At 58.1% G+C, this 68,445-nt stretch overlaps 3 protein-coding genes across 6 annotated transcripts in view; 2 read left to right on the top strand and 1 right to left on the bottom strand.

The window, feature by feature from the left end:
• Positions 1 to 12,873: 12,873 nt before the first annotated feature.
• Positions 12,874 to 40,334, top strand: LOC111152560 (acyl-CoA synthetase bubblegum family member 1). Its single transcript, XM_022511037.1, has 16 exons — positions 12,874 to 12,882; positions 13,337 to 13,506; positions 13,779 to 13,877; positions 14,838 to 14,935; positions 24,701 to 24,921; positions 25,293 to 25,381; positions 25,645 to 25,765; positions 31,702 to 31,782; positions 31,865 to 32,014; positions 32,326 to 32,502; positions 33,126 to 33,307; positions 34,083 to 34,313; positions 34,870 to 35,087; positions 38,344 to 38,483; positions 38,893 to 39,139; positions 40,105 to 40,334. Exons 1-16 carry the CDS (start codon positions 12,874 to 12,876, stop codon positions 40,188 to 40,190), a joined length of 2,319 nt encoding a protein of 772 aa, XP_022366745.1. The 3' UTR covers positions 40,191 to 40,334.
• A 1,186-nt stretch (positions 40,335 to 41,520) lies between these two features.
• Positions 41,521 to 55,262, bottom strand: LOC111152585 (isocitrate dehydrogenase 3 (NAD(+)) alpha). The gene is made up of 11 exons (XM_022511083.1): positions 55,183 to 55,262; positions 51,323 to 51,385; positions 49,244 to 49,327; positions 47,908 to 48,022; positions 46,573 to 46,760; positions 46,094 to 46,227; positions 45,288 to 45,390; positions 45,129 to 45,193; positions 44,038 to 44,122; positions 43,469 to 43,621; positions 41,521 to 42,178 (listed from the first exon to the last, which is right to left on the bottom strand). The coding sequence occupies exons 1-11, from the start codon at positions 55,207 to 55,209 to the stop codon at positions 42,095 to 42,097; spliced, it is 1,101 nt and encodes a 366-aa protein (XP_022366791.1). The 5' UTR covers positions 55,210 to 55,262; the 3' UTR covers positions 41,521 to 42,094.
• Positions 55,263 to 64,205: 8,943 nt separating this feature from the next.
• The window catches only part of LOC111152605 (calcium and integrin binding family member 2), a 15,021-nt gene continuing 10,781 nt past the window's right edge, over positions 64,206 to 68,445 (top strand). Inside the window, exon 1 of one of the 4 annotated variants that reach the window (XM_022511124.1) lies at positions 64,206 to 64,460. In XM_022511124.1, the coding sequence (XP_022366832.1) occupies positions 64,410 to 64,460 (51 nt within the window). In that variant the 5' untranslated portion in view covers positions 64,206 to 64,409. The remainder of the gene's footprint in view (positions 64,461 to 68,445) is intronic. The other 3 variants (XM_022511126.1, XM_022511127.1, XM_022511125.1) reach the window with 3 other exon arrangements.

Below are 68,445 nucleotides of genomic sequence, written 5' to 3'. Positions count from 1 at the left end.
TTTGGTTTGTTGTTGTGCCATCTTCATTGTTCTTCTCTGCTTTCCCAAACACACGCTCACTTATGCAAAATCATTCGTCATTGACTACGTCAGGCCCTGTGCTGAGCCCAACAGAGTCATCACGGAAAACCAGGCAGGCTCCTGACCTGAGGAGCGAGTTTACATCCGTGCCACAAAGACCCACCTCACACTGTAATTGTGCAGTGACCTATGGACTCGTCATTGCGAACGTGCCATGGAGGGACTCAGGAAAGGGGGGTGTGAGCAACGGCACCAAACACTACTCGAAAATGGCTAAACCGGCACATTTATGTTACAAATGTTTTATCGCAATAAAAATTATCTTTAAAATGTTGGTAATATTTTTAAGGAAATTATGGACAGCACGTAACAGGTGTCCAGCCTAGGCTTGACAACACCTTAGGAGAAGCAACACCTAAGCTGAGATCTTAGGTGTCGAGGAAGGGGTGATTAGGGGAGCTTTCTAGGAAAAAGTCACAGCACATGCAAAGGCCCTGAGACGGGAAGGAGCTCGGAGTGTTTGAGAATGTGCAAGGCCAGTGGGCACAGGCAGAGAGCTTGGGAGTCTGCGTGCCCCAGGAAGGCTGGTGCAGATGCCAACACTCCCTGGGCAAAGGGCACATCGGTAGAGTCAGAGTCCCCAGTCCTGGACATCTGAATACAGATCCGGATGCCTTCGGGATGCAGGTCAGCCCAGGCCAGCCCTGGGTCCTTGCAGGGGATGCCAAGCTGTTGGCTGGGGACGCCAGAGCCTAAGCTGGCCTGGAGTCGGGACGCTGGGCCCAAAGCTGACTTACTCTGTCCCCACGCAAGCCCTCGAATGGTAGACCCTCAGGTCTGTGGGTCTTTTTTAGGCCACTGAGTCTAACCTGCTCCATCACAATGGTCATATATTATCAACCTACCCTGACTTGAAAACTCCAGTGATGGGGAACTCACTACTTACTTCTTTGTCCCTGCAAAAGATGTGGTTTCATTTAGAGAAATCCCTACATCACTCTCTCCTCCCAGGCAGTCCTGGCCCCTTACAAGGGACCCGGTGAGGGACGCTTGAGGTCAGGGCTGGGATGGTGCTTTGAAAACTATGAAGGTCATGGCCATGGGAGGGACGTCTGGGACCAAGCTCAGGCTCTAGCCCCAAGCAGCTGTAAACTAGACTTTTTACATATGCAGAACCTAATAGGTTGCGTCCTGTATTAATGGAAGGAAGTTGTTCATAGAGTGCGACGCACAAAGGTGAGTAGAACTTGATGAGGGGGCTCGGGCCGACACGGTAGAGGTTTCATCATCCCAGAACGTTCTTATAATCCCCGACAGTCCGCCCTCGCCCCCTCTTACATAAGCAGCCTGTGGGAACAGACCCTGCTCTGACAATTTCTGGACGTCCTGTCAATGGGTCACACGGCAGGTGCCCGTTCCCTCCTCCCTGTGAGACTCACCCCTGTGGCTGTGTTTCTGCCGCTCACCCTTCTGCCCTGCGGGGTGAACTCTGCTCCAGGCTCTCCCACACTTGAATTATCTGTTCTTCCGGACATTTGGGCTGTTTCTAGATTGAGGATTTTATGAACTGAGCTGTAAGGAACATTCTTGTCGAGCATGTTTTGTAACGGGCGTATTTGTTTTCTTGGCTCAACCCCTGGGATCCTACTGCCGGCTCCGGTGGAGGGGGACGATGTTTGAAGAGGCCACCAGACGCGTCCCCATGGGTCGTGCCTTCTGCGCTGGCGTTCTCCGCCGTCCCGCATCTCTGCCGGCGCTGGGAGCACTGTTCTCTGCGAGCCACTCTGCGGGGTGAGTGGTGGAGTCTCCCTGTGGGTTCGGTGTTCGTTGCCCTCTAATGGTGTTGAGCCTGCTTCCAAGCGCTGACAGGCTGTTTCTCCACATTCTGTTGTGAGGTCTGCTCAGATCTCCAGCCCGTTTCGTAACCTCATTTAGCCCTTTTGTTCTTGTTTGTTGAGATTCTTCCTACGTTCTGGACATCAGCCCCTCAATAGATACAGGGCGTGCCAATATTTTCTCCCACCTTGTGGCTTATTTTCCCTTTCGCAATGCTGTCTTGATGAACAAACATCTTCTATTTGATAAAATACAGTCTCCTTGGGGCGCCTGGGTGGCTCAGTGGGTTAAAGCCTCTGCCTTCAGCTCAGGTCATGATCTCACCGTCCTGGGATCAAGCCCCGCATCGGGCTCTCTGCTCAGCGGGGAGCCTGCTTCCCTCTCTCTCTCTGCCTGCCTCTCTACCTACTTGTGGTCTCTGTCTGTCAAATAAATAAATAATATCTTTTTTTTTTTTAAATCCAATCTCCTTTTTTCTTTTATGGTTGGAGACACTGTGTCTTCTCTAAGACATCTGCCTCTGCCGAGGTTAGAAGATACTTTTCTAGGTGTTCTCCCAGAAGCTTGATAATTTTAGCTTTTACATTGATGTGCATGATCTATGTCAAATTAATATTTTCCACACATTGATTCAAGTGCCATTTGTTGAAAATAATTTTTTTTCACTATTAAGCTGCCAAGTCTCCTTTGTAAAAAAAAAAAAAAAGAAAGAAAGAAAGAAAGAAAGAAAAGAAAAGAAAAAGAAAAAAATCATTTCACCATACGCATGTGGGCCTTTTTCTGGACTTTCTTCCGTAGCCCGTCTTCCATCCTGATGTTCCTCCCGTCCTGTCTCCTTTGCCCTGGCTGCTTCGTAAGTCTTGAAACCAGGCGGTCTTGGTCCCCCGTGTGGTTCTTTCCTCCTGCTTGGGCAATGGCCAGTGCCATTGGCGGCCGCTCAGTTGTTCTAGGACTCTTGCCTCCGGATTCTGTACAATGGCCACCTCTGGGTGTGCGCTGAGCTAGTGACTCATCTCTAACAAGTGGAGAATCGCAGAAGCTGTGGGATTTCGCTTCAGAAGTTGGGTCACAAAAGGCTCATGCTTTCACCTTCATTCTCTTGCTCCTTCTAAGGGAGAGGCCCCTGTGGCAAGGGCCGAGGGAGACCTCTGGCCGAGAACCAGAGAGCTGAGGCCCTCGGCCCAATGATCTGCCAGGGACCGAACACGAGCAGAGACAGGAGTGCGCTTGGAAGCCGGTCCTCCCCCAGTCAAACCTCCAGACGAGATGCAGCCTGGAGGACAGTGTGACTGTGGCCTGTGCGAGGCTTCGAGCCAAAGGCACCAGCAAAGCCACACCAGACTCCTGACCCACGGCAGCTCTGAGGTTATCAATGCTTAAGTGACTGCATTTTAGGATGCTTGTTATGTAACGATAAATGACTAACACACTCACTCCTTTGTGTCCCCACACGAAATTTAGAATCATCTTGTCAGTCTCTGCCAAAAAAAGCTGTTGGAACTTTGATAGGGAATGAGGGAGACTCTTCTGATCCATGAACATAGTCTGTATTTTCATTTATTTAGGTCTTTGATTCCTCTTATCTGTGATTTGTAATTTTCAGTGTAGATTTCTTGCACACTTTTTCTTCCATTTGTTCCTAAGAATTGTATGGGTCTTGATGCTATGTAAATGTATTTCACACTTAATTGTCCAACATTTATTGTTGGTAGATAGTAATACAATTGATTTTTAAAATTATTGACCTTGTATTCTGTGATCTTACTAAATTCTTTTAGTCTAGTAACTTTTGGGGGAGGCCCTCCCTAGGATTTTTTATTTGCATAGTTTTGTTATCTGTTAATAAAGATAGCTGTATTTCTTCCTTTCCAGTCATTTTGTCTTTAAGTTTTCTTGTCTTATCGCACTGGCTAGAACCTCCAATGGAACTTATGTAGAGGGGACATCCTTCCCTGTTCCTGACATCATTGGCATTTCCAGTGACCTTCATTCCTTTCTGGAGATTTGTGGTCCTTCTGGTGCAATCCCCGTCAGCCTCAAACCAATAATGATTATTTATTATTTTTCATTGTTTTCATGGGTCACAAGCAGCTTAACAGAGGGGCTCTGACTCAGAGTCTCTGGAGGTCATAGTCAAGGCATCAGTCAGTCAGGTGCCAGACATCTGGACTTGGAGGACCTGCTGAAAACTGTGTTTGTTTCCTGTGGACACTGTGACAGGTCACCACAAACCCGGTGGCTTCAGACAGCAGACATTTATTCTCAAGTTCTGGAAGTCACACTTTCATGGGGCTCCAGGCAATGTGTCAGCAGGACTGTGCCCCCCTCCAGAGGCTCTCAGAGAGACTCTGTCCCTCGCCTATCCATCGTCCCGCATTCGTCCTTGACCTGGGGCTTCACCACTCCAATCTCTGCCTCTGTGGTCACACGGCCTCTCTCCTATGTGTGTCTCCCTCTGCCTGGCTCTTGTAAGCATACAGGGGACTACGGTTAGGGCCCACCTGGAGGGTCCAGGTCAATCTCCCTGTCTTAAGATCCTTAATTTAATCACGTCTGCAAAATTCCCTTTTGTCATAGAAGGTAATAGTCACAGGTTCCAGAGACTAAGAGATGGATATTTTGGGGGGACAGTTTTCAATTTACCACATTGGTTGTTGGCCAAAGACTTTAATTATGCCAGTGGACCTCTCTGTTGGCTTCTTGAGAGATAACGCCCAGAAGAAGCAAATCTATAGAGGAAAAGTAGGTTAGCAGTTGCCTAGAGTTGGGGGGCTTGAGAGGAAATGGAAGGTAACTGCTAAGAGGTTTAGGGTTTTTTCTGGAGATGACAAAAATGTTCTCAAAGTGACCATGATGATGATGGCACAACTGTGAAAATACTAAAAATTATTGAATTTTACAGTTCAAAGGGTTGCTTCTTCTGGACATTTTATGTCAGTGAACTCGTGTATCATCTACCATGAACGGCTTCTTTCACTAATCCTACTTTCGTGATTCAGCCACGTCGTGGTATGAGGCCGTGCTTGTTCAGTGGACGGCCAGCTCACATTCCAGTGCAGGGAAGTGCCCCATTCCACTCACCCTCTCATCAGCTGGAGGACATTTGGGTCGTTTTCACTTGATGGCCACAGTTCATGACGCTACCAGGAACACATGCACAGGGGTTTATCTGGACATGTTTGTATTTCCCTCAGGTGTCTATGTGGGGGTAGAGCCGCTGGGTCATAGGATGACTCTGTGCGTCACCTTTTGAGGACCTGCCAGACTGTTCCCTATGGTGGCTACACCCCCAACAGCCATGTGCGGGGGCTCTGATGCCTCCCACCCACCCAACACTCCTCCTCATCTCTCAGACTACAGCCGTCTAGGAGCGGGGTGGAGTGTCTCCATGGTTTTGATTTCCTGACAGCTGGCTGTGCTGAGCACCCCTGCGTGTGGCTGTTGTCCACTCGTGCATCTTGCAGAAATGTCCACTGAAACACTTTGCCTGGTTTTAATCAGGTTACTTGTTATCTTGTTGAGTTGTAAGGGTTCTTTGTATATTCTACATGTAATTCTCTTAGCAGAAATATAATTTGCAAATGTTTTCTCCCATTTTGCAAGTTATCTCTTTGCTTTATTTATGCTGTCCTTGAAGCACAAGAAGTCTTAATTTTGACATAGTCCAATTTATGTGTTTTTCTCTTGCTTCTTCTGCTCTTGACATCGTGTCTCAGAAGGCTGTGCCTAACCCCAGGCCTCACAGACCTCAATTTTCTTCTAATGGTTAAAGTTTTAGCTTTTACCATTAAGACTGACTTTAATTTTTGTGAGTATGGTGGGGTCCAACTTCATTCTTCTGCATGTGGATATCCAGCTGTCCCAGAGCTATTTGTTGAAAAGACTGTTTTTCCCCTACTGAATGGTCTTGGTGACCTCGTTAGAAACCAGTAGACAGTATATGTGAACTTGAGTTCTGGACTCCATGTTCTGCTCCCTTTATCCACACACGTATCCTTGCACTGCACTGCGTTGTCTAAATGACTATAGATGTGTAGTGTGGTTTGAAATCAAGAGGTGTGAATCCTTCAGCTTTGTTCTTTTTCAATATTGTTTTGGCTATTCTGGGGCTTTTGAATTTTCATATAAACTTTAGACCAGCTTGTTGATTTCTGAAAACTAAGTCAGCTGGGATTTTGATAGGGATTATGTTGACCTATAAATCAGTTTGGTGGGGGGGTAATTGTCATCTTAATATTAAATCTCTTGATCTTAAGATGACTTTCCATTTGTTTAGATCTTAATTTCTTTCAACAGTGTTTTGTTATGTTTAATTTTTAAAAACCTTTTTTCCTCCCTATTCTTTTGATTGAATAATTTCTACTGTTCTGTCTTCAAGTTCACAACGTTTTTCTGATCGTCTCAAATCTGCTGTTAAGCTCATCTGGTGGGCTTTTCATTTAGAGATTGTACTTCCCTTATACTTTCCATTTTCATGGGCAACCCTCCGTTATTCATCAATCATGTCGTTATTTTTTCTTCTTTTTTTCTTTTAAGATTTTATTTATTTATTTGACAGACAGAGATCACAAGCAGGCAGAGAGGCAGGCAGAGAGAGAGAGAGGAGGAAGCAAGCTCCCCACCAAGCAGAGAGCCCGATGTGGGGCTCGATCCCAGGACCCTGGGATCATGACCCGAGCCGAAGGCAGAGGCTTTAACCCACTGAGCCACCCAGGTGCCCCTATTTTTATTTCTAATCATCAAACATGCGTTAGGAACTAAAGTCCTGGCATTAAAGTCCTGGCACATTAAAGTCCTGGCACACTCATCTCAACATCTGTGTCAGATCCAACTTTGTTTCTGTTGACTGCCTTTTTTCCTCAATTTTGGCTCAAATTTCTTGCTTTTTTGGATGTCTGGTCATTTTTTGTTATATGCTAGATATTGTTATGATAGGTTGGGAGTATGTTGATTCAAAGGGTTTAACTGCACGAGTGTCAGCTGGTGTCTCAGCCACAGGGCTCTGCCTTTCTGAGTCAGTCACTCCTAAGAGTTCCCATGTTGCTGGCCGTGTGCAGCAGCCCCGGAGCCTGGCACACACCCAGCCACGTTCAGGCAGTGTGTATGGTGCTTGCAAGTTTGAAGTCCGGAGTCAGACTACCTGGCTTTGAATCCCAAATATTCTGATCACCAGCTGCGTCAGCTTCAGCACTTCAGCTCTCTGTGCTTCCATAGCCCGTATGATGTGGATTAGAATTCGGTACCTACTTCACAGGACTGTGGGTATAACTGAGTGACTTTGCACATGTAAAACAACTGGAGCAGCACCTGCCATATGCTAAGGTCTCAGGAGATGTTAGTTTGAACTTTTAAAAAAGTGAAATGAGGGGCACTTGGGTGGCACAGTCAGTGAAGCCTCTGCCTTCAGCTCAGGTTATGATCTCAGGGTCCTGGGGTCGAGCCCCGCATCAGGCTCTCTGCTTGGTGGGAAGCCTGCTTCCCCCTCTCCCACTCCCCCTGCTTGTGTTCCCTCCCTCGCTCTGTCTTTGTCAAATAAATAAATAAAATCTTTTTTTTTTTTTTTTTTTTTTTAAAGATTTTTTTTTTTTTTTTGACAGAGATCACAATTAGGCAGAGAGGCAGGCAGAGAGAGAGGGGAAGAGACAGGTTCCCTGCTGAGCAGAGAGCCCGATGCGGGGCTCGATCCCAGGACACTGGGACCATGACCTGAGCCGAAGGCAGAGGCTTTAACCCACTGAGCCACCCAGGTGTCCCTAAATAAATAAAATCTTAAAAAAAGAAGAAGAAGAAGAAGAAAAGCAGTGGATACTAGCGACAGCGACAGGAAGTGCCCTCATCAGCCGTCTGAGGGCTGCCTCTGTTCACGTCTGTACGAGGTGTAGAGGCAATGGCCTGACACATGGAGCCACATAAATGCTAGCTACCGGCTGTTTACATAAAGTTATTATTTCTGCCGGCTTTCCCTCTGCCCCCTCTGATCTAGGGGCCTGGTAGCCTTGTCCCAGCCCGAGGCAGCTGAATTCCGGCCCAGATGCCAAAATCACCCTTCACCGGTGCAAGGCGGTCCCAGAGAGGACCAAGGACTCACCCACAATCACCCATCCGGGGCAGGCCCCAAGCTAGAAGCCACAGGGCTCAGTGTCCAGAACACTTTTTCTTGGGCAGGACGGGACTGCCTCCCAGCTCAGTCTGGGTTTTGCAAGAGAGCCTGATGATGGACGAGTTCATCCCCATGCAGGCCTGTGAGCTTTGTCCCGACAGGGCTGGAGACTCTGGGTGTGGCCAGCTGGGTTAGAATCGAGCTGGCCAGCCTCACCCAACACGGCAGAAGCCAAGCACGCCACTGCCCAAACACATCTCTGTGGGGGCCTTGCCCTGGGGACTCAGTCCCCAGGTGCCTGCCACAAAAGTGTTCCTTCTAGTGGGTGTGGCAAACTTGGCTTAGACCACTCGTGCCCTGTCCCCACCCTTTCGGAGAGACCATGGTTCCCCCAGGAGCTGGTCTGTCACAGGGCCTCAGCTGCCTCCCCTCGGAACACATCCTTCGTCTCGGGCCAAACAGACACACCCTCACTCCTTGCCAGCTGTCTCCTTTAATTTCGCTGCACCCCCCACCCGAGCCTGGGTTTGGTGCCCCAGTGACCCTGAGTGCTCCTCCATTCACGGACAGTCCCCGGACTACCGTCACCTCTCAGCCTTCGAGGCATGAGCCAGGCTGGCTGGCTCCCTCGGCCCCCATACCCCCTGCACAGGGGAGGTACTGAAATACTCCCCGCGGTAGAAGGGGGATCCTCCTGGTGCTGTCGGTCCTGGGGAAGGGTCAGATCATTTCCAGGGAATATGGGCTTCATTAGAATTTTTACTTCATGATAGACAGTTATGCTTAACAAAATAACACCCAGCCTCTAGACTGCGTGCTCTGGGAGGGTGTCAGCTAGGGCGGCTCCAGAGGGTCCCTCCCAGAGGGCTTCCTGGAGGAGGAGGGGTCTGGAGAACAGGAGGCTGGCCAGCTTGTGGATTTTGCAAGGGGATAGAAAGTGAAGATGATATATTTCCCAAGCCACCCTGATCCCAGAAGGAGCCTCTCAGCCTCCTCGTCTGTTTAGGAACTGCTGTAGATCCAGCTGCCCGGGGGTGCGGAGGCCTGGGCATGGGGTAGCTGCCAGCCCTTGAACGGAGGCTATTTCTGATGCCAACCCCACCCCACCCACAGCCATGCCCAGCGCCAACTCGAATCATTAACACCACCACCACGGAGCCCTCGGCCCTCAGCGGGCATCATCCATGTCCTAGGGACAGAGGAGGCCTGCATTCCTTCCTGGGGTTCGCTGGGGCTGGGAACCCTTCCAAAGCACAGATGGGGGGTGAGGAGGGGGCTTCTGGCAGGTTCTCAAAGGAGCACATAACCCATGGGAGGCTCAGGGCTAGTGTCCTAGACCCAAACTGTCAGGGTGTCCTGAGGCGGCTGTGGGTGTGCATGGCCAGGAAAAGGGAACTTGAAGGAACTGGAATTTGGTGAAAGGCTGAATTTTCTTGAAGTTGGTCCACTGGCATTGGCAACCAGCTTCCTGGGGCCGTCTGGGGGGTATCTGCCATCTGACTGGGTTCGGGGCCTTGGAACAACCAGTGTCCTGTCCCTGGACCCTCAGACGGGACTTACAATGCCCTGAACGCCCAGCAGGGCTCTGCGTGTCTTCACCTCCCCCAGAGGCAGTCCAGATCCTGAAGCTGTAGCTTGCAAGTGATCAGTAAAGGTGGGGACCTCCCGGGCTGGAAGGGCAGCTGGGAGGGGATTTCCAAGGAACAGGGGTCCTGGTGTTCGAAGGTTTGGGCTTGATGCGACAATCCTGCCAAGTCCCGGGGGGGAAGAAGCAGAGGGGGCACAAGAGGGCAAAAGGGCACAGGGCAGGACGCTGGCTGCCGCGGGACAGGGACCCTCCCGAGGCAGAGGTGAGGGAGCAGGGGACTGTTTCATGATGCAGATGATGGGTAAATCTAGCACCCATTGTGTCCTGGTTCACGGAGACCCGGGACCCGATCCCTGTTCTGCCTCTGGCTGGGCACACGACGTCGACCCCGTCCCAGGCTCTCCAGACTTCTGTGCTGCCTCGCCCGGAGCTCAGAGCTCTCCACGAAGCCTCCGCTGCAGGGCTGGGAGACTGCAAGGGGGAAGGCACGCCTGGGCTGCTTGACGCTGGGCGTGCATTTAGTACAGAAAAGTTAAAACGTCAAAACCAAACCAAAAGTCAAGCTTGCGCCCTGCCGCTGGGGCCCGGGCCGGGTTCAGGAGCGGAGCCCAGCCGAGGGCGGCTCTAGCAGACGGCTCCCCCACCCACACCCGCGGCTCTCTCCCTCGTTGTTCCCCGTCCTCTTGTGTAAGGCTCACAGGTGGGCAGCTGGGCCTGTGCCAGGTGGGTCAGAGGTGTCTGGGGACACACCTCACCCACAGCCCCGGGGCAGGCTGGGGCGGGTCCCCACGCATGCCCAGCCCCCCTGCCTCATTACCTGGAGCTCAGGCAGCACCAGCTCCCACACTGGGAGCCTTAGCCGGCGGCACGCAGGGAACGCCGAGCCCTATCCCTACCTCTGCCTCGAGGAGGCAGGTGAGCCCCCCGTGGGGCCAGACCTAGGGCTGCCTCCACGGGGTTTTTGGCCCGGAACCCAGGATCCTGAGAGAGCTGCGGGGGTCCAACCGACCTTCGAGGTGAGACAGGCCATATGGACTAAGGAGAAGCAGGGGCATGGACCACCGTGTGGGGGGATCAGAGAGGCCCCGAGGAAGCAGCTCTCTGCCGGGCTGCTGGCGAGCCTGACTTCCGCCGCTGCGGCGGGGACAGTGGGATCTGGAGGAGGAGCTGCTCCTCTCCCAGCCCGGGCCTTTTAGGATTCCGGGAATGTCTGGGCAAGGCCCTGAACTGGAAATCCTCTGCTGAGTTTCCGGAGATAAGGTCTCCCCTTTGCACTCCGGGCGGAGAGAGGTGGGAACGGGAAGAAGAATGGGGAAGGCGGCCAGGGCGGGTGGGGGTGAGGCACAGGAGTCCCGGGGACCCGGTGGGTTTGCTCATCCTGGTCAGCGCCGCCTGGCCCTGGGAAGAGAAACTGGAGCCCGAAGGCGAATCGGCGCTGTTCTCGATACGATCAGGTGTGTGGGCTCAGCAGGCGGCAGACTACAGTCAGGTGCCCGGCCCCAGGAGCCGGTGAGTCCTGCCCAGCAGGGAGGGCACCCGCGTCCTCACCCAGCCCGGCCACGGGCCGTGACGCACGCTGTGTCTCTGTTGCAGGGCGGTTTGGTGGAGCAGGGCCTCTCTGGGGCTGATGCGTCCCCTGCGGTCCCCACTCTCTCCTGGGTGAGCTCAAGGGGCACAGCCGCCCCACGGGGACCACGCCAGAGATGCTCCTGCTCAGGTCTGCCAGCTCCATCCTGAAGACCGTGTAAGGAACTAGGACTCCACCCTCCTCCCAGAGACAGTCCCCGCACGGCACCGCGCCTGGACCCCCAGGCCTGGGCTAGGTGGCTTTCTTTCCCCTGAGTCACCCTCCCAATCCCATCAAAGATCTTTCTCCTCTTTTCTCCCGGGAAGACCCCTGACAGCCCCCAGCAATACGGGTGAGCCGCTGAGCGCACGAGGCACTTTGCAGGGTCCCATAGCCTCACCACAGATGCAGGGCTGGCCCAGGGCCCCGAGGCTCAGAGAGGGACGGTGACTTGCCCAGGGTCACACAGCTAGCAGAGCTGACCCCAGACAGGCCGGTTCTGATGAACCTTAGAAAGCATTTCTTGAACACATGTTGCATAAGGCACAGTGGCTTGGCTGTTGAAAGTGAAAAGGGAAGAAAGAACGAGTAACGAGGAGGTGGACCCCCATCCAGAAGGGGCTCCCATGGAAAATGAGGGCTCCTCTTGGCTTGTGGGTCACACACATGGTGACAACTTGAGGATGCTTACTGAGCTCCAACTGTGCACCTCAGGCCCTCTCAAGGCCAGAGGACAGACAGACTCATGGAGCTTACCAAGTCGTGTGTGGCCTTCAAGGCCCAAACCGGAGTGTCCAAAGGCTGTGAGAGTGAGAAGGTGTTGGGGACAATCCCTGAGGGCTTCCTGAAGGAGGAGCTGAATGAGGCCCAGTAAGCTCTGTCTTCATATGGTTCGCTTCAGCTCCTGGAGCAGGACAGGAGGACAGAGGAGAGTTGACCAGAGACGGTCAAGAGAGGAAGTGCAGGCTCTCACCGCCCCCTCCGCCTGTCCCACGAACCTCGAATATACCTTCAGTATATTACTGCACACAAGCCCTTCAAGAGCTTCCTCGCCCCAGGGCGACTGGGCCACTGCTAAGGACATTTGGTTTCTGTGCAAGCGGCGTGAGGCCAGGTTTTAGTGGGGTACATGTGCGCAGGAGGGGGTCTAGCTTGCCAGAGGGACAGGAATACGGTGCTCATCCCTTTGGACGGGTTCTGGTCATGATCATGGTGGACCCACCTCGCCTGCTGGTCCCTCGCCGGACCCCGGGGCTGCCCAGAGCAGCAGCAGGAGTCCAAGGGCCCCCGTGTGTGGGAGGGTCAGAGCCATCGGGGTGGCTGCCCTCGGATGACGCTGTGGAAGCCAGGTCCACGGGCTCACTCCCCAGGCAGAAGAGGCTGGTTTGGCGGGCTTGGCTCTCCCGGCCCCCAGGGCGGCTGCAGACAAGCCAGCAACTTGGGGGCGGGGCGGGGCTGGAGGCTGTCCCGGTAGGTAGCAGCAGAAGCAGGGGCAAGGAGGACCACTGGAGCGGCCGCTGCGGCACCCCCGCCCGGACACGGGGCAGCGGCCACACAGGGAGGGCTTGGCCCCTGTACCACACAGCATGGCTCCCTTCCCTTCCGTGCTTCGAGCGGGGACAGGACGTCAGGGAGGTCCTGCAAAATCTGTTTCCGATGGTGGGCGAGAGTGCCACCCCCTTCCAGGGGCCAAGCTCTGACAAGGGCAAGGCCACGCCTTCCTCGCCCGGGAGACGGGATGCTGCCCTCTCCTAACGAGCCATGCGCAGGGTGAGCGAGGTGTCCCCGTCACAGTCCCCCAGGACGGGGGGTGGACGGCAGCACATCTGAGCCGCCAGAGCCCAGCCCGTGCGTGGGGCTGCCAGGCGCTTGGGAAAGGGTCCCACACAGAAGCAGAAACCAGAAGCTCCACCAGGTGCAGGACAGGCTGCCTGTACCCTCGGTGGTGGGCATTTTTTTTTAAAGATTTTATTTATTTATCTGACAGAGATCACAGGCAGGCCGAGAGAGAGGAAAGGAAGGAGGCTCCCCGCTGATCAGAGAAACCGATACAGGGCTCGATCCCAGGACACTGGGATCACCACCTCAGCCAAAGGCAGAGGCTTTAACCCACTGAGCCACCCAGGCGCCCCGGGGGTGGGCATTTAAAGCAGACTGTGCCGGTGGTGGGCGGCCTCCGCTAATCTGGGCATGGGGAGTCCAGAGGCTCCGGGTTTGCCCCTAGGGTGGCCTCACCCGTCCTTTGAGGACACGGCCAGGAGAGTGTGGGCCCTGTACCAAGTTCGCCGTGCCTGCTCAGGGGCTCCCCATGGGGGACCCTCGGCCCCTGCGTGTGCATGTCCCCACATCCACCCACTACTGCGGTGTCTGTGCCCAGAGCTCGGGGGCCATTTGGTATCAGCATGGCTGTCTCTGTCCCAAAGCAGACGCAGCATCCACTCTGTGACCCGCGAGGGTAATGGTGGTGGCCAGGGACCCAAAGTCAGCAGGACAAGTCCCACGTGCTCAGACCCTCCACCTAGCACAGGGGTTTCTGGCCCCAGACAAAGGGGACTTGCTCACAAAGTTCCCAGGAAGGGGACCACCTTGGCCCCCACCCAGCCCCCTCTCCCCAGGCCCCTCCCTTCATAACCTCCTGATGTCTTTCACTTTAAAACCTATCCCAGGTTCTTAAGCAGACTGCTGCCAGGTGGGCCTGGGTGCGTTCAGAAACTTAGTTTGAACCTGCAGAACCAGCAAGGAGTAAGGCCGAATGTGACAAGCAGGTAACCGGCGCAACAGCCTGGGAAATGGGCAAGGATGGGACCGCCCCACCCTGACAGACAGACGAGACTCCCTGGAGCCAGGGTCCTGCCCTCAGGGCTGCCATGACCAGCTACACAGGTTGCACACTGCACAACTCCAGTAGGCTCTGTTTACTTATTGATGCGCGTGAAATATGCCCCTGGAGTTGAGTGAGGTTATAGCCCTGCTTGACCCTGGTGCGTATACTGAACTCCATCCACTCATCACCCAGGACGCTGAGGTCTGGCCAGTTGAACCCTGAGGAGGAATGGTGCTGAGGTTCAGTCGGTTGACAACAGAGGCCCCATAACCCCTTAGGCCATCCAGCTGGAACAGGAGATCCATTGTCCACGCCACCATGCCTGGGAAGCGAGGAGGATCTGGGCCAGGGGTGAAGACAAATGGCCTGAGCCCAAGATCTCTCTGGCCCCACACCTGTCCTCTCCCTGGGGGAGTAGGCTAGGGCCTCCCCACAGGTGCCCCGGGAGTGGGGAGGTCCTTGCTGGGGCCCACACGGGACGCATGGGAGCCCTAGGAATGTCCTCAGCTCCAGTCTGAGCTTGTAAGCATGAGCGCGTCTGACGCCTGAGGCCCAGGGGTCTGGGAGTGAGCAGGAGGGGCTCTCATGAAGTCGTGTCCAGAATCAGCCAGTGCTGGACCCCCACCCAGCCTCTCCTTGTCCAGATGGGGACACTGAGTCCAGACAGAGCTGTGCCCTTGCCCAGAGTCACACAATCCAGAGCAGAGCAGGGCTGAGCGCTGAGAAACCACGGTGGGGGGGGCTGGGGGGGCGAGGTTAGCCCTGCAGCTGCTACGTCCCTGACCCTCACCGGGAGGCAGGAATGCCCATGTCACCCCCGGTGCCCAGATGTGTGCCGGGCAAGCACCGGGAAGCCAGGCCGGGCCCAAGGGTCTCACGTTGTTTCTCCCCTCCCCGCCAGCTCCCTGACTGATGTGCAGAAGCTCTCCAAGGAGTCCCTAAGCCGTGCTCTCACGCTCTCATCCCCGGAGGAGAAGGACGCCCAGCTGGATGGCTCAGGTGAGCCGGCCAGGGGACTGCAGGCTGCGCCGGGGTGCTGGGGGGCTGCAGCAGAGCCCGGGCAGAGGTGAGCTCGGGGAGCCACAGGACGAGACTTCGGGGACCGGATCTGGTGGAAATCCTGCTGGTCGCCACATCCCCAGGAACCCCATCACTCCCCTTTCCTTATGGCCATGTCAGGGCCCAGCATGAGAGAAGGCAGTGACTGGTGGGGAGGACAGAGGCAGGGAGGCGGCCGGGGCCTCTGGACGGTTGGAGGTCCCAGGGAGCAGCCTGGTGGCCTGGGGTGTGGGGCCGCCGGGGCCTGGAAGGGGGCCGAGTCTGTGGGAGGCTCGCAAAGACCTTCTCCCACAGCTGCCCAGGGAGGGCGCAGAGCCATCATTTACCCTGAAGAGTCATCACAATGACAGTAGCCACATAGCTTCGCTCGTGTTTATTGGCTGTGTGACAACATTGTAGCAAAAGCGCAGGTCAGAGGTAAACAAAAACAGGAAGCGTCTGGTGCGCAGATGGCCGTCTCCAGGTCCTGCGCAGTCCCTGGGGCAGTGCTGTCCTCTGTCACCTGCCCCTGCGCTCCTGGGAGCAGCCAGGCGCGACCCCGAGGCTGCCCCCTCGCTCGGGTGTTGGGGTGCAGGTGTTTGAACTTGGGGCATGTTTTGCAGAATGTTCTTAAATTTGGGTCTGCCTGGTGTCTTCCTCGTGCTCAAACTAGATCTGGGATTTGGGGAGCAAGTGGAACTAGCTGGGGAGGCCATTTCTTTCTTTTTTTTTTTAAGATTTTTTTTATTTATTAGAGAGTTGGAGAGAGATCACAAGTAGGCAGAGCAGCAGGTAGAGAGAGAGAGGAGGAAGCAGGCTCCCCGCTGAGCAGAGAGCCCGATGCGGGGCTCGATCCCAGGACCCTGGATCATGACCTGAGCCAAAGGCAGAGGCTTTAACCCACTGAGCCCCCAGGCGCCCCTGGAAGGCCATTTCTTCTGGTCTGCGCACAGGACCGAGGGGAGGGCAGAGCCAGCAACAGGTGGAGGGGAAGCCCGGGCCTCCTCCCCCAGATTTCTTCCGATCGGGCTTTCCGGGTCGGAGGACCGAGGAGCGTCAAGGCAAAGGTCACCATGTGCGCTAGAAGAGATGCCAAGAGGCATAAGGAGGGCATACGCCTCGGGGCAGAGCTGCTCCCAGGGATGTTAGCACTGCCAGGGGCGATGTCTGGCCCGTGGGGAGCCCCACAGGCCCGGCATGTGGGTTGTGCTCTGCCAGCCTGTCCTGTGCAGCCTTGGGGCCTCTGGGGCATGGCCGCAGTGGGATCTGAGTCCCGCAGGGACCGAGTGCCCGCCACGTGCCCGCCTGGTGCCGGGGCTGGGCCCTCTTGCTCTCGGGACTGCCCAGCAAGTCCAGAAACCCAGGGAAGGAGGAGGGAAGGAGTCTTGCAGCTGCCTGTCCAAAAAAGCTCTCCATAGGACTGGAAGACGGTCGTGGGGAGGGACTGGAGGGCGGTGGGGGGTTCAGTCCTCCTTCTCCACCCGCCTGCCCCTGGAGAACATGGGGCTCGTGCTCAGCTTTGTGCCAAGGGGTTCGCCATCCCGTATGTTACCTTCAGAGAGCAGCGTGGGGTGGGCCTGAGTTCATTCCCACGTGACGGAGGAAACCAGGCTCAGAGAGGTTCTATGACGGTCTCAATCACGCTGCTAGTAGGACGTGGAAGTCTTCACAGGTCACGCTGCGTCTTGGGGCCCCGGGGAGCATGGCCCCCTCCGGGCCCACCAGCCCCCGCCTCCCCTCCAGTTCACCTCTGAGCCGCGGCCCCCCTGGGGAGTTCAGGGGAGTCTTGTTTTCACGTCACCTACCACCGGGGCCTCTGGGAGTTCCCAGAAGCCGGAGGGCCCTCGAGACCCTGTCCCCAGGCTCCGAGCTGGGAGGCAGGCCCACTGAGTCGGGCCTGTGAGCTGCTGGAGTCTGACCTCCACACAAAGGCAGCCTTGTGCCAGGCCCTGGAGATGCATTTCTTTCTAGTTCTTTCCAGCGGAGCATGAACCCCAGCTGGAGCAGGGCAAGGCCAAGACCACAGGAAAGGGAGGGGGTCCAGGGAGAGCAGCTGCTCGGGATGGGACCGGCAGAGGGGCTGGCCAGAGCCCAGTCCCCACGCCCGCTCTTCTAGCGGACTCCCACACCCCCAGGGAGCCTGAGCCCCATGAGGCCTGTGGTTGGGTCAAGGGCTGCACGGGGCCTCCTTGTCCTGTACTCCCACCCTCCCAGATGCCTCAAGGACAGGGCTGCTCTTGGATGGGAGGAGGCAGATACCACCCTTGTCCTAGGGCGCTCACAGCCTGAGGCAGGGGGCAGGGTGGGGACAGTGGGAGGGGAGCGCCCCCACGGTCACTTCTGCCTCTGGCGGGGGAGGGGTGGGTAAGGACAGACGTCCCCGAGAACAGAGCGGATGCGTGCAGGCAGCGCCTTACCAGTGGGAACCTCAGCTGCACCAGCCTGGAAGAGAGGGGACCCGTGTGCGAACTTCCCCTGATCACAGGTCCAGTTCTGTGGAGGGTGTAGTAGACGTTTTGTCTGGGCCCAGAGCTGTCGTGTCTGATGTTGTTTCGGAGTATAGGGGAGGTTGACGGGGTCAAGAAAGAACCCTCGGAATCTCTTTGATGCAAAATGTGGTCTTATTAAAGCTCAGCGACAGGCCCTGTGGGCAGAAAGAGCTGCCCCAGGGCTGAGAGGCTGATGGTCCGTTTGTGCCGGTGGCCCAGAGCTGCTCCTGCCTGTCCCGCCACCCCACCCCACCCCACCCCGACTGAGCAGGCCGTGTTCAAAGGAGGGGCTGGGAGGCTGGGCTCCTGCCCGAATCGACAGGAAAACTGCCTTGGGCCCCTGGGGGCCAGTCACAGGGTTGCCCCTGAAGAGGGTGCAGGCAGAGGGGAGCCGGGCTCCGCGGGGCAGGTAGACACTGGCTCCGGGCTTCGGAGCGCTCCAGCACACGCCCACCACAAGGCGGGCAAAGCCCGTCTCAGCAACCCCACTGAGTGGTCCAGGCCTGGACAAGTGGAATCCTGGGGGTTAGAACATAAAGGCAGAAATGGTGACCCCAGAGGGGCCCACAGAGACCATCTTGTCCGTCCCGATTGTAATTCAGGTGGGGCAACTGAGGCCCAGGGAGGATGGGGGTCTGCCCAGGCTCTCCCTGCTGAGTGGCCACAAGCCTGAGCTCATACCCTTTGGGCAAGAAGGCTGGTGAGTGGCCAGCAGGTGGAGGGGGTCTCTCCCACCTCAGACACAGAGGAGCCAAAATCACATTCTAGTACATTCTGTACAAGGTCTGGACAAGCTGTTCTGTCCCACGCAGGCCTTGTCCTTATCTTGAGTTGTGTTCTGAGGCCACCATGACCTCTTTCCCTTAAATATCCCCATGAGGGCCTGGCATGGGTCTGAGCAGGGTCCAAGGGCTGAAGCAAAGGGTCCCTGTGCGCAGAGGGAGCATCCATGGCCCAGTCCAGCCTCCATCCAGCCCCCGTCCAGGCCCGAGTCCAGGCCCCTATCCAGCCCCCATCCAGCCCCCATCCAGGCCTGAGTCCAGGCCCCTGTCCAGACCCCCATCCAGGCCCGCGTTCAGGCCCTGTCCAACTCCCGCCCCTGGCTAGGCTGACATCGACAGCAGAGGCTTTGGGGCCGAGAGCTGGAAGGAGCAGCTCGGAGGCAGATCTGTCCCAGGCCTGAAGCCCCACCTCCCCACCCCAGGCCCACATATCCCTCCAACTGTACAATAGGCTCCTTCTCAGTCATCCCCACAGACTGTGGTAAACAGCCCCGGGCTTCTCCTCCCCCCACCGCCCTCGCCCTCACCCAGTTTTTTCTCCTTCCCAGCCAGTTCAGTGATTTCCTCTGCTACTCAGAAGCCTTTATCCCAGAGCCTCAAGGACAGCAGCTCCCAGCCCCCTGGCCACCCCCAGCATAATGGGTGATTGATAAGACACAGGCTGGGTCAGGCCAAGACCGGTGACCACATGAGCAAGAGGAGGCGAGGAGAGGGGGACTGGGCCTTGGGAAAGCCCATGCCGGGCACTCAGCTGGCATTCTCTCCTGTGCACTGGGGGTTCGGCTGCCGGCCGCAGACTGTCCACTAGCTGGGCCGGGATTGAGGGGCTTCCTGGATGCCAGGCACCTGGGTTGCGGCTGTATTCTCAGCTTCTCCTGGAGCCGTGAGCTTGGTGGGGCATGGCGGATCTGCGTCCCTGCCCAACGTCCGGGTTGGGGGGCGAGGACACTTTTTAAAGGGCAGGCAACTCGGGGATTTGGGCTGGCTCCCTTGGTGGAGCGTGGCACTCTTGATCTCAGGGTCGTGAGTTCAAGCCCCACATTGGGCATGGAGCCTACTTAAAATAAAAAATAATAAACAGAAAAGAAAGGGCTAAAGGGGGCTGGTAACCCATCCTGATTTCTGTCTCCGCAGTCACTGTGGACACTGCCCCTGGAGCGGCAGGCTGAGCAGCCCCCAGCTCACGGGCCCTCCTCCCTGCTCTGGTCTGGTAGGGTGTCCGGCTCCTCCCCCAACACCATCCCCAAGGGAATGGACTGTGGACCCCCACGCCTACACCCCCTTCAGCTGCCAGGACTGACTACGGTCTGGCCCTACTGTTGCCCTGAGCTGCTGTGACCCTGGCCACCCCGGCTCCCTGTAAGGAAGCCCTCTCAGGCCGCCAGTGTGCTGTGTGTGGGAATCCCAGCCACTTCTCCACAGAGGCTCTGTCCCCATCCACGATGAATGCCACAGGATTAGCGTTACCTCATTGTTGGCGAACGTTTGCGGCGAGCACGGTGGTTGCACGGGCTCAGGTCTGTCTGGAGAGAAGGAGGGAAGGTTCCGGAGGTGCCCTCTGTGTCAGCTCTGGGTGTGGATCTGAGAGGCAGCCCGTTTCCCCTCCACCTGCGAGCTGACCCCACGTTCCCCTGGATGTCGTCCGCGGGCATTTCCGTGTCATTAAACTCTTCAGATGCCTTGTTCTTGTGACTGCTCAGCATCTGCGGTGTGGCTCCCCTGACACATGCGCCAGTCCCTGCTGGGACACGGGGTCAGTCCCAGGGACCGTGCTCAGAGCAGAGCCACGGACAGATGGGTCTCTGGGCTCGCAGGCTCTGGACCCTGCTCTGGTCACACGGGCCTGTCCTGCAAGTGTGGCTGCTGCTCCGAGGGGACTCCTTTCCGAAGCCCTTTGGTGTATCTGGCTGTCTGTCCTGAGACAGGGAGGACTGTCCCCGACTCCCACTCCCACATGGCCCAGAGCCCGGGCTGGTCCTGAGTGGGGTCGGCGGGGCTGGCGCTGTCTTTGCTGCTGCCTCACACTGGGAGAGGCCCCGGGCAGGAGGCTGGTGGGCCGGTGAGTGGACACGGCTCCACCAGGGGGGTTGTCACGACGACAGGCCGGGTGGGAGGAGGTGAAGGTGGGCTGAGGGATGGGAAGTAATAGATGCTGTGGCTCCCGGTGCCCATGGCCGCCACTGCGCGCACGCTCCACCCGCCACCTGCCTCTCTAGGCTCCCCACCCGGGTGGCCCAGGCCTGCCACACGTGCTCTGCGCGAGAGAGGCTCCCACGGCATGGGGACCCCATGGGCCTGGTCCAGGGCATGAGGCTCTGGAGTTCCTGCGGCCAGGGTGCAGGGCCAGGGTCCAAGGCTCATTGCTCTGCGGGCCCACCAGCGCCCCCGACGGCTCTGCCCACCTTGTGGTAGCGAAAACTCTTCGTCCAGTGGTGTGTCCTCTTCGGACAGAGGTGGGGTCGGGAGAGGGAGTGGCATGAGCAGAGGCCCAAAGGTGGGCCTGCGTGCACGTGAGAAGACAAAGGGGAGCGTGAGGCCATCCCAGGCTTGGAGATTCCCGTGTCTTCCTTCATTCAGTCCCCAAGCCCATGGGCGCTCAGCAGTGGGCACCAGAGGCCATGGCCCCTGAGCTGTGGCAGGTTCCCGGGCATGCAGGACGGAGGTTCACGGGGCCGCGTAGGCCAGCCCCCACTCTGTGGGCCGGCCTCTCTGGGTACTTGGGCAGGAAGGTGACTTGCATCACCGTCAGGCCAGGCCAGTGACCGGGAGGATGGAGGATAGGAGGCCTGGGTCCCCTAGACACATGTGTATTTCAGTCTGGCCTCCCTGGGACGGGGATGGGACAGAAGCGAGCTCCGTCTTCCCTGAAGGCCCCCTGACCTCTGCTCTGGGTCCGGCTTCCACACACAGGCCCCAGGGAGGAGTCACACCTGCTTTCGAGGCCTCTGGCTGTGGGAGAGGCGGGACCCTCAGCGAGGCCCAGCCGCGCCCCCCCCCCCCATTCAGGGAGAGGTGGTACTTGGGACGGGAAATGCAGGACAGCCTCATGCCCCAGGGCGAGTCCCAGGCAGAGACGCAGCTCGCAGCTCGGGCCCAGGCATGGGTGGGGGGATCGGGGACCAGGAGTTGCTCTGGCTGACCAGAAGGGGGGTGTGAGCTGAGGTCACAGAGGGCCTTCCGCAGAGGCCTCAGCGTGGAAACCGCCCTGTGGTCTAGGTCAGACCTGGGAATCCAGAAGTTCGCTCCGGGAGCCGCGGAATGTGGGAAGGGGCAGTGGTGGCCGCTGCCCAAGGTCACCGCTCCTGGGCTACCCCCCCAGGCCCTGGCAGGAGGTAGAACAGTCCTTTCCCAAAGGAGATGCGGGCGCTGCGGTCAGTGTGGGGCTGGGAGCCGGCCTGCAGGTGGGAATCGCAGCTGCGACGCACAGGTGACCTGCCTGCATCCCTGTTTCTCCGAGGGTCAGCTGTGCCGTCCGTGGCCGTGGAGAAGGTATACACGGCCCACCTGCTGCAAGGAGGGCGCTCAGACTGCGAGCCAGGACCACGGCAGCCGTCCGCGGGCAGGGAGGCGGCTGGGCTTCTGGGACCACGGCAGGCCCCTTGCCCACCAGAGCCCTTCCTCTGGCGGGTCTGGGGGCTCGGGGGCCCAGCTGGCTCGGCTCGGCACGGGGAGCTGGTGATCCTCCGGGGTGGCTCTCCTGTCAGAGCGGAGCAGCCGGGCTCAAGGGCCCACCACATTCCCTCTCCTCGCTGTCCCCTCCGTGCCCCTGCGTGCCGAGCGCAGGCACCACCAGGCAGGGCCCCGCCGTCCGTGGGAGAGCAGAGGTCAGATGAAGGAACTCCATGGAAACCTGTATGCTTTGTCCTTCAGAGCCAATGGACCCATGTCTAGAGATGTGTCTTTGGAAAGCCTGGAATGAGGGCCAAAGCTGGGGGCCGCGGGAGCACGGGTGATGGGGGAGGTGCCTGGGAGGGGCGCTCGCGTCCTGCTGCGGGCACCGCCAGGGAGACTCGCTGGGCTCATAGAATTGAGGAGGGGGTTTTGACAGCTCTGTGGGATTTGGTCCGTGTAATGTTTCTTTCAAAGTGTGAGCCAACGTTTGAAAACAGGGTGATTGCGCACAGACACCCAGACATCATGGGACCCTTGGTTTTCATTCCTGCTGGGCACCAGCTCGCGGTGCCCAGGGCGGCCACCCCGCAGAGGAGCTGTGCCCTCCGCTCCCGCCCCGCCCTGCCCTGCAGCCTCCCCGGCGCGGGGACGGGGCTCGGGGCAGTTACCGTCCCCCTGGACTGCGGCCCCCTTCACGAGTGCCATTCCTGCTGAAGAACAGAGAAGCAGGAGGAGGACCCCAGAGCGGGCGCTTCCGGGAGGTGAGGAGGAGCCTGGACGCCGGCCGGCCCTGGAGCTCTCCACTCCCGTGGTATTGTCTTCGCACGTCAGGTTTGAAGATTTTAAGTATTCATTTGAGACGGAGAGAATACCAGCAGGGAGGGGCTGAGGGAGAAGCCGGCTCAGGGAAGCATCTGCCTTCATGGGGTCCTGATGTCAGGGTCGGGGATCGAGCCCCGCGGCGGGCTCTGCACGCAGCAGGGGCCTGCGTCTCCCTCTCGGTCTGCCGCCTCCTCTCTCTCGTTCCCCCCGGGGGAAGCGCCCGCGGGAGAATCCACCTGTTCTGGTTTAGGGACCAGGGAAGGGAAGAGGGCCTCTGGCTGCCCAGGCATTAGAGCAGGTTCACTGAGGTAATTGCACGGCCTCGAACTGACCCATTTTACGTGTGATTATTTTTCACTGAAAAAAAAAATCATTTTGTCAGTTATTTGTAGCGAATATGGTTGCGCCGATATCACTGCCATCTGACTTTAGAACCTTTCCGCCTTGGTGCCCATTTGCGGGGACTCCCCACCACCAGGCAACCACGAACCCAGCTTTTCTGGACGGTTCCCACACTCGTGGCTTCTTCCCGTGAACACAGTTCAGAGACACACGGCGCCGTGCCCGCAGCGGTTGCGATGGCCGTTTCTGAGCGGACCTGCGTCTGGGGATGGTGGGCGGCGGGAGCCACGCTCGACTCTGTTCACCAGTGGACGGGCGCTTGTCGGTTTGCATGTTTGACTATCCTATAAATGATGCTGATGGCGTCCACATCCACGTCTTTGCGTGGCAAATTCCGTGGGCTCGTTGGAAAGAGGAACCGGCTGTCCTGTCCCAGCCTGGGGTCTCCTGTCAACCTTGAGGGTCCATGTGCCACCCAAGAGTATCTGGAGGGCAGGGACGAGGTTGCCCCACAGGACGGTATTGAGGTCGGTGCTGCCTCAAGAGGACATCCAGAGGCTGGGGCCCCCCATGCGGTCCAGCCAGCAGGTGGCAGAGCTGCCCCGCCTCCTGGTGGGTCGTCTGCTCCAAAGGACTGTCTCGGGCCCCGGGGAAAGGAAGCCCAGAGGACAGAACGGTCTAGACTTCCCGCCAAGCCTCCGGGGAATTTGGGGAACTTGGGAAATCGGAAATGTGCATTTGCTGCAGACCACCAGTGTGTCAGGGTTCTTCGTGGACACGGTTTCTGTTGACCCCCGATGGTCCCTAAGGTCTACATCCTTGCCTCTCCTCCAAGGAAGCTAACTCAGAGACTGCACGGTGCGCCGAAGGCTCTGGTACGCAGCGGTCAGGCTGTCCCACCTGCCCTGCAGGGAACGGCCACCTGACGCTTTGAGGCGGGGTGGTTCCCCGAGAGTGAGCTGTGGCATTGGGCCTACAGGGCCAGCGCTGTGACCTCGGGGAAATACCTGGGCCTCCCGGAACTGTGCGGCTCCGTCTGCAAACCAAGGGGCCAAGCCCCGTGGAGCAGACTGGCCGCCCGCAGGAGGGAATCAGCACCGCGCCTGGCGTCCGGCGAGAAGGTCTGAAGTTGGTCCCCACTGCGGGGCCACTTCTCGGGCCATCAGAGCCTCCGGTCCCCAGTCTCTGGCCTCTGGTCTCTGGTCTCCGGCCTCCGGTCTCCCCCTCGGGAGGGCTGCACTTTCTGCTGCTTTGACCTTCTGTCCAGCTGGGTCTGTCCCCAGTTCTCAGGAGGCAGAGGAAGGGTGGGAAGTCTGGAGCACCGGGAGGTCTGATGGGCCCCTCTCCTGAGGTGGCCCAAACGCTGCTGACCACCCAGCCTCAGGGGACAGGTTCACTGGCAAGAAGACAGGAAAAGGCCTATGCCCTCAGCGTCTGCATGGCCTCCACCTCCTTGCTGCCTCCCTAAGCCTGGCCCATCCTCAGAACCATCAGACCTCCTCCTCCAGGCAGCCCCCCAACTACCCCAGTCCCTTGCTTGTCTGCCACCAGTCAGCCCGGAGGCACCACTGGGACCGGCAACCTGGGGGCTCTGCCCCTGGGAGGACCGGGGCCCCGGCGGGGTAGGGAGGTGACTCTAGGCCAGCATGATCCCAGCTGTGGTCTCCCCTCCCCTGCAGAGGAGAAGCTGTGGACAACGCGGGCCGATGGGCACGTGCGCCCACGCCTCCACCCTGCCTGCCCACAGCCCCCCTACACCGTGCACCGGATGTTCTCCGAGGCCCTGGAAAAGTATGGGGACCTCCATGCTTTGGGCTTCAAGCGCCAGGGCACGTGGGAGCGCATCTCCTACTCCCAGTACTACCAGCTCGCCCGAAAGGTCGCCAAAGGCTTCCTGAAGGTGAGGCCCCTTGAGACGCAGCCTCCCTCCCCAGCCCCGCCTTTCGGCTCTGGACCCCCGTAGGCCTCCTCCCTGACCGCCAACCTGGCGAGACTTTAGGGAGAATAACCGTGAAACCGCTCCCATGTATTGGCTGGGATGTGCGGGGCCCTCCCCTCGGGCCAGCCACTCAGCCGCTGGTTTTCCTCTGTGGTCGCATTCGAGACGGGCCGGGTGCCTGCTGTGCCGGGTGGGGGGCGGCAAGGGCCCCACGGCATTCTCCCACTCCGTGCGCCGGGAGGGTGGTCCCTGCGGTCTGGAAGGCAGCCTGGTTGGGAAGGAGAGACCCCTTCCATGCCCGCTGACCCAGCCTGTCTGCCTTGGTCCTGGAGCTCGGCCTGGAGCAGGCGCACAGCGTGGCCATCCTGGGCTTCAACTCCCCGGAGTGGTTCTTCTCGGCGGTGGGCGCGGTGTTTGCAGGGTGAGTGGCTGGGGGTGGGGCGCGGTGTCCGGTGGGTCGGAGGAGGGCAGGGAGGGGAAAGAGGGTCGATCTCTCTTTTCAGAGCTCCCCCATGCCCTCCCCAGCCCCCATCTTCCCCCAGGGGCCCTCTGAGGACCCCTCTGCATCCCCCTCCACCCCCCACTCCCCCGCCCCCCCACCGTGTGGCAGCTCCCTGGGCAGGGTTGCGGGCGGAGGGCGTGGCCGTCTGCACCGGCTCACATGTGAACCCTGGGTCCCCACAGCGGCATTGTCACCGGCATCTACACCACCAGCTCCCCGGAGGCCTGCCGGTACATCGCCCACAACAGCCGCGCCAACATCATCGTGGTCGACACACAGAAGCAGCTGGAAAAGATCCTGAAGGTTTGGAGCAGAGGGGAGGTGGGCCCGGGGGCCAGAGGCCGGGTGTCCTGGGGGAGCTCCGGCTACAAAAGGACTTTTCCACTCTCCCTTCCGGGGTTGCCCTCATTCTCTGCGGCAACCCCATGCCACACAGATACACACAGAACAAAGCCAGGCAATGGGAACTTACCCACTGCCCTGCTCGGAACACTGAGGACCAGGAAGCCCCGGATGGGCTGACAGCCTCGGGCTAGGGCCGCCAGCTGGCCCGCTGCCTCCTGTGGGCACCAGGATCCTCAGGCTTGTGTGACAGTGACCCAGGGCCCGGGCACCTTGAGCACTCAACCCCGACCCTTGGTGCGGGGCATAGGGGCCTGCCGTAGGTCTTGTCAGGTCTTCTAAAGACAGTGGGGGCAGAGTAAGGGCTTGAAATCAGCCCCTGAGCCAGCCGAGCCTCCCCTGCGGCCGGGGACTCACTTAAGAGCCCTCCCTGATCGGCTGCGGCCCACGTGAACCACGGCCAGGGCGTGGCAGCCCAGGGACAGCCCCGAGCCCCCGCTGCCCTGCCACCTGCCACCTGAGAGGCCCTCAGGGGCTCCTTGCATCCCAGAGGCCTCTGGGGTGGACTTGGTGGCTTGGCACTGGTTCTGGAGATGTCTGCCCGGCCCCAGCTCCTGACCTGCCCCTGCTGGGGTGATGGTGGGTCTGGAGGCACAGAGAGGAGACTGGAGCAAGTGTCTCCCTCCGTCACCAGTGAGGAGGTCTCCCCACCCCAAGCCTAAAGAAAGAAGCCAGCTTGGCCATTGGCTCCCGTCAGAATCCTAGGCCAGCCCCGGTGGCCGCCAGTCCCCTGAGCCAGACTCACTGGCAGGCGACCCCAATTCAGAGTGAGTTTTGAAATCGCTCTCCCGGTGAGGCTGTGGGTCCCCCACTTCCGTTTGCGAACACGGCAGCCTGTTGTCTCTGCCTCCCCGCTGGCGTGACCCGCGCTCCCTGTCTGCGTCTCTGCATCCACATCCCTTTCCGTGAGGACAGCGGCCGTGTCAGGGTCGAACGTTTAAGCCAGATTCCCTCTGTAAAGACCGGTTTCCCAGGAAGAGCACATTCTAGGGGACTGGAGCTTAAGAGTTCAACATATCTTTTTTGGGGACACAATTCAACCTATGTGAGTGCTTTTTTTTTTTTTTTTTAAGGTTTCATTTATTTATTTGACAGACAGAGATCACAAGTAGGCAGAGCGGCAGGCGGAGGGGGGCGGGAAGCAGGCGCCCCGTCCCTACGGTTTTGGATTCTTCTGAAAACCCACTTTCTCAAGGCACTTTGGACGTGCTTTGTTTGAGGATTAAAGATTTGCCGGTGGCTCACCTCCCCGGGGGTCCTCGGCAATGTGTTTGCAGGACCATGTCAGAATGTCTCCATCCTGCTGGGACTGGGGAGGAGGTAGGGGTGGGGACTGCTGGGGCCACAGCGCGGCCCGAGCCGTCCTGGGCGCCCCTCCTCACGCCCCCGCCCCCACCCTAAGCACTCAGGCCCTTCATGAAACAGAAGGGGGACAAGTACTTGGAGAGTGGTGACCAGCAGGGATGTCCCGTCACGGGCCCACCCAGCTACCCCGGGACTCTGTGATTTCCTCGGACTTGGGGGCTTCGGAGCCCCGAGAGTTCTCTGAGGCGAAGGACCCCCTGCCCCACGCCCAGCTAGGAGCGGACCCAGGGCCCCCAGGCCAGCTTTGCTGGGTCTCAGTCTCTAAGGTTTCCCCGAGAGCCAATGAGGCGGGACCCTTCTCTCCAGCTTCCATGCGGGCGCCGCAGAGTCCGAGGGCAGGAAGGCCCCCTCCCCTGGACTCTGCAGCCCTGGCACAGACCCCTGACTTAAGCCCACTGCTGTCCTCCCTGCCCCGTTTTGCATCTGAAGAGGCTGAGGCCCAGAGTGAGGAAATGCTCCCCGCAGGTCACCATTCAGAATAATGCTGTTGGACAGTAGGTTTCTTTGAATCAGGACCTAATGGTCCCGCATGCCATGATGGTCCAGGAGTGTCTTTGACCCAGAGCAAAGCCCTACCTTGCGGGGACTGCGGCAGCCCGACCCAGAACTTGTTAGAAACGCAAATCCTCAGGCCCCACCCCAGGCCTCCTGCCCTCGGAAGCTGATGGGTGCGGCCCCGGGCACCCTGTGGGGAGGGGAGCCCACCTGCAGGTGCCTCGGAGGGATGGACAGTGAGAACCGCTGCCACAAGCATGTGGCAGAAACGAGGTCAGCTGCCCTAAGCAGTGTCCGGTGGGGATTTACCCGCCCGCTTCCCTCCCTGCTGCTCCCCTGGTTCTCTAACCCCTGTCCCTGCTCTTAGGTGGAAAGGCGGCCGCGTTCCAATGGCACCTTGCCCCACACACACCCCACAGGCGGATTCCATGCCACAGCCTGGGGGGGGGCATGGCAGGGTGGGGGGACCCTCGCAGGGAGCTGGGCTCCATCAGCATGTGGTGGGGGCGCTGTGCACGGGGACATTCCCCGTCAACCCTTCTCCGTGGAGGTCGTGGCCTGAATGTTTACCTCGCGAGTGGTGGCAAATGAGCGCTGGTTTTCTGCTTCACCCGCGGGACTGTTCTGGGAACTTTCCCTCCCTGCCGAGCTGGGGCTCTCTGCCACCTGGGGCACCTGCTGGTACTCGTGCTGGGTGGGACGGCGGCCCGTGCTGGTGAATGTCCCGGCACGTCCAAAGGCAGGGGCGTCGTGCAGCCGCTGGGTGGGAGGCCGCTGAGTGCCACGCCGTCTCCGCAGCGGGCGGAGTCACAGCGTTCAGGTCGGTCTCCTTGATCCCCTGCCTCCTCGGTCCGTCCAGGACTGAGAAACGGAGCAGCGCGTCGCCCGTTATTATTGTGGGTTTGTCCGTTTCTCCTTCCCCTCCATGAGGTGTTGCTCCGTGTCCTTGGAAGGTCCGTCGCGTGCGCGCACGTCCAGGCTCCCGCGCCCTCTGGCGACGCACAACCTTCTCCTTGAGGACTGTCTGGAAGATGGAGGAGAGACCTCATTCTGGAGCGACCATCTCCGGTTCAGACTCCAGACTCCCCACTGACGCTTGCCTTGTCCCAGCAGCCCGTGTCCTTGTGCTCACAGCAGGTGTCTCGTGGCCTCTCTGTCCTACCCAGCAGCACGGCTGCTCCTGGAGGAGGCATCTGCTCCTTGTTCCTTCCCCTCCTCCCTGCGCTCCTCTGCACTCGGTTCTTTATTTGCATTTCGGCTCGTCCTGGGGTATCTGTCCTGTGGCATCCGGTTCATCTACAGTGGCTAGCTAGTGTTTGCGCTCTGGTTTACCATTTGCAATTTTTTTTTTTTACCATTTGCATTTTTAAAAAGATTTTATTTATTTGTCAGAGAGAGAGATCACAAGTAGGCAGAGAGGCAGGCAGAGGAAGAAACAGGCTTCCTGCTGAGCAAGGAGCCCGATGCAGGGCTCGATCCCAGGACCCTGGGATCATGACCTGAGCCGAAAGCAGAGGCTTTAACCCACTGAGCCACCCAGGCACCCCTGGAAGGCGTTTTGAATGCAGGGAGGACGTCTCTCCCACTTGCCTCCCGCTGGCCGCCTCTGAGGCTCCTCCTTCCCTCCCGCAGACAGAAGTCTGGCTCTGGAGTCATCTTCCTGCCTTACGGATTTTCTTCAACATTTCTTGTAATACTCATCTGAAAACATGTTTATTTTCATTTTCTGAAAGATATTTTCATGTGGTTTAAAAATCCGCATTGATAGGATTTTTTTCCTTTCAGCCTTTGAAGACCCCGTTCCAATGTTTTCAACTCTGTGTCGTTTCTGATGGGAAATCTCTTGTTTTGTGTCTTTGCTCTTCTCCGTGTGGGTAGGGTATCTTGGTTCTCTGGCTGCTTTTATGTATTTTTATTTTCTGACGTTTTATTTTCATTCCAGCGTAGTTGATACATAGTTTCAGTTTTCGGAGATACTACTTTCAGAGGTACAGTCCAGAGACCCAACACGCCCCACACCCCCCGGGGCTCACCCATCATCTGTCTCCCCATTCCCCACCCAGCTCCCCTCGGGTCACCAGCACTAGGTTCTCTAGAGTTAAGAGTCTCTTTCTTGGGGGCACCTGGGTGGCTCCATGGGTTGAGCCCATCTGAGTCTTGGTTTTGGCCCAGGTCGTGACCTCAGGGTCCTGGGATCCAGCCCTGCCTCGGGCTGTGTGCTCAGTGGGGAGTCGGCTTGTCCCTCTCCCTCCCCATTTGCTCTCTCTCTCTAAAATAAATAAATAAAATCTTTTAAAAAAAATGTTACCCCTCTCTCTTTCCCGTTTGCTCGTTTGCTCTGTGTCTTCAGTTCTACATGAGTGAGGTCACAGAACAATCGTCTTTCTCTGACGGACATCTTCCGCTTGGCATAATGCCCTCCAGTTCTGTCCATGTCGTTGCAAATGGCAGGATTTCCTTTTTTTTTGACGGCTGAGTAACAGGGCATTGTAATATACCGCATCTTCTTTGCCTGTTCATCTGTCGGTGGACGTCTGGGCTCTTTCTGTAAGGGTGGCTCTGTGTCTGACGTCTCAGGGACCCTCTATACCATTTGCCAGAGCGGCTGCGCCAGCCGGCATCCCAGCCAACAGCGTACGAGTGCTCCTTTTTCCTCTCTGGTTGCTTTTAAGGCTTTTCTCTTCCTCACTGATGTTTAGCAACCTGTTCTGTTGTGACTCGCTGTGGTTTTTCTTTGTGCTCATCCTGCCTGGGGTTCATTGTGAGTCTGATATTGGTGGATTTATAATCAAATGTGGAAATTTCTCAGACTGCTTTTCAATTTTTTAAAAAATACTTCCTGTGACTCCGATTCCATGTGTGCTGGGTGTCTTGGTGTCCTGCCACGGTCCCTGTCCTTCCTGTTTTCTCTCTCTCTGAACTTTGAGACTTGGGTTTGGCCATTTGGGGCAGGTTTACCAGGTTTCACACCAGTGCTCAGATCTGACCTTTCTGGGTCTCCCCTGAACATCTCCGGGAGCCCCTGCGTGCCACCTGATGGACACACAGACAGTTCTGGCCCCTTATGAGCTCTGTCTTCCAGGCCCGGAGGCTGTCATGCACGCTGGTACTCAGCCAAAGACCCTGAAGCCCTGGACATCTGATGAGAGAGTTCTAGAACTTTCTTTCTTTTTTTTTTTTAAAGATTTTATTTATTTATTTGACAGACAGAGATCACAAGTAGGCTGAGAGGCAGGCAGAGAGAGAGAGGAGGAAGCAGGCTCCCCGCCGAGCAGAGAACCCGATGCGGGGCTCGATCCCAGGACCCTGGGATCATGACCTGAGCCGAAGGCAGAGGCTTTAACCCACTGAGCCACCCAGGCGCCCCTAGAACTTTCTCTTCCTAGTTTCTCCTCACTAGCGTCCAGTCCCACAGACTCTAGCCACCATGGCTTTGGCTTTCCTGAACTCTGCGTTCTGTCACCTCCGCTCAGCAAGACAACCGAATTCTGTTCTCCCTCCCCACTCCCTGTCTCTGTCCCCTCCCCCTCTCTCTGTCCCTCTCCCTCTCTCTGTCCTCCCCCCTCTTCTGTCCCCCCCTCTGCCACCCTGCACCTCTCCCCCTCCCCCCTCTGTCCCATCCCTCTCTCTGTCCCCCTCCCCTCTTTCTGTCCCCTCCCCTGTCCCCTTCCCTCCCCCCTCCACTCCCCTCCCCCTCTCTCCCTCTCCTCCTCCCCTTCTCTGTCCCTCTCTCTTTCACAAAGTTCTCTGATATGGGATAAGCCATACTTCATTCAACCAGGCCCTGGGATGCTCGGTTTTCTCATGAGGGGACAGCTCTGCACCAAGAGGGGCGAGTGTCCCACTGAGTTGCAGGTCAGACCTTAGGAACCCAGTGACCAAAGTGCCCATCAGGCAGAACACCTGGAGATGGGGCTTTTCTCAGCAGGTAACTTCTCTTTTTCAATGAAACCCCATTATTTTTCCTGCCAACCCAGACCTGGAAACACCTGCCACACCTGAGGGCAGTGGTGATATACAGAGACGCCCCACCGAAGAAGATGGCCAACGTGTACACGGTGCGTGGAGGGTGCGAGGGGCAGGTGGGGCCCGTCTGGCCGCCCCACTGACCGGGCGCCCGCGCTCTCCCTCCTGCTGCAGATGGACGAACTCATGCAGCTGGGGGACGGGCTGCCCGAGGAGACCCTGGACGCGGTCATCGCCACCCAGCGGCCCAACCAGTGCTGCGTACTGGTCTACACCTCCGGCACCACTGGCAGCCCCAAGGGCGTGATGCTGAGTCAGGACAATGTATGCGGGTCCCAGATGAGTAGGCTTGGCCACAGGTGGATCTGGGCGCGGGACCTCCCCTTACAGCCCCTGGGGATGCTCCTTTGGCCCCTCAGCTGAGCGGGGCAGGACACGTGGGACAGCCCCTGGGTCTGTGGTCCAGACCAAGTCCACGGAAGGGGATGGGGAGGGGAGGGGAGGCCTATCCTGGGAGCTCCCTGCAGAGACGCCCAGGGTTGGGGGGTGCCTGAAGAGGTCGCCCAAGCCCTCCGGGGTGAGCACTTCCAGGATGGGCTGTGGGACCCTGCCAGGTCCGTGTACCTGTCCTCTAGATCACATGGACAGCACGGTACGGCAGCCAGGCCGGCGACATCCAGCCAGCAGAAGTCCAGCAGGAGGTGGTGGTCAGCTACCTGCCCCTCAGCCACATCGCCGCACAGATCTATGACCTGTGGACAGGCATCCAGTGGGGGGCCCAGGTCTGCTTTGCCGAGCCTGACGCCCTCAAGGTCAGTCTGCCTCGGCCCGGGCAGGGGTCCGTGGACATGCACACTCGTGTATGCACCTGGGGGCGTGGGAGCGAGTGGGTCCCCCACACATTTGCAGCCAGCACGGCCCATGTGACCCAGCAACAAGGGGCTGATGCCAGTACGTGGAGGAAAGGTGCCACGTGCCATCAAGGATAGGGCGTCCTCAGAGGAAGGCTGTGGGTGCACAGCCCCCCTGCTTCCCAGGCTCATCAGCTACCCCGTTCTCTGGAAACTGATTTTAAGTAGGCGGAGAGCTCTCCCGGACCCCCCGCCCCCAACCGGCACTTTGCCCAACACCCCCCGCACCTCCAGGCCCACAGGTCCCCTCGTCCATTCCTGCACCAGTCACTGCTGAGGGGAGAGGTCAGGTTAGAGAGGAAAGAGGGCTGGGAGGGGGCTGAGAAGCGCTAAAGCGTCAGGCCACACAAACAGTGGGGACGGCTGCCCAGCAGCGGCAGACCGCGTGGAACATGGCATGTGCAAGTGTGCATGTGCACCTGTGTGGGCACCCGGGCGCGGGACGCTGTGGGGTGTGCCCCTGACGCTGGTGTGGGGGCCTCCTGGCACTGAGCTGGCGGGCCTCCCTCCCTGGCGCCGGACAGGGGAGCCTGGTGAACACGCTACGGGAGGTGGAGCCCACGTCGCACATGGGGGTGCCCCGGGTGTGGGAGAAGTTCATGGAGCGGATCCAGGAGGCAGCAGCCCAGTCAGGCTTCATCCGGCGCAAGATGCTGCTCTGGGCCATGTCGGTGGCCTTGGAGCAGAACCTCACCTGCCCGGGCAGGTACGGGAGGCCGGGGGGTGGGGCGGCAGCGTGGGGGCACAGGGCCAGCAGGCACCTGGGGATCTGCTGAGCTGGGCTTGTTCTGGGGACCCCTGTGCGGAGGCCCCAGCATGCGCCGGGCTGGATACCCCTTCCCAGACGGTCCAGGAGATGGTCCCCCACCTCTAGGTTCAGGCTGGCAGGACGGCCTCCCTCCCTCTGGGTGGCATTTACCTCCGGGGAGTGCTTCCTTGCGGTCTCCTGGGGGGTTTCCAGACTCCGTAGGGGGCCAGGGAACGGGGCACAGTGATACGTCCTCTTCCAGCCTTTCCAGCCCCCAAGGGACCCCACGGCCGTCTGACTGCTTGTCCAACGCCCACACAGCCCTGGGGACGGTCCGTGGCATAGCCCTGGCCACCCCCCAGCAGAGGTGTTTTCCATCACTAGTGAGTCTGTGAACCGGCATCAGGTCTCATGAGAAGCACACGCATGTCTACAAATATGGCCTCGTGTGCACAGACGGGGACAGTGGACACACATGGACGACTCATCTGTGGGCTTCAGCAGGGATCACGCCCATCGGCCCTGCGTGTCCGTGCAAACAGACCGCAAGGTTCCGCACACACACGGCCCAGCTGGGCTGACCTCCAGGCTCGGGGCATGGTGCACACGGGGCACACACACCCGGGCATGCGGCCCGCTCACGGATGGCCTGGCCAGCGAGCAGCTGCCCGATGCCCCCTTTGCTCCTGTGAGCACCTGTGTTCCTCCGCCAACCACTCCCCACTCCCCGCAGCGACCTGAAGCCCTTCTCGGCCCGACTGGCGGATTACCTCGTGCTTGGTAGGGTCCGGCAGGCGCTGGGCCTTGCCAAGTGTCAGAAGAGCTTCTACGGCGCGGCTCCCATGACGGCCGAGACGCAGCACTTCTTCCTGGGCCTCAACATCCGCTTGTATGCGGGCTACGGCCTCAGCGAGACCTCGGGCCCCCACTTCATGTCCAGCCCCAACAACTACCGGCTCTACAGGTACCCATAAGCCTCCTGCCCTTGCTGGACCCCGGGGCCACCGCAGTGTGGCTGTCCTGAGCCATCACTTCCATCCTGGGCCGGACCCCTGGGGCCATGCGCGTGGTCTCAGCCATGCTGTCCCCGGGGGCCTGAGGTCGAAAGCTCCCCACCCCCCCACCCCCTGCCATGGGTTCTGGCTCCGCCCCGGGTTCTGGCTCCGTCCCCTCCCTCCTGTAGGGCAGGGTGTTGTCACAGGCTGTCCCTGCTCCACTGGGGTTGGGTAGTGGGGAGGGCAGGGCAGTCAGCTCTGGGGTGAGTGCAGGGACCCTCTGTCATGCTTAAAAGACCCCTTCCGGTCAGCCCATCACCGAGCTTGAAGTTGTGCCGGCCCTTCCTTCCTTTCTTCCTTCCTTTCTCTCCCTCTCCCTTCCTCCTTTCTCCTTAAAGCCTCTCACTCTAAGTCCCTATTAAAATACAAAAGCTCTGGAGGCTAAGAGGGAGAGGTTGGAGGGGATGCTCCTGGCAGAGTCTGACCCTAGACTGAGGCCCGACCAGCCCCCTCGGCCGCCCCCAGCTCCGGCAAGGTGGTGCCAGGCTGCCTGGCAAAGCTGGTGAACGAGGATGCTGAGGGCATCGGGGAGATCTGTCTGTGGGGCCGCACCATCTTCATGGGCTACCTCAACATGGAGGACAAGACGCGGGAGGCCATCGATGATGACGGCTGGCTGCACACGGGTGACATGGGGCGCCTGGACACGGACGGCTTCCTCTACATCACCGGGCGACTCAAAGGTGAGTGCAGCCGACTCCGGGGCTGCAGGCTTGTGGGGGACGAGCCGTGGCCTGTGCGCCCCGAGTCATGAGCCCGTATGGAGCTTGTGCACTTGGACTGACAGCATCTTACTCCCTGTCTCTGTTGCGGGGCAGACACTGTCACCCCGACTTCCTAAGGAGGACACCCAGAGAGGGTAAGGGACTTGCCCAAGGTCACCCAGCTAGTAAATGGTGGGGTTGGGTTCCAACTCCCTAGAGAAACAAGGCAAGTCTTTCCAGAAGATTCTGGGGCATAAATATCATGTATTTTTACATGCAAAATGGGCATGATATTGAGAACACAGATGGGATATAAAATTTAGAATAAAGCAGGAGACTTCAGAGAAATTTCCCATGAGGGATGTGGCCCTGGCAGGGGGGACAGCTGGGGACTTGAAAGGAAAAAGTGTTTTGCTCACTGCCCAAGGGGATGTAAGCCCAAGCACATCCCTGGGGGGAGATCTCTGCCTGCTTCCCAGTGAGTGGGGGAACAACTCTGGAAATCTTGAAGGCAGGAGTGCCATTCAGCCCGGGCTCTGAGTGTCACAGAGGGCTGGCCCTCTGGGCAGAGTCTGGGCAGGCCTGGCTTGAGCCTTGGGAGGAGCCAGGACCATCCTGGCTGCCAGCCCGCAGCCCGGGGCTGTGAGATCCCTGGAGGCACAGTTCTGCCATGACCGGCGCCGGCTGAGAGCGCCGCCTAGGTCCCGGCTTGGTGATGGCGGCTGAGGGCTGGCACGCTGGCGGGGAGAGTAACCAGAAACATCCAACCTGAGTTGGCCCTCCTTTCAACATAGTATGGTTAGGGGCGCTGGGGTCAGGCAGGGGGAGCTCCGTCGGTGAGGCGTCTGCCTTGGGCTCAGGTCAAGATCCCGGGGTCCGGGAATCGAGTCCCGCATCAGGCTCCCTGCTCAGCAGGAAGTCTGCTTCTCCCTCTCCCTCTGCTGCTCCCCCTGCTTGTTCTCGCTCTCTCTCTCTGTCAAGTAAATAAATAAAATATTTAAAATAGTATGGCTAGAGGCTGGAGCCCAAGCTGACTTTTCTGCATCTACCGGCCCAGCCTCCGTGCGGAGGAGACCGTGCTCAGGGTGTCACCGCAGGGGGCCATGTGGGAGCCCGCGCGTCCTCCTGTCCTCGCACCCGAGGATCTTGTGATACGGCCTGTTATCTGGCTGAGTGAGGCCCACAGCCTCGGTCTTCATCTTTCAGCCGACCTTGGCTGGAATCATGCCAGTTGCCTACAAGATTTTGACTTTGGTATAAACAAACAAAAAAACCTCCACGCGGTCAAACCGCCAGGAGTAAAGACAGGTGTCACAGCCAGGGAGACGTACCTGTAGCTCCTGACGTGGGCATCGACGGGCGGAAGCGAAACAGCCTGTCCCTGTGTTTCAAACCTTCGGCTTCGTGTCTCCCAGCCGCGTTTCCTACTGTGCAGTGTGGAGGTTTCTGCACCTTTCTCCTTAGATCTGCTCCCGTGTATCTTATTTTTGGGGTGCTGCTGTACAGAGCATCATTTAAAATGTGCTTTCTACTTACTTGCTGTTGGCAGAGGGGCCTTGTCCCGTGGGCTGGGGTCATGTGACCCGGGGGCGCCTGTTAGAAGGTGGTGGCTCGTAGACGTCTCTCCAGCTCTCTGTGCACAACACCTGATCGTCTCAAATGCTGACAGTTTTGTTCCTTCCTTTCCGTTGCTTCTGGGTGTTTCTCTTGCCTCCTGCACTGATAGGACGGGCAGAGCAGTGGTGGATAGACGTGGGGACAGTAGTCGTCCGTGTACCGTTCCTGATCGTGGGGGAACGCTTTCAGCATTCAGTCCGAGTGGGGATTTTTGGAAAGGTGCTCCTTTCCATGCCCAGTCTGCTGAGGGCTTCTCTGCACACTAATGGGTGAAAAACACTGGTAGGAGGTGGGGGGAGGGGGCCAGAGAAAGCCCCAGAAAGAGGAAGGCCAGGGTGCTGACAGCTGCTGGGCTCTGCCTGGCCATGGTGCCCTCGCCGCCCCACCCCTGTTGCCGCTGACAGACCCCGGTCTGAACGCCTCCTCTCTGGCCAGCCTCGGGAACCACTCCTCATTCACCCCGCTCACCAGTGTCCTGAAACTCCGAGCCCCAGCTGCTCAGTGGCTGGCACCCACCAGGCTCTGGAGGGGCCCCGCTGCCCCGCGTTTGCCTCCCTGCCTCTCTGGCCCGCACATGTGTGCCCTCTGCCCATGACACCCAGTTCACACTCAACGTGCGGCCCGGCCACGAGCCTCCCTGTGCCACCACCCTGGGAGCTCCCTGCAGCCAGGGCCCGTCTCAATGTCCCCACGGGACCTGCACACAAAGAGACCAACTCCTCCTTGTTGAACTAGAACTGGGGGGCTCAATCCAGCAAAAACAGCCCAGGTGTGTTGAGCAAATGTCTACTTACCACCATCTGGCCTGGCCGTAAACCACCCTCCAGGGAGGAGCCCGGAGTGCTAAGTGCAAATGCTGGTCTTGCACACGTGCCCACGGTGGAACCCTGAGTGAGGGAGGTGGTGGATGAGTGCAGCTCCGAGGGGGAGGCCGGCGTCCCCGGAGGGGCGAGGGCTCCCTGAGAAGAGCACATGGTGTGTCAGATGGGAGGCGGGAGGGCGTGTTGGGAAGGTGCAGGCAATGGGAGAGGCTCACGGCAGGAGCTCGGGAACTGGGCTGTACCGCGTTCCCAGACGCTACTCGACCTTGGACAGAACACCTAACCGCCCCGGGCCTCAGTTTCCCCATCTATAAAATGAGCTGCTTTCTAGGCCGGTTGTGAGGGTTCAGTGAAGCACCCCACATGTAGGACGTAGCACAGCGCCTGGCCCACGGTGTGCACCGGGTGCCTGCCAGGGACCGGCAGTTCAACTGTGGGGCGACAGCGGCACGTCCGGGGCGCCGGGTGAGGTCTGAGCCGACAAAGTCTTGGACAATGAGCAAAGGAGTGGGAGCCCCAACCAGACATTGCTCCAGGAACTGCCACCGTCCCTCAGTAGGTGTCCCCCTGGCAGGTGTATCTCCTGGCAGGTGTATATCCCAGCAGGTGTCCCCCCAGCGGGTGTCCCCCAGCAGGTGTGAGGAGCCTCTGAGGGCGTGGCACTGCCCCCCACCCTGAGTGTCCCCAGTGCTGCCAGGCGCTCCTGCCTCCAGAGGCTGGGGGCGAGGCTGGGGTCCTGCTCCCGCTGGGGCACCTGGACTGAAGCCTATGCCGGGGGCCTGGCCCTGCCTCCCCAGAATTAATCATCACAGCGGGCGGAGAGAACGTGCCCCCTTTGCCCATCGAGGAGGCCGTGAAGATGGAGTTGCCCATCATCAGCAATGCCATGCTGATCGGGGACCAGAGGAAGTTCCTGTCCATGTTGCTCACCTTGAAGGTGTGTCGGGGGGGGGGGGGGGGGCTCGGGGGGGGTGAGGGTCTGGCCCAGGCAGAAGCCATGCTCGGCCGGGACACATCTACATCTCAGACTTTGTTCTGGGCTAAGCTGCTGGCTGCCTGCAGTGGGGACGGGAAGCACAAGTGATCACAAGCTGCTGTGATGACCCGTTATAGTCCAGCTCAGCCTGGCTCCCCAGGGCTCCTGCCCTGGCTCTCCCTGCCCAGATGCTCCAAGCCCAGGCTGCTGAGCGGGGAAAAAGCCCATGTTTTCCTGGCTGAGGTCCTTCTGGCTGTCACGCCACCACGGGCTGTCTCTGGAGCAGCTCGCGGTGACCCACACCCTCCGAGACCGGGGCTTGAGTCTTGTGGGCCGGGGCCGGGGCCCGGTCTGACCTCTGGCTTTTCAGTGCGTGCTGGACGCAGACACGTCCGAGCCGACGGACAGCCTGACCGAGCCGGCCGTGGCCTTCTGCCAGCGGGTGGGCAGCAAAGCCACCACCGTGTCTGAGATCGTGGGCACCAAGGACGAGGCCGTGTACCAGGCCATCGAGCAGGGGATCCAGAGGGTCAACAGCAAGGCCACCGCCCGACCCTACTGCATCCAGAAGTGGGCCGTTCTCCAGCGGGACTTCTCCATTTCGGGTGGAGAGCTGGGTAGGGCTTTGTTTTTCCTGCTTGTCTGTTCTCACTATCGCGGGGGCCGTGTGGGCAGGCAGGGGCCACGGCAGGCCGGCGGGAAGCAGCAGGGCGAGCAGAGAGCCACGGACGGCCCCTCCTCCTGGCAGGACACAGTTGCGCGGCGCCGCCTTGCGCCCGGGGAGAGTCTGCCGCGTGCACTACGTGTGTGCTGGAGCCTATGAATTCGAACGTACAACCTTTAACTTTGCTTTGGCTGGGGGGCCGTTCTCCCCTGAAAGAGCGCATCTGGCTGGCTGGCATGAACAGGGGAAGGCAGGTGTCCTCTCTAACCAGCCTCCGGAAAGGCCTTTCATTTTGAAGTGTCCGGTGTCATAGCCCAGAGCACGTTCGGCCTCTAAGCTGCCCCCAAGCTACGTTGCAGCCCTCGTGACTGTGCTTTAGCGGAGCACGGACAGGGATTTGGGAAGGACTGCGGTGGTGGAGGTGGCGCTCCCAGTCTCCCCCGCCCATCGGGCAAACAGAGCACAGCACTCCATGCTGTTGTGTGCAGGGTCCCCAGCAGCTCGTCAGAACGTCAGCCGCTTGCCTGCTCGCCCGCGGCTGTTGGCCGCAGCCTGGTCCCGAGGCTGCCCGTGCGCTCCCGGCATGGTGGCTCGCCGAGAGCCCCGGACAGAAACCGTAGTTGTGCAGGTCTGTCTCTGTCATCGATTCACCCGAGAGACAGAACAGAAAACGCTTAGGGGGAACCAGAAACGGGTGCAGGATAAGGCAGGCGGCACCTCCTGGTCTTTCATGATGCCTGGTGGCCCTTAGGCTGCGGGGACGATGCTGGGGCAGTGGAGGGGGGCGCGGGGGTGTAGTCGCAGGGGCTGGGTCACTGGGCGCCACCCTGCGGGCTGGCCGCACTCAGATCCTTACACACACCTTCCCAGGCTTCGCGGCATCCTGGCCTCACTCCCTCTTTCCAATCGCTCCTTTAGGTCCGACGATGAAGTTGAAACGGCTCACGGTTCTGGACAAGTACAAAGACATCATCGACTCTTTTTACCAAGAGCAAAAGAAGTAATCAGGGGCCATCCTCCCAGCTTCCGCTGAAGACGGCAGGCCTTTCGGAGGGCCGGCCTGAGCTCCGGGCCGCCTTCGGTCTGGGTGCACGGACACCTGGCAGGGCTGTGAGGTCTCCGTGTCTGGCCACGACACTGGCATCTACATTTGCCCGGTCCAGTGCCAGCAGCAACTGACGACTCCCAGAAGCTTCCCATGTGGGTAGTTTTAATTTTAAGCATTGCTTTTTGTTCAGGTGACGCATGAGCTCAGCTCTCCCCGCAGAAGTAGCAGGCGGGTCGCTAGCTCGCGCTGGGGAGGACGGCTGGAGCCCCTTTGCACCTGCAGGAGAGCCAGTACTTAGAACTCACCTCCGAGCTGACCTGCCTGGAACCGTGGCCGCTCCTGTGCCTGTCCCGGCACCAGGACACCTCACACTTGCCAGCTGATCTGGCGCTTAATAAAACCACTGCTGTCTACCTGACTGTGCGGCTGTGACTTGAGTATTAAACCGTTTAACAGAATCTCCAACAAGGACCTGGTTTTTCTTGTCTGTTGAGCAGGCGGGCCGGGTCGGAGTCGTGGGTGTTTCACCCATGGGACCATCGCGCCCCGGAGCCCGTGGGGCACAGGACGGCGCAGAGGGGTGCACACTCTAGAGGCTGGCGGCCTGCGCCAGCCCCACACCCCAAACACACGGAACCCCGCCAGGAGACGGGTGGTGAAAGGATACCCCTCAGCCCGTTCTGGAATTCTCTATTACAGCAGACCCAAGAGCCACGACCATTGGCGACGTCCAGCTGAGCGGAGGAAGCCATGGCCTGAACAGACCGAGACACACGTTAGAGTGTGGGGACCAGCCTGAGGCAGCACCCAGACGGGGGCCCTTGCTAAGGAAGCCCGCATGCTCGGGGCACGGTATGCGAAGCCCGTGGGTCCACAATGCCACGCGGGATGTAAGAGAGGACAGGAGTCGCTAACAAGAGTGACTTAGCGTCTGACATAAAGGACAAAGGTGCTAGGTGGGGAAAGGGGTGGGGGGGCATGGGGAGGGGGTCAGTGGTGGAGCCCAGGCTGGACCACGGGCTCATCTCTCACTGGCGCCACTGAGGCAGGACAACAGGCAGTGACTCGGTGCCCTGGGGACAGGGCAGGCCGGCCAGCACCCCCAGTTCAACCACAGCCGCAACCGAGGCAGTAGGGGCCTAGGGCTGCTACGGGCAGAGGGACATGTGCTGCAGGGTCCTGCGGCCGCCCCTCCACTCTGCTAAAGCTCTCCCCGAGAAGGGTGCGTCTCCAGGTAACAAAGTAACCGAACCCACAAACATTACTAACAAAAATTACGTCGCCCATTACGTAGTTCTTAAAGTCTTTATTCATGTCAGTAGTTCACGCTGAAGGAGGCGCCTGTCTACTCCCCACATCACTAAGAAATATGCCGTGTCCACTGGTTCTGACCTGAACTTTGCAGGAGACCTCTTCCATGCCCGTGTAGCTTTATAAGAATATCACCCTTACTAACATGTCGATAATCTATTCTGTTTCTATTACATTCTTCATAAGCCAAGGAAAACAGATTTTCTTTAAAAAGTTATGTTTTCTCTTATTAATTCTGTATCGTATTTACAGCTGAGGAAAAACCGTTTTAACCGAAATGTAAAATGATTAGCATGGCAAACGATACAGTCCACTCAGAATTTACAAAAAACATATACCAGATAGACACCGAATAAATAAAACAAGCACTTGGAGAAAGTCCTCGGAGAGCAGGCCTGGGGGCGTCACCAGCAGCCTCTGCACAGACTTTGTTCAGAAAAGGCAACATCTAAGCGGCCCATCAGGAAAGAAGCGGAGCAAACATGGGCACGACGGGCGGGACCTGCGTGGCCGGTGAGACTGACGGCCACAGACGCCGCTCGCGGGGCCTCAATCCAGATCTCGTACTCGACGACAGATCTCGTCCGTGAAGTCGGAGCACTTTGCGTTGCCTCCTAAATCTTTTGTTAAGCTCTGGGAGAAGAAAAGAATGAAGATAAAAGGCAGCCACGCACTAGAGCAAAGCCAGGCCGGCTTCCCGGAGCGCCCCGGGGGAGACGCGGGCCGAGCTGGTCCGGCCGTCCCCGCAGAGAGCAAGGCCCCCACCCGGGATGACGGGCCCCATTAGCGCACACGGAACACCTGGCGAGGCCAGGACACACTCGCAACAGGGGAGGAGGGAGGCTCTCCAGAACTGTGCCTCTGTCAGTACAGCAGACCCTAAAAAAACAGTTGATGGTGGACCTTTAAACGAAGCACAAATCCCTTGGGGAAGTTTCAAAGTTTAAAAAACAGAGTTGACCTATTTGGGGAAGCTGAGAAATGAACTGAAGGGACAGCGTGAATACCGCGGTGCCTGACTCATGAGCCAGAGACCGGGCGGCTCCCAGTCCTCGGAGACAGCCCGCCGGGCACTCCAGACTGCTGGCTCCCTGACTCTCCTCTGAGGAGGGATTCCCCCCTGCAGCCCAGTCGTCCACCAGCCTGTCCTCCCTTCGCTCACAAAGGGACCCCGAGACACTTAGTTCTCCCATCCTGCCGCGTCCCACCGCCTCCCGCACAGCTCCAAGGGCCACTGTGGAACCCTGCGGGGCTGGTACGGCCACTCGGAACAGAGCCTGTGCCTTCGAGACCCAGCCTCCTCCCTGCCCACGCGCAGAACCACCAGGCCGGGCTCCAGCCTGACTGCGCGCCAGCCTGGCCGCCCTGGAGCAGCGGTGGGACCTTGGACAAGGCAGGTTCCCTCACCGGGGGAGAGGGATGCTCCCATCCCAGACCTCCCAAAGGGGTGGAGCCAGACGGAGACGCCGTGTGTGGGGAACACACAGTCACACAGTCCTGATAGCCACGATGGCTGCTTTTACGAAAGCTGTCTTACTCTCACAACTCACATGGAGTGCTCCGTCTCCACACGCCCGATTTGCACAAACCGCTCGACCCCCCCGCCCCCACGGCCGGGACCTCCACTCCCCTGGCTGTGGAAGACCACGCAGACCTTATCAGGGGCATCACCCGGGTTTGCGGGGGAAGGGGCAGGGACCTGGCCCAGATCGTGCGCCCAAGGCAGGACAGCGAGGCCTCGCAGGCTCCGGGCCCCAAACCGTGGCTCCTCCCGCAGCACACGGGTGTCTCTGTGCCAGTGCTTCCCAGGCCTCCCTGGAGAAACCCGCAGCTCCTCTCCCCAGAGCACACACCGCGTGTGCTCGGGAGCCGATGCCTGCTTCCTCCGCCCGGACGCAGCGTGCACAAGAGGGCGACCCGTACCTTCCCGTCCTTAATCGTGGCAAAGCACGCGGCCTCCACTCTTGCCGCGTGGTCGAAAAGGCCCATGTGCCGCAGCATCATGACGGCGCTGAGCAGGAGGGCCGTGGGGTTGGCCATGTCCTTGCCCGCGATGTCCGGGGCGGTGCCATGAACCTACCAGCGAGAAATGCAAACACGGTCAGGGGGACAGCAACAGTCCCCTCCCAGTCACGTGGGGCTGCGCCCCATCACGTCCCTTATCATCAGCCACGGGGCCAGGACAGAACGCCTCAGAAAAATCAAGAGCCAGAATAATGGGTAGAGTGCAACAATGCAGACTGACGACCCTTTCCAACTTCCAACCCAGTGCTGTAACCGAGGAAGGACACATAGTAACAAGGACACAAAACAAAGAAGGGGGAGATGAATGAATGAACCAGGCTCAGACAAACAACCCAAGGAAAGCACTGTTTTCTTATGACTCCTGGGAAAACTCAACACTTGAACCGTATTTGTGCAGATAACCCGTCCCGGACCCTCGGGCCATTCCTAAGTGAACGCTGCTTTTCCCGTGTCACCCGGGTCCTTACCGACTCGAAGATCGCGACCCCGTTGGCTCCAATGTTGCCACTTGGTGTCACACCAAGACCTCCAATCAGTCCCGCACACAGGTCACTGGGGCAGAAAAACATTTCAAAGGTGTTCTGAAAAATTAAACACCTCGCCCAGACTTTGGATTTTATCTAATATTTTTTAAGGATTTTATTTATTTATTTGACAGAGAGAGAGAGAGCACAAGCAGGGGAGCAGAAGAGGCAGAGGGAGAAGCAGGCTTCCCACTGAGTAGGGAACCCGACGCGGGACTCGATCCCATGACCCTGAGATCATGACCTGAGCTGAAGGCAGACACTCAACCCACTGCGCCCCCCAGGTGCCCCAGACTCCATTCTCTGACAAAGGGAACCAGAGCTCCTTGGAGAAACAGCTGATCTGGGACCACAGGTAGAAAACCAGGATGGGCCGGAGGCAGCTGACTGTTCCAGAAAGCAGACGGCGGGCTGTGTCCAGAAGACACGACAGCTCAAAGGGACACGCACTGACTAATACAGATAATGGTTGTGACGGTTATACCCGTGAGTCAAACGGACAGAAGGACACAAGTAACTATGAGAGAAGGGAAGCGGACCGTCGCGGCAGAATGCCAACTAACAGACGTAGCGGTAACGGCCACCTCTGCGCATGTTGGGGAGGGGCCCACCAGGAGGGGGAAGGCAGGCTGAGCGCGAGAGGGAGAAGTGACGTTAGCAGGGGTGCGCTGGGGGGGCAGGGGACACACGAGTTCCTTGTCCATCTTGTTACTTTTCTGTAAGTCTGAAATGATGTCACAACAATTTTGTAAAAAGGACTGCCTCCTGGCTACACACACAGCAAACAACCAACCAACAAAACCTCTCAGACGGGGAAGAGGGGCGGATCATCAGAGCACAGCCCAGAGCCAATGTGGCAAATTAAACGAATCAGCCATCCAACACGTGATCACTGACGTCCCCACCAACGCGCCACGACACAACTCATCAGACACACGCGGTACTTTTTGTATTTGAATGAACTCCTTAAGCCGCATGCACTTCAGGGCACGCGCAAATGAACTACAGGCACGACGACGCAGAGCTGGGCTCACCTGAGGATGTCTCCGTACAGATTCGGCATAACGAGAACGTCGAACTGCGACGGGTCCTGGACCATCTGTGAGGGACGCACAGCGTGTTCAGCGACCAGCAGCTGGGCTGCTGTGCCCACGACAGTCACAGAAGGCAGGTGAGCAAGCACTTATACTTACATTCAGACACACTGTATCAAGGTACATCTCATTAAACTTAATATCTTTACAGTTTTCAGCAACTTCCCTGCATTTTTGCAGAAAAAGCCCATCTGACATTCGCCTGTATTTAATCAAATAAAAATGGTTGAAAGAAAGGCTTGCAGAAAGAAAAGTTTCAGGTCAGAGAGCAAAGTTAAGTTCAAGAAATGTTAGTACCAGAAGCCCAGACATCTGATTTCAATCATAGTAAAATTATTTTTTAGGCAGTTAATAAAAAGCAAACTGAAAATGCGGATTTTTCTGGAAGTACAAAAGAGCATAAAAATGTAAAATAGTCTGATCATAATAAAAACTATTATTTTAAATAGTTCTGTCCAGCAAAAATGAAGAAATATAAGAAAACATTAAGACTGACTCCTTTAAATGGTTGTACCACTGGACACACTCCAGCCCTCTCACCGGTCAGGGAACCGTGTCTGCGCCCGTCCAGAGCTGCCTTCAGCCGCCTGGGGCGAGCAGAGGGTGACCGCCGAGGACCCGTCAGACGGCGCTGGCTGGGCAGCCCCCGGCACACGGCTGTGAAGAGACGCTGCCCCAGCCCACTCGGGAAGGCACACGCGCCTGTTCTTCAACCTGCGTGGCCTCGGCTTCGCGGCCACACCAGCTGGGGATGCGGTCTCCAGTGTCTTGCTCCGATGATGCCCAGTCCCTCCTCCCCACAGTCTGCTCACAGACAGAGCTGCCCAGCCCACTGGCCGGGGAGAAGGAAGGGCTCCAGTCGCTGAGCCCCCGACGGCAAGCGGCCCCGGCCAGCAGGGACTCACATGATGTTGGCTTTGTGCACGGCTGTGACATTGCTCCGGTGGTTGTTGCGGGCGTACTCGAAGGCGAACTCCGCGATGCGCCTGCTGGCCTCCTCGGTAATGAGCTTGATGCTCTGCACAACCCCGTCCACGATCTGAGGGGGAGCGGGTCTGGCCTCACTGCGCGGCTGGCGCTGGGCGCCCCGCCACGGGGGACGCGCGGGGCTCACAGCAGCCCCGGCCCCGGGAGGCAGGTGTCACGGGGCCCACGGAACGGATGGGGACAACTGAGGTGCAGAGGCCACCTGCCCCAGAACACACCTGTGAGGGGAATCGGGACTCCCAGCAGACGCCCGCCCCAGGCTGGGGTCTGAGCCCCCAGCTCACAGGGGTCACGGTGAGCCGTCCCCACAAGCGGCTCCCGACACCCGGGAACCCGAGTGACAGTCCCAAGTGCACAGAAGGCGACGCGAATGAGAAAGTGCGTGAGACGAACGTACCACATGCTCGATGCCGCTGTACTCGCCTTCCGTGTTCTCCCGGATGGTGACGATGTTCACGTCAGTGTAAGGGGTCTTATAGCCCTCGATCGAGACACACGGACGGACGTTCGCATAAAGGTCGAACGTTTTCCGCAGCAATAAATTCATAGATGGGTGACCAGCTGCTATTGGGGTCTTTAAAGGTCCTGTGATAAAGAAGGACACCCAGATGACAACGGGGTACGTTCTGGGGCTGCCTTTTCTTCTTCTTTATGGACACAAGTACAGAACGTTGACTTGAAGTTCCAGTATTCCCTTGCTTCTCTTTCCCACTGGGGCGTAGTCAGGATGAGAAGTGCCGGGTGACACGTGCACCGGGCGTGCTTCCGGCGGGCACACCCAGGCCACCCGCTAACCCACCCAGACTGCTGTGCAGAAGGCCTGTCTCTGACTGTACCCCCTCCCTGACTCAAACAAAGGAGGAAGAGTTGCCTGGAAGCCTTCTGGAACATTACTGCACTCAAAAACACCACACACCTCCCGGGGGAGGACTGGGCATGGCCAATATCTGATCCTCCCCACCACCTACAAGGTGACAACATTCCCGCTGTCATTTAGGGGAAGGGGCGCCTGGGTGGCTCAGTGGGTTAAGCCTCTGCCTTCGGCTCAGGTCATGATCTCAGGGTCCTGGGATTGAGCCCCGCATCGGGCTCTCTGCTCAGCAGGGAGCCTGCTTCCCTCCCCCTGCTTGTGCTCTCTCTGTCAAAAAAATAAATATATTGAAAACTAAAAAAAATAAATAAATAAACTAAAAGTGAAGGGAAAACAACAAAAGCAAAACTAAGAAACCCGCAGAGCCCCGGCTCTGAGGGGCAGAGAGGGCATCTGGACTCACACGTGTCCGCACCCGCAGCCTGTGCTCCACGGGACCCAGGCATGCGCTTGTGTTTTCAATCATGACCTGAAGCACGTATTAATTAAAATAATAATAAAAACGTGGAAAGTGTGCAAAGGTAAATCTGGGTGAACCAAAACACACACTTCCGTTTGACACTGGCCAGCAAGCCTGTACTGTTCTCTGTTTCTGGGGAAAACACGCCCAGGTGAGAAACCACCTCGCCGTGACCAGGCGGCTTCGTGCGGGCCGGCGGGAGGGCAGGAAGGCGACCCTCCGCGCTGCGCACCCACAACCACATGCGTACGTCAGCCGCACGCCGGTACAGACTCGCCGGAGAAAGCAGAGGCTGCCCCGCAGGGACGGTCGCACGACAGCGCAGTCAGCCCTCGCTCCGACGGCGCAGCCCTGCGAGAGCACGTGGCGCAGAGACGTGCCCGAGCCCGCACGGCCACTACCTTTCAAGCCCATCTTGTTCTTATCCATGGACTCTTTGGCTTCGGGAGGGATCATCCACTTTCCTCCGGGTCCTTGGATGGCCGTGACATTCCGCTCCTCCCACTGAATGGGCGCCTAGATGCGGCGACACAGAGCACAGTGAGCTGCAGGCCTCGGGGGTGACCGGCACCCACTCCGAGGACCCGTCTTCCACGTCAGGGGGACTGGTGAAAACGCACAATAAAGGTCCAGAAAGTTCCTGGCACGCGAGAAGAGATGTCATTCCCTACTGTGACCGGAGGGCCTCTGCGCGCCAACCCGTCCAGTCCGCACCAAGCTGCCACCTGCCCCCTTATTTTTCTCGCAACTCCTACCGCGGCTAGAGTCAGAGCATCGCGGCGAGAGGAGATACACGGCCGCCTACGACACGGGCGTGAAGTAGAAATCATCCGATCATCAAAGACCACACAGTAGAAAACCATGCGTAAGAAGTGTCCAGAAGAGGCCAGTGTATGGACAGAAAGTAGCCAAGTGGTGACCTGGGGCCGGCGGAGGGAAGGGCGGGCTGGGAGGGCTGGGGGACGGGCAGCGAGTGCTAAGGAGGGTTAAGATTTCTGTTTGGGGGGTGAGAACAGTCTAAAACTAGACCGTAGTGCCGGCTGCACAGCTCAGAGCATGGACTGAATACCACGGACTTGGACCTCGCGTTGCAAACCAGCGAGCGTGTGGCATGTCGGCTGTACCGTGTACAGCTGTGGGGAACCCCCAGATATGGTCCATAATGCACACAGGCGCCCGCCAGGGTCCCCTCCTTCCCCAGATGCACCCCAGCAGCCGGCATAGGAGACGCCCCTGGTGTGGGGGGGTCCTTCTCCACAGGGCGCTCAGCGGGGGAGCAGCCCCCCGGCTCTCCGCACCACCTGCCCCTCCGCGGGGCTGTTGCTCACGGAGACGCGCTCCGAAGTGACCCCTGCGCGGAAGGCTGGGCCGCCACGATAATCGTTCCCACGCTTCAGGGTGACCCCACAGCAGGAATGTGGTTTCATCTTTCAAAATCTCCTAGGCGGTTTTTTGAAACAGCAGCTCTGGTCGGGTTGGCAGGAAGGCAGGGACAAGGCAGACGGGGGACTGGCAGGGCTGAGCCCACGGCCCAGCGGCACGACTTGTGTGACTGCGCACGACGAAGCCAGCCCATGCTCCTATCCCCGCGGCCGCAGCGAGCCACTCTGAGCCAGGGTCTCGGCGACGGGCGACACCGCCCCACCTCCCACAAGTTATCCCAAGAGCTCACACACTCCAACTGCCCAAGGAAAGTTCTCTAGAAATGACCACCGCAGGCATTTTCCCGGCACTTACTTTGGCGGCATCAAAAATCTTCATCACGGCAGCTGAGATCTCGGGGCCAATGCCGTCGCCTGGAATTAGAGTGACTGTCTGAACCTGAGCGTGAGAATCACCAAAGAGGACAGTCAGGGTTAACGCTGGAAGGTCCGGAAAGAACATTACTCACAGAGAAATCCAGCTCCCGGGGGGCTGCTCGGGAAGACCGGAAGGCCTTCAGGAAGAGAGACGTCCCTCAAGAGAAGAGACTCTACTCTCCACCTGAGTTCCGAGGCCTTCGTAAGGCTTACGTGATGCTCTTCAGATAACACAAAATCAACTACTAAGCACACTTCCCAATTGATATTTTTTTCAGACAAGCTACAAAGAGGCCAATTAATTCACGTCTGGGCAACCGAGGAGAACAGAGTTCCCACCATGCTCCGTCACTGGAATTCGGAGGGCTTCCCATGAAGGCAACTGCTCCCTCGCCACGGGGACTCTGGGGAGGTCTGTCCTCCCCCAGCTGCTCAGGCTTAAAAACACTTTCAAACACGTTCCCAGAGGACTGCTGCGGTCTGTTCTAGAACTCAGAGAACATCGGACTTCCAATCACAAGGGGGTCCCCACTTTCCTGAGTCCCTCTGTAACACCAGCACCTCAGTGACAAGTGTCACCTAGGGAGCCTGGCGGAGTTTCTGTGGGGCCTACAAGAGCAGCAAGTATGGTCACACCTGAGAGTCTGAGTTAGCCACAGAATGACAACGGTGTTTATAACGCAACACCAGAGCTTTAGGACAAAGACTCAAACAATCAAGCCGGCATTTCAAACGTAGAAATAAAAATGTATAAAGGGACGTGACGACGGGACCTCAGTGAGGTAAGACCATATTCACACAGCCTCTCCCCATTCGGAGACAACAGGTCTCACGGGAACTTGCTCTCAGCGGGAACTCTGGCCCAGACTGCGGTCCCTGGTCTTTTCCTGAGTAGCTGCCTGCGCTACACTGTTCTAGATCACAGACTCAAGGGTCACCGGTCGTTTGCCTTCCGCTGATACTCACTGAGCAGGTGGACTATTTCTGAATTTCTCTGTTATTACCGAAGACATCTTTTAAAAATTTAGTTCCTCTTCTTATTTCTTTCAAATATAACCCCGTCCCACCAGGCAAATATCTTTACGAAACGGACAGCTTAAATCACAGCAGAGAGCGCAGTTCGTCCGGTCAGCTCTGAGCGCCTCCGAAACGCTAGCGCGGCCAGCCTGACGCCTGAAATGCAAGCGTCGTTCTGCGTCTTTTGCATAAGCAGGAGCCCAAAGAACCCCTTGGCTTCTTCTTCCTGTTCTCCCACCACGTAAAACAAACGTCATCAGGCCACCAGAAGAATCCACTTTTCTTCCACAGTACAGAAAGTCAATGGAAGAAAAGAGGTTCGAAAGTCTTACACACCCCTCCCAGAGTAAGACGTTGTATGGGAGCAGAGAATTATGGAATCCAATCTGATTCTGTAAGAAGGGGGTAAACAAAACCCACAGGAAGTCGCTGACCCACAGTCTTAGAATGCTCTAACAGTGTGGTATTGGCTCTTGAAGCACAGGCTGGGGGTTCTAAAAGCAGCAGATTTAATGAGAAATGGGAGATCCACTAACATGTCTACAAAGACGGTGAGAGGCTCAGGCAAGTCGGGGGCCCTCCTAACAGCGGTCCCTCTACGGTTTTTAGGGAAGCTCACAAAATAAAAATGCAAAGCAGGCTTTGAAGCTTCTCAACAATTTTCTCTCAACTTGTACTAGTTTCAAAAAAAACCGTCTTACCAAAGTGAGATTGCGAAGGGAGGCGACAGGCTCAAGGGTGATTCTATTTTTAACCAGGCTCCTTTAAGACATCAATGTGACAGGCTTAACAGAGCCAGCTGTGAGGGAATTCTTAAAAGTGCAAGTGATCCGACGAATTTATGCATGTCAGCCAAGAATCTAACTATCCAGTCTAAGTGGGACACGGTTTTCCCGAATTTTAAGTAAATGGCAACAAAAAAACTGTATCATAAATGTGTTAGAGCATCCTTCTTGAGAAACTTCTAAAAGGAAAAAATAAAAGATGTAATCATACTCACACCACCAGCAAGACCTCTGGTCACCTGTTTTTGGTTGCGGAGCGTCCCCAGCAGCAGAGAGACCTACATCAATACCAACAAAGAAATGTCACGCACAGAAGTAAACCACGTACAGTGAGGAGTAGAGATGAGGCTGTTTCTGATGGCTGAGGACGCGGCAAGTCTGCACACGTAATTCAGGAACTTCTATGTTAGCTCGATGTGACGAGCTATCTCAGATTTGAAAACCTCAGTTTTTGGCTTACCTTTGCCTTGAAAATTTCAGTACTATGTACTTTTACATTTCACTTGATGAATTTAAGTTGCCAAAAAATGCTGAGGGTCAAATGAAACTATCCCTTTGAACTCAAACACAGAAATTTTCTCAGATGATCTGGAAGGTTTTAGGTCAACATTCTTGACTACCGGGTCATTTTGGGGGGGGGGACACATATTCAAAGAAAACTATCACAAATTTTAAGCTGGAAGCATCCTTAAAAATTCCAGAGCCCCACTCACTCATTACACAGGTGGAGGCATCGCTATCTCAAGGGTCAGGATTTGCCTACAGCTGCAGAGACCAGACTGCAAGTCTCCCAACTCCCAGTCCAGTGCTCCTTCGGTGGAAGGAACTACTGACGGAACCAGTGGAAGTGCCTGTTCTTCTCCCATGAGTATTTAGTAATTACACTTTATAAAAACAAAATATAATAAAGTTTATTTAATACCATTTGACACCTATGTCATACAGAATGAAGATTTTACTTAGTTTTCTAGTAATACAAATAATGTGATCGTTATTATTAATTGTCAGGAAAGAGGATACAGAAAAAAGCAAAGTGGCCCCCTAACCCCACTAGCCCAAGATGTTACCACTGGTATATTGGTTTCTACTCAATGCTACCAGACACTAGAAACACATTTTAAAAGGTTACTTTGAACTTTAATAACTGAAGTCATTGGAAACTGGTACAAAGTCCTATTAAGAAACTGGGTCCAGGGGCACCTGGGTGGCTCAGTGGGTTAAAGCCTCTGCCTTCGGCTCAGGTCAAGATCCCAGGGTCCTGGGATCGAGTCCCACATCGGGCTCCCTGCTCAGCAGAGAGCCTGCTACTCCCCCTCCCACTCTCCCTGCTTGTGTTCCCTCTCTCGCTGTGTCTGTCAAATAAATAAATTAAAAAAAAAAAAGAAAGAAAGAAAGAAAGAAACTGGGTCCATAGACCACAGGTACTAAAATTCATTACATGTTATAAAGGTAACTTTTTTTCACGCTAGATACATAAGCCATTTGTTACACCCTGGCTTGGTCTACCCTCCTGGGGATGGTTCTCATAAGGCCCAACCCTTTGCAGTCACCCTGGCATCCACTAACGAGACACCGAGCAAGAGCCCAGCAGGTAGGAAGAACTAGTGTTCTCTAACCTGGCGTGTACAGTCATCCCTCTGGACCCAAAAGAACACTCTGTGCCAAAACTGGTGGCAAAAATCTTAATCCCAGAACATGATTCATCCACGGACAGACGGGCCCCTGGAAGAGAGGCTGTGTAACAGCATTAGGTGACAGGAACACGATAAAATGTGACGAGCGCATCTGCCCAGCCCAGCCCAGCGAGAAAGAGGGGGAAGACAGTCATACAAAACAGGCCCATGTTCTGTGACAAAAGACCTAACCAACCCGTGATTTAAAATGTCAATCTACAAGCACAAAGATTTTTAGGTCTTCATTGTCGGACCTCCAGTGCCGACAACAGCATGGGGCTCACAGTAGGTGCTCAATGAATGCATTCTGGAGAGACACAGGCCAGCCTCGACCATCTCTTTTATTTGACAAGTCCCCACCCCAGCAAACATCTTAATACTTGGGACGATTTTCTCTCAGGTGGTCCACGTTTGTCATCTCTCCCATGTGATCTTGGAATAAGGCAGTATACACCTAAGTCACTAAAATGACCCAGAACTGTAAGTAAAATGAGATTTTTTTTTTAAGGCAGAGACTGTCTTGTACTTCACACTGCATCTGTACACACATTACGTTATGCTACCGCTGTAAAACCTGGAGAGGCAGGAATCAGTGGCCCGTTTCAGGTAAGGAGACTAGGGCCAGGCTCACAGCGCGTGAACTGGGCTGACTTCAGGTGCTGGGCCGTCTCAATCCACGGCTCCTTGTTCCCTTTACAGCTTCACAATCCAACTTAAAAATATACAAACACAGTGTTGGATGTATGGCTGGTACTCACTCACTACATGTTTGCTGCTGGGGAACCTGCTCGTTGTAATTATGGCATTTCAGAACCAGAAAAGTCTTTAGAAACCTAATATTTTCTCTAAATAAAGCTTTTTTTAGAAAAGAAGATTAAGCTGCAGACCACTTTTTCAGATTAAACCCTGCAGGTACCCCCAAGAGAGGAACCGCTCTGCTGGAAGCATGAGCCCAGCATCCCCAGCATCCTGGGGTACGGGGCTCTGCAGCACCTTCTCGCTTCAACCCCTAAACGGAGAAACGGGCCCCACAGAGGTCCAATGCTGGCCAAGGGCCACACGGGCGACCACATCAGGGGAGAACCTCATCGGATCCCACAGCCCAGCAGCTTCTGAGCCCCCGCGGTGTGGTTTTTCCTTGCAGTCAGCGCGGCAGGCAAAGCAGGCTGACCGGCACATCATCACCGGCAGCCGCCTGAGCCCACCTCCCAAGCGCAAGGCACCCACCGAAGATGAGGCAGTAAGTGGAGGCGACCTCCGTGACGAAAGGTTTGATTTCTGCTGAGACCGTGACCAGAAATCACTTCACCTTCAGGAGCAAATGGGGCAGAACAGTGACCGTCACGCACGAAGCCGGCGGAGAGGCTGGCAAAGCAGACCCCGCTCCCTGAGGCCCAGGAACGCCGCCGGCGGGGGAGTGCAAGATGGACGCGGAATGCTGGGGAAGCTTCGGGGCTGCGCCTTCTGGTGAACTCCTGCCCTCCCAGGACCGCGACCAACGCTCAAACAACCCCCTACAGACGGCCGCGTGAGCCCAGAGATGTAAAGCAGCCGCTCAAGGTCACACAGCCACAAGCAGGGCTGCCCCAGATGCAAACCTAGGTCGGACGGGGGTGCAGACTTCCAGAGAAGAGCTCTGGTCCCTAAATCACAGTGACCTGGGATGCTCTTTAAGCTCAAAGCAAAGGAGAAAAATAGCACTAAGTTTTACCAAAAAAAAAGGGTATTTCTTGCGGCAGATTTCCAGGGGCCATGCTTGAAGCGCAACAGGAGACCCAGGGCCTACTCTTCCCAGTGCCTGTCACGTGGGTGACCTTGGCCACGAGTAGGGAGAATGGGACCGACAACTAGGAAGCGGGACGCCCGGGGCCGCCCCCAGTTCCGACCCCGACTCCCCGCATGACCTTGAGCGGCGGCGTCTGCAGAAACTAGCCCAGGAACCGCGGGGGGCCCTGACGCCCCTTCCGGGTTCGGCCCCCGCCCCGAGCTGTCAAGGGCAGCGACAAGTCTCCTCGAGGTCGCGGGGCTCTCCGCAGGGACAGGGCGGGGGCCCAGGGTAGGATGTCCCGGGGCCGGGGGTGGGGGGGGGGAGGGCCGCGCCGTTTGTGTGGCGGACCCGGGTGTCCCGGCGACCGGCGCGGCCTGCGCCCGGGACACCATCCCCCCGCCAGCCCCGCCGGCCGCGCTCGGACCCCCGCGCCACCCGGGCCACCCCCACCCCGGCCGCCGCGCGGCGCTCGCGGGCATACGCTGGCCCGGCCGTGACCTTGGCCCGCCTCCGGCACGCCTGTCCGGGAGCACGGCCGCCCGCACCGTCCGCGCCCGTCGAGGCCCGCGCACAGCGCCGCCGCCGCTCTGCCCGCGCAGCCCGCGCGCCGCTCACCCGCCCGCCGGGCTCTCACCTTGGAGATCCACGCGGGGCCCGCCATCGCGTCCCTCCTGGCGCCGCGACAACAGCAGCGGCAGCACTGCGCAGTCGCGCAGTCCGGGCTGGAGCCACGCCCCCTGCGGGGGCCACGCCCCCACTCAGGCCCCTCCCCTGAGTCTCGGTCCCGCCCCTGTCTGGTCCGGCCCTGGACGGGCGCCATCTCTGTTGACCAATCGTCTGCCTCCCCTCGCAGTAACGTAGAAAGACGCGACCCGGAAGCATCGGGAAGGCCCGCCCCCTCCTCCCGGGGGCGGCCGCTGCGCGGGGCCAGGCGAGACGCGGCTGCTCACCGCAGTTTGCAACTTCGTGCGGGTACTGGGGACGGCTCGCACCGTCACAGACGCTTCTTGTTGTGTGACAGCGTCACCGACGAGTGGTTGCGGGAGTCCGGCGGCCTGCCGTGAGCGCTGGGTCCCGTCCGGCGCGGGCCCGCGGACCCCGGCGTCGGGCGTCACGGCCGCGCGGGTGAGGCTGCAGGCGGTGCGGGGACGCGCTGGGGCACCTAGTCCCGGAGCAGGGGGCTGGCCAGGGAGGCCTCCTCCCGGGGGACGGGGCTGGCCGGGGAGCCTCGTCCCGGGGACCCGGGGCGCCGCGGCGACTCACACTAGGGCCGCCCCCGCCCGCCCTGCAAGGTGGTGCTTAGGTGAGAGACGACGCCCAGGGCCTCCGTGAGATAAAACAGTCAACCACAGCTACGCCTGCGGCCTGGGCAGGGTCGGGGGACCTCGCCAGCCTCCCCCTGGCTCTGGCGGTCTTGGGGCCTGGCGATCCGGCCCTGAAGGGTCCGCGGACTCTCTCCCTCCGTCGCCTCCAGGCCTGCCCTGCCCCGGCCAGCCCTCCTCCCCTCTCGCTGGACCAGCCTGGCTTGCCAGCTCCCGGCTCTCCCTCGCTCGCCTCTCACAGTGTCTATTTTCAGCCGAACTCCCGCCCCTCCTTCCCGCCGCACAGTCCCGGAGTGCCCGCCAAGCAGGCCTGCTGGCCAGCCCCCAGATGCTACCCGTGCTTGACTGGTCCCACGCTCGTGCCGTTGCCGCTGCCTGGAGGCCCTTTCGTCCCCTTCCCACCTGTTGAGACAGCTGGGACGTTGGTTCCTTGGGGAAACCCCCACCACCTGCCCACCTGTCCCTCTCCCTACTCAGAGCTCCCTAGCCCTGGATTCCCACCGCCCCTGGGGAGCCTTATCCCTTTCTTTTCTGCTGTGTATCTTTGAGAAGATCTCCCTCCAGCAGTCTTTGCTTTGGGAACAGAATCAGCACGTTTTCTCCTCAGTGACTATAAAAGACCAAGTGACTTGCTCCAGTCTCTGTTGAATCCCCACAACAGCCCCGCAAGGAAACTGAGGTACAGCGGGCTGCAGTGATGCCGTGTTACACTGGGAAACATAATTCCTGAGGGGTCATCAGTTCAACACGGCCTCCCAAGAAGAGTCTGGTCAGGTGCACTGTGAGAACAAGAAATGAGCCCCCCCCCCCCCGGAGCCGAGTCTCCTGAGGGAGACACCCAGACACTGAGACAGGGACAGGTGCTTGAAGGGTTTTGAACAGGGTGGGGTTGGTTGGGGAAGATCCCACTGTGAAGATGGAACTTAAAGTGGTCCTTGCAGAGCTGAGATGTCAGCAGCCTGAGATGGGGCCAGGAGAAGGGACCGGTGCCAGCAAAGACTTGGAGGCAGGAAAGCATCAAATTCTCAGAAGCTCGGGTGCTTGGACTGAAATGGACCTTGGAGGTTTCCCAGCCAATTCCCACAATAAGGTGCTCCCTGCCTCCTGAGCAGCTGGAGGGACATCGAGGAGACAACCACTGCCTCAGCCCCAGCTGGGAGCCGCTCTCTGGACCAGGCCACAGGATCCAGAACCCCTCAGCCATTCTGGAGCACCTCCAACATGCACGTCACTCTCCTCTGGACAAGCCCCTGTGTCCTGTCCTTACACTTTGTAGCATCCGGACGTGCCATCAGCAGTGTCTATTTGCCCCTCAAGAGAAGGATCTAGAAGGTGTGCCCTTGGGATTACAGTGCCACCCAATCCAAAACAATGTTTTTAATCGAGACAGCAACCTTTAATAAATCAGCAAAATATGTTCTATTTATTCACATACCAAGGGCTTTTTTTTACTTTTTATAAAGGGAGCACAAATTTATTTCAATAGGGTTTCCTAAACATTAGAACTTTATTAAATAAATGGGCAAGGGACCCATGTGAATGATCAGTTCACAGCCAAAAAAACAAAGTCCTTAAAATATTTAATGTAGGGGCTCCTGGGGACTCCAGTCAGTTAAACGTCCAGCTCTTTTTTTTTTAATTTTATTTATTTATTTGATAGATCGCAAGTGGGCAGAGAGGCAGGCAGAGAGAGAGGGAGAAGCAGTCTCCCTGCTGAGCAGAGAGCCCAATGTGGGGCTCGATCCCAGGACCCTGAGATCATGACCTGAGCCGAAAGCAGCGGCTCAACCCACTGAGCCACCCAGGCGCCCCAAACATCCAACTCTTGATCTCAGTTCAGGTCTTGATATCAGGGTGGTAAGCTCAGGCCTGCATTGGGCTCCACTCTGGGCAGGGGGCCTGCTTAAGAAAACAAAATAAAATGTCCACCCTTAGCCATAATCGAATACATGCAAAAATTTAAAAGTTAGAAACCTTTTTACCCCCTTTATTAGGAAGTATGAACATGCTAATACCCTCCACGATGTAATGGATGGTGGTTCCAGCTGGCTGCCTCCCACTGATACCTCCGCCACGCCCTTTCTGGAAAACATTGTAGCCACTGTGTCTCCAGCTTCTGTGTTCTTACCCTCATCTCCTGCATAGATCCATTCCTGAGAATCCCTCGAGAAAACCCACAAAGACAAATCCATCAGCACAAAGACACTCATTATAGGATTGTCTGTAATTTTATTAATTGAAAGAAAAGCAGTCTAGATGATTAACAGGAAGTGGTCATGTAATTACAGCAAAGGAATTGAATGGGACACCACACAGCCCTCAAAAGTGATTGTTATGGAAACTTTTTTGGTATCTTGGTAATTATTTATGGTCAGAAAAAAATGTATCAGAATTTAACATTTATCTAATGTAGGAGAGAGGACATTAGGATTCAAAGCCAATGGCAAGAAAGAATTCTTGAGACATCTTTGGTGCATAATGGTGGTTTATTAAAGCACAGGGTAGGACCCATGGGCAGGAAGAGCTGCAGCCCCCGGGTTGTGAGGGGTGGTGAGGGGTGGCTGAAGGGGTTGGGGGAGGTAAGGAAAAGGGAGGTTTCAAAAGAGGACCTACAAGATACCGGACACCTTGCCATTGTCAAATTAAGGTCGCTTTCCCCTCTAGCAAGGCATTAAGACAGTTGAGAAAGGGGCTCCTGGGTGGCTCATTGGTTAAGCCTCTGCCTTCGGCTCAGGTCATGATCTCAGGGTCCTGGGATCAAGCCCTGCATCAGGCTCTCCACTCAGCGGGGAGCCTGCTTCCCTCTCTTTCTCTCTGCCTGCCTCTCTGCCTACTTGTGATCTCTGTCAAATAAATAAAATCTTTAAAAATAATAAATAAATAAATAAATAAATAAATATTTCCGTTTAAATAATGTGATGTATGTGTGTGGTATGGGTTTGAACCCATAACTACAGAAAACCACCTCCTACAGGCAAGCTTTGGCCCAGTGCCTCCTTTTGGACAGCTAAGAATTGTTTTGACATTTACACTTTTATAAGTGGCTCATAAAAATTAAAAGATAATGCTTTGAGGGACTTCAATTATGTAAAATTCAGATTGCAGTGCTGATAAGTAACGTGTAGCTGGAACACAGCCCACCCACGCGCCTGGTATGACAGCAGTCAGAGCCGCAGCGAGGAGACGGGGCACAGCCCTGGACTGCGGATCCTGCAGAGCCGAAACTCTCCTGTCTGGTCCAAATGGAGAAAGCATGCTGAACCCCAGAGCCATGGTGTCCAGACATTTTGGCCTCAACACTACTTCTCACTCTTAAAATTTGAGGCCCCGAACTCTGTTAATATAGATTATTAATATTTAACCTAAGTTAAAATAGCAAATGACCCCTACGGCTGTATTCGTGTGTGTGTGTGTGCGTGTGTTTTAAGATTTTATTTATTTATTTGACAGAGCCAGCCACTGAGCCACCCAGGCATCCCTCAAGTGTGTTTTTTTTTTAAATAAATTTTATTAAAATTTTATTTATTTCACAGAGAGAGAGAGAGATCACAAATAGGCAGAAAGGCAGGCAGAGCGAGGGGGAAGCAGTCTCCCCACCGAGCAGAGAGCCCGACACGGGACTCGATCCCAGGACCTTGAGATCATGACCTGAGCTGAAGGCAGAGGCTTTAACCCACTGAGCCACCCAGGTGCCCCCTTCAAGTGTGTTTTAAATAACTATAACAAGAACCCCACTATATGTTATCTTAGCTCAAGCATTTTTATGAAAAAGAGTATTTTCGAAGACAATAAACATTTAGTGAGAAGAGTGGCATCGTTCCACATGTTTGCAGACGTCTTTAAATGGTGGCTTAATCTGCTGGCAGACCACTAGACTGTCCTGCCAGCTGCGTCTGTGTACCTGCTGTCATAGAGCTGAGTCCTGGAAAGCCCCCCCTGCACCCGTGAGAAGATGAGGGTGTGAACATCGACTTATGTTTTCTGTAGCAGAGATGATAACACCGCAGACCTCACAGACCCTCCAAGAAGGTCCCAGGGACCGTGCTTGGAGAAGGGCTGCTAGGGCACGGGGACTTCCCCCAGAAGCCCACACTCCGAGAGCATCCAGGCGGTGGAGGATCCGCTGGTGAGCACTCAGACGCTCAGACGGCGGGGTTCCCGTCTGCAAGGTGCTGGCCAAGAGCTTCTGCTCTCACTCAGAACACGAGGCTCAATGGGATCCGGGTCTTAGATGTCTGTCTGGCCTCAGGTTCACACTGCTGAGTGAGGACACCGTCATCTGGTCCTGAACTGGAAGCTGTCTGCATCTCGTTCCTCAAATATTGTTGCTGCTGCTTTGGACTAAATCCTTGAACAAGGAAACCTGTGGCAACACCTGAAAGCACGCTCTTTAGCCCTCCGTGTGCTCACAGAGCACGTCTGTGACTGGGGGGGGTCTCCTTGCCAATGAGGGAGGGTCTGCGGCCCCGCCATGCAGCCTGCTTGTGCGGCCTCGCGCCCCTCCCCATGGCAAGATTTGGGCGCTCCCCGCTGGAGATGACACAGATCTGCAGCAAAGCTGAGCCCAGTGGTGAAGAACCTGCCTGGGTCATTTTATGACAGGCATCCTATAGTGCTCCAGGAGAGGTGAGGGGGCTGGGACCAAAGCGATGGGGACCCAGAGCTCGCGGCAGTGGGACTCTGCTGACAGGAGAATATGGGGCGAGGGAAGCAGGGGGTCACGCCTCTGAGGATTTTAAAAGCACCTGAAAGGAGGGATGGGACAGTTTGCAGGGGAGGCTGACCCTCCTCCCTCAATAACAGGACGGTCACCATTGGCTTGGGCCCATTCTAGGCCACCCAGGAATAGTCCACATCCAGAATGGCTTCTGGCAGAGGGTCCGGAGCAGGACCACAGGGGCCATGCATGGAGAAAGCGAGCTCATCTTGCTTGCTCTGTACCGAAGGCCTTGGTCACTGGACCCTCCAGGAGCAGTGACTTGACTGAATGTGTGAACGACTCCAGGAAATGGATTCTTTTAAAGAATGTGGATTCAGTGTTCACTAAGACCTTGCCCCAGACCCTGGGGATAGAGCCCCATAGGATGTGGTGTTGCCCTCCTGAGCCCTAGCGTTGGAAGGGAAATACAGCCCCAGACCGTATTCCTTCACCCACAAGTACAAAGATGTGTGTGTCAAACGCTGGAGATGACGAGAAGTGAGCAGACAGACTGTCCAGTGCTCGGGATGGAGAGGTAATGGGCAGTTGCAGGGCACGTGTGAGGGATTGAGGTGGACCCAGTAGCTGCTCACAGATGACACACAGCTCTTCGGGGAGAGGCCAAGATGACCAGTGCCCTGCGACAAGACTTCGGGAAGGAATGAGGTTCGGATAGCCCGTGAGGTAGAGAAGAGTCAGAGAAGGCAGGGCATCCCCGGAGGGACCCTGAAGCTGCTAACAGTGACTAGAGATGGGACAGCGAAGGACGAAGGACCGGTCTACAAGGAACATCTTCACTTTAGAAGATGTCCCGACCAGCCTCGGGCTCAGGACACTCCATCTCCACCATTAAGATCCCCTCAGACCCTAAGTCTTAGAGCAACTGCTTGCAGAGGAAGGACATTTCATTGCAAAGAGTCACACCTGGTCGAGGAGGAAGGACGGGAAAGAAGGGACGAGATGAACGTTTCGTTGCGGCCACTCAGACCCTTTACCTCCTATCAAACACTGCTTCGGCTTCGTACCATTGCTGCCTCCTGTTTTCCTTCCAAATTTTAAAACAAACTTCATGGAGTGAGTCAGAAACGAGAAAGGTCGAGTTTGATGAGTGCTTGCAGAGTGCCCGGCGCTCCGGTGGGCTCCTCGACGACCTCTCGGCACCACCCTCCCGTGCGGAACCGTTTACGAGACTGCGGGAGATGAGGAGCTGGCCTGCTTTAAGGAGTGGAAACCTCGTGTTCCCATCTTAGTGGGATCAAGATTTAAATCTAGCCACTACCAGCAGAGTGACCGTTGGCCACTCTTCTCAGAGACATGAAACGGGTAATAATGCCAACTCTGCAGACTTGGGAGGCGTCCATGGAGTCATAGTCAGCAAATGTACAGCGTCCAGCACAGAGTAGGTGACCAATGTTTCTTACGTCCCCCTCTCTCCACCCTCCCTTCAAACACACACACACACACACACACACACACACACACACGGGAGCGGTGGAAGCACTTGGCTTGGAACCCCAGCATGAGGTGAGAGCTTCCTGTTACCCCTTCCTAGCTGGGTGGCATCGGGCAGGTCACTGTGCCTCTCCAGCCCAGGGTCCTGTGACTGTAACCCGGGATGTCACTGGCCCCTCCTCAAGGCACTATGGGGAGAATTCAGGAGGGAGGGCCTCCTCTAGGGCAGCGGGATAGAGATCACAAGGGTTTGAAGGGAATTTTTCCTGGGGCGGGGAGGGGGTTGCTTCTGTTGATCTCCCGAGGTCAGAATCCCAGAACTAAACACACAGGCCTCCGTGCCGAGGTGCTCGCCCCTCTACCTGGAACGCAGGGTAGGAGCAGAATGTAAAGACAGGACTCTGGCCGCTGCAGGGCAGTGTGTAACGCGAGAGCAAGGAGAAAAACCACACCGGCGATTGCTCTGAGAGAGCTGCGGTCTCCCCGGCTCTGACGCGGGGGAGACTCTCACACGGGCTCTCGGCTCTACAATACCACATTCTCTGAACCGCTGCTCACATACCCCATTGCCTTTCCTACAGCCAGGGCCCCCCTCACACCGGCCCACTACAGGTGAAGACTGGTCAGCAATCCCCTGGGCTTCTGAAGTCCTCCCACCCATCTCAAAGCCACAGATTATTCCTCTGGTGACTCTTGGGATTTGAACAGGGCGGCTCGTCCGCTTTGCTGACGGCTGCTGTTCTCATCTGAAAGTGGCGAAATGTTGAGAAACTCCAACAGGAACCTCCTGCAGAAAAGGAAAACATAAAAACACCAGGGATGATCTGTCCAAGAGGGAGGGACCCCTGTTCCCATCGGAACCCCTAACCTCCAGCAGTGATTCTCAAAGTGGGGTCCGGAGCCAGCAGCACTAGCATCACTTGGGACCTTGTTAGACCCTCACATTATGGGTCGCCCCAGACCTATTAAACCAGAAACCCTAGGGGCGCCTGGGTGGCTCAGTGGGTTAAGCCTCTGCCTTCCGCTCAGGTCATGATCTCAGGGTCCTGGGATCGAGCCCCACATCGGGCTCTCTGCTGGGCGGGGAGCCTGCTTCCTCCTCTCTCTCTCTCTCTCTCTCTGCCTACTTGTGATCTCTGTCTGTCAAATACATAAATAAAATTAAAAAAAAGAAAAAAGAACAACCCTGGGAGTGGAGCCTCCCAAGCGGTTAAAGGAACAAACCACCTATTTTAAAGCAAAACGTCCTGAGCTCATGAAGTCCAGGTGCGGAACAGCGGCCGAGTCAGCACCCGCGTCAAGCCCAGGTCCTGCTACCGCCCAGCCGTGGGGCCAGGGCGAGGGGGCCCGGGCGAGTGACTGAAGGGCTCTCAGCGCGTGTCCCCGCCTGTGCGCCGCAGGTGACGCCGGCAGCACCAGCTGCCCTGGGGTCAGCAGTAACAGGTATGGGCCGGAGCCCTGAAAGGACTCAGCGGGGAGTCTGTTGCCTAAGGTCTTTGGCATTTGCTAAACGTCCCAGAAAGCTTCCCGGCCTTTGCCCCACTTCTCCGGACACGGTAAATCCTCCGCGGTCCCACGTGGGCACCCGGGGCTGCAAAGACAGACCAGCGGACCCTGCCCGCCTGCGTAAGAGACCGGAGGGCCGGAGAGGCCACGCCCGGGCAGTGGCCCCGGGCCGCGCGGGCCTCCGGCTCACCGACCCCCCGAGGGCCCGAGGGCCCGCCCCGCGCCGCGAGGCTGGGATGCGAGTACCCAGGGCAGGGCTCGCCTCGCGGGCGCGCCCAGCCCCGGTAAATGGGCGCCAGGCCCACCGCACCGCATCCCCGCGTCACGGAGTCTTCCGCGGCCCGGCGCCCCGGCCCCGCCCGTCTTTAGCCTTGGCCCCGCCCGGCCCGACATCCGGGTCCCCGCGGCCTCCAGTCCCACGTCTCGCCGGGAGGGCGGGCCCGGCCCCGCCCAGTCGGATGTCCTGGCCCCGCCCCGCTAGTGGTCCAGGCCCCTCCTGGCCGGAAGTCTCGTCCCCGCCCACCACAAACCTTGACCCCGCCCAGCCGGTGGTCATGCCTCCCTCGGCCGGAAGTCCCCCCGCCTTGCCGGAAGTCTCGGCCCCACCTGGCCGGAAGTCCCGGCCACGCCCGGCCGGAAGTCCTGGCCACGCCCGGCCGGAGGCGGGAAGAGGCCGGAGAGCGTCTCCCGCGGCCGGAGGAGGCGGCCCCAGACGGGGTGGGCGCGGCGGCCGCAAGACGGGGCGGAGTCGCCCGGCCCCCTCGGCGCTGCTCGCACTCGCGCTCCCGCCTCCGGCTGGCCGCGGGGCTGCGGGGCTGCGGGGAGGGTCGCGGTGGCCGCGAACTCGGGCTCCGGCGCCCGGGCGACGGTGCGGCGGCCGCCATGGGGAACAAGCAGACCATCTTCACGGAGGAGCAGCTGGACAACTACCAGGTGAGCCGGCGCCTGCCCTCCTCTGCTCTCCGCGCCGCGTGCGGGCTGGAGACCCTGCCCCTGCTTCAGCTCCAAGCGTGACCTTGGGCCGTGACCTCGAGCCTCAGTTTCCCCACCCTCGCGTTGAGAGCGCTTTCCCGTGGGGGGATGCTCGCCGGCGCGCTCGCCCGCCTTCAGCCGCCTTGCTCTGGGCCCCAGCCTGGCGCGACCCCTGCCCCAGCCGCCTGCCCGGCGCCCACCTTGGCATGGAGCTGGCGGGTCATCAAACGCGGGCTGGAGGGAGGGTCCCCATCCCAGGAAGCAGCCCAGGAGAGTGGGGTCCTGTCCGGGTCGGGAGTGAGGTGCAGCTGCCCGCGAATGCAGTTCTGAGTTGGGGGCGTCTTGTTTATCCGTAGGGGTCCTTCCCGCTGGTCCAGCGTGGAGGTAGTTGCTGCAGGAAGGCGGGCCGGTACCAGTCCACATCTCGTGGTCCCCAGCCCCCAGCAGCCACCCCTAAGACCCTTCCAGGACCTCCTGCCTACAGACTCACGGAACTGTCCAGACCAGGTGTCCAGAGCCCTCCCACCGGGGGCGCAGGACGCGGGCGCAGAATGGGGTTCCGGAGGAAGGCCCAGCCCTGAGCCGTGGGGGCCCTGGCCAGCTCCCAGGCCCCTTCCCTGCTCTGCCCACTTCAGCCACCCCCGACTCTGCACAGCAGAGTGACACGCCAGCTCTTTCTCCCTCCCTTTGCCCGAGTTCTTCCTCCTCCAAGGCCCAAGGCAGTGCCTCTTACCCCCCCCCCCCGGGCAGGGGGCCCTGGTTGTGCTGTGGGAGCCATGAGGCCGCTGCCGCCTTCCCCAGCAGTTAGTTTGGTGGTGGGCTGGACCTGGGAGCCCTGTGATGTGGGCGGAGGGAAAACAAAGGCCCCGACGGTCAGTGACGGTTGTCGGCTGCACGTGAGGCCCTGAGCAAGCGCAGGGAGCCGCAGTCATGGCCCAGCTGCTGGTACCGGGCACTGGAATGGGTCCCTCACAGCGGGTGCTTTTCAGCCCCGTTTCACAGAAGAGTAAACAGAGGCTGAGGCACCAGTCAGGGCTCTAGCCCACGGCTCTCTGCATTTGTTTGGGGGCACGGACTGTGTGTGCTCTTGGTCTTTCAGGCTGCCCAGCCTCCCGAGAGGCCCTGAATGCGGCCAGCTCCTGGGGAGGGCCCTGGTGGTGGCGGAACACCGGGGAAGAGGGGCTTTCGCTTTGCAGGATTCAGCGAGTGCCTCACTTGTGCAGGGGGCATTCCAGGGGCAGGGGGCCACGTGGTCACCGGCGATTAGTAGGTACACTGTGCCCAGGAGTGAAGAGTGGCCCGGTGTGGCTGGGATCCTGGGTTTCCGCGCAGACCGGCAGGTATTGGGTTACGCTTCTGAGCCAGGCCCAGGGCTGGGTTGTGATCCCGTCACAGCCAGGCAGGCTGGGAGAAATGAGAGCCGGGGGGACCTGAGAGCCCCCAGCCCCCTCCCTCGGCTGTCCAGCCAGTCAGGGCCCCAGTTACAGCCACCCACCCGCCCCTCTCCATCTGCAGAAACCTGAGAGCCCCAGCCCTCTCCCTCAGCTGTCCAGCAGCCCCTCGCCGGCCAGGGCCCCAGTTACAGCCTTTTCCACCTTCGCCCTCCCCCTCTGCAGGTGCCAGTGATGCCCAAGTTCAGGTTTCTCTCCAGACTTCTCTGCCTTCCTGATCAATCGATCCCTCCCCCAGGCCTCTCCCTCACCAAAGCAGGGCTCCCTGCGCCCCCCAGAGCCCAGCACTGCCGCTCCGCCCTGGCTCTCTACTTGCACTCAGCTGGCCCCAATTTCGGCCCTGAGCACGTCCTGTAACTCTCCTGGGAACCCGCCTCTGGCTCCGCCTAAGGATCCAAAGCAAGACCAGAACTTGAATGTGGCTACAAAACCTTTCCTTTGCGACACCACCAGCCTACTCAGAACCCTGAGAAGCTTTGAAGGTTCCTGCCACATTCAGCCCTGGGGAAGGTTCCTGCCACATTCAGCCCTGGGGACTGCTTCCTGCCACAGGCTTCCGGCAGATAAGTCGGCAGGAGCAGCAGCAGACGGTCGGGGTGTGCGGCTTCACAGCAGCCGTGCTGGTGCTCAGAGGCGGGCGCGGTTAGGGGAGGCAGGGTCCGCGTCTTCACGGACACCTTCTGCAGCCAGCGGGAGGGCTACGTGCAGAGGCCTGGTTCCTCATCCCGTCCGCACATATCCAGCATCTGTGGTGCGCAGGGCATCAGCACGCACAGCAGTGGTCCCGGGTGGACCCTCCAGCAGCAGGCCACGGTCGGGAAGCACAGAGGCCCGAGCTGCAGTCAGCCCTTCTGGGCTGCGTGTACAGCTGAGAGCACATCATCAACTTCCCAGAACCTCAGTCTTCCCATCTATAGAATGGGGAGGTAATGCCTCTCCCCCCGGCCCCCCATCGGCTAGTGGTGAGGACTGAACAGAATTGGATAATTGGAGCCCCACGGACCAGGCCCGGTCGAGGTGTGGCTCTCAGCCTGGGATGTGCACGCAGGCATCAGAGTAGCTTTGAAACGGATGCCTGGCTCTAGCCCTGGGGATTCTGCTTTAATGTTCTGTTCCTTGGTGCTGCTGGGGCTGCTGCTGGGGCTAGAGCTAGTGGTGGGGCCAGGGCGGGGCTGCTGGGAGAGGGCACAGGAGGTTAAACAGCTCCCCAGCTGACTCTGCTCTAGAGCTGAGGCCCTGGAGTTAGCAGGCATCAGCACCACTGAAGCTGGAGGATCTAAAAATGCAGATTCCTCTCCCCCCCATCGAGTTTGTGACTCAGTAGGTCTGGAGTGGAGCCTGAGAGGCGGGTGCTGCCCGTCCAGGCACCATACCTTGAGGACCATTGAGGGGGACAGATGTAAGTGGTTTGATAAGGGACCAGGATCATGTGAGAAACTTTTGCATCTTTGCCTGTAGGGCCCTGGGTCAGGACCCACATACTCTTCAGCCCAGGGCGGAGGAGCGAGGAGAGGAAGAGAGGCTAGGCCAGGGCACAGAGACCAGAAGCCAGGGCGTCTCCCCGTGGGTGGTGATGTTGACACGCCCACCAGGCTGGTTGGGAGAGCCTTGGCCCTTCTCACTGGGCACCTTCAGGCTGCAGAGCCAGCCCTGGGGCTGACGGGGGTCTGTACCTGGACGACTCAGCTGGGCGGCCTTTGGGACCTGCTCCTGAGATCTGGGGGCTTGAGGAAATCTGTCCACACAGTCACCGCCTGTGTCTGGGGCCTGCAGGACAGGGCGTTCCCTCTGTATGCTTGTTGGGGTGGGGGGCAGACAGACGAGCTAGGGCCTACAGCAAAGCCTAGCCCTCCAGGAGAAGCTCCTAGAAGGCCAGCACAGCATGAGGGCTCTTAGTCCAACTCTTGGGTAGCAGCGTGTGGCTCAGAAGGACAGACTGACTACGTGTGGCCTGGAGATGCCCGCCCGCTCCCCCTCCTCAGCTCTCCCAGAGGTGCCCAGTGGGACTGTCCTCAGTGTGCGGTCCAGCTGCTCCGGTGCTTTCAGGTCCCATCCGGGGCAGCAGCCACGAGCCCCTCGTCGGCCCGCTCTGCACAACCTACTGCCTCGGGGTGTCCGGGCTCTACAGAGCCTCAGGGGCCGCCTGCCCCCATGGGCAACAGCGGGCAAGGGCAGAGGGTCCGGACCGCAGGGGTGAGCACAGGAGCCTTCTGCTGCTGGGATCTCTGCGCCACTGTACTTCCCACCGTGGCCTGGCCTGGTAACCGACCGCGTCACGGGGCAGGACAGCCAGAGCAAGGGGGGGATGGCTGAGCAGAGTTTATGACCAGGAGACCTTAGGACCCGTGTGCTACCCCCACCCTGAGAAACACCTGTCTGAGGGTCCCTGGGGGCCTCCGCCCTTGATTCTGCCCAGGTGCCACCAGCCCCTCCCTGCCCGCCTGCCTCCTCGCCCGAACTGCCCCACACCCCAGCCTCCCTGTGTGACCTCAGCT

Source organism: Enhydra lutris, unplaced genomic scaffold (assembly GCF_002288905.1).
Source record: "Enhydra lutris kenyoni isolate GAN:26980312 unplaced genomic scaffold, ASM228890v2 scaffoldscaffold29, whole genome shotgun sequence".
Taxonomy (NCBI): domain Eukaryota; kingdom Metazoa; phylum Chordata; class Mammalia; order Carnivora; family Mustelidae; genus Enhydra; species Enhydra lutris.
This window is presented reverse-complemented; position numbering and strand designations above follow the sequence as displayed.

Excerpts from the sequence above, each read along its gene's own strand:
- LOC111152560 (XM_022511037.1), top strand. Across the intron at positions 24,922-25,292 it reads TCGCCAAAGGCTTCCTGAAG|CTCGGCCTGGAGCAGGCGCA; the intron begins GTGAGGCCCCTT and ends TTGGTCCTGGAG. Across the intron at positions 38,484-38,892 it reads CCATGTTGCTCACCTTGAAG|TGCGTGCTGGACGCAGACAC; the intron begins GTGTGTCGGGGG and ends CTGGCTTTTCAG.
- LOC111152585 (XM_022511083.1), bottom strand. The coding sequence starts at position 55,209 with ATGGCGGGCCCCGCGTGGATCTCCAAG. Across the intron at positions 48,023-49,243 it reads AGATTTTTGATGCCGCCAAA|GCGCCCATTCAGTGGGAGGA; the intron begins GTAAGTGCCGGG and ends CGCCGCATCTAG. Across the intron at positions 45,391-46,093 it reads GTGCACAAAGCCAACATCAT|GCGAATGTCAGATGGGCTTT; the intron begins GTGAGTCCCTGC and ends GATTAAATACAG.